The sequence below is a fragment of the Nothoprocta perdicaria genome, unplaced genomic scaffold, assembly GCF_003342845.1.
Source record: "Nothoprocta perdicaria isolate Ctin4 unplaced genomic scaffold, notPer1 scaffold_32, whole genome shotgun sequence".
NCBI lineage: Eukaryota > Metazoa > Chordata > Aves > Tinamiformes > Tinamidae > Nothoprocta > Nothoprocta perdicaria.
This window is the reverse complement of record NW_020455555.1, coordinates 3,211,825-3,277,169: the sequence shown is the minus strand read 5'-3', so window position 1 is coordinate 3,277,169 and position 65,345 is coordinate 3,211,825. Positions and strand designations below refer to the sequence as shown.

The window sequence follows — 65,345 nt, the reverse complement described above, 5'->3', positions numbered from 1 at the left end:
CGGTGCCGGCGGTGGCGGTGCCGGTGTGGCGGTGGCAGTGGTGCCGCGGCAGATGCCGCCGCTGCCCCGTGGGCAGGGCCGGGTGGCCGCGCTGCCGCCGGCCCCGGCGCGGGGAGCTCCCTCGCGGGGCTGCCGGCTCGCGAGGCTCCGCTGGCAAACATGGAGCTCCGGCCGCAGCCTGGGGTCCCCTGGGTGCCACATCCAGTGAGCGCCGTGTGCCACCTGCAGCACTGCGGAGGCCTCTGAGCATCCCCGGCCTGGAAGGTGACACTGTCACCCCGTGATGGTTGCTGCCACGCAGCGTTGCCCCTCAAAGTATGGATTCCAGACAGTGGCTTGTGAGCAAGAGCCTCTGGTACCTCTCCTGACCATGGGAAACAGTAAAGACAAAAACAAAAGAACAGGATATGAATACAGGTCTTGAAGGTCTTCAGCACAATCTCCATTCTTCTTAACAGTTTAGTGTCCTTGTAGCGGGGTGATGCTTTACGTGTGCACGGCGGTCTGAGGGAGGACTGAAAGCAGGCCGGTGCTTTCTCATTAGTCCAGAAGTGTGCAATTATCAAACCAAGCAAACAAAAAATCCCATCCTCTTAGTGCTGATGGAAAGTGGACATTGCTGATATCAAAGCAGCCTGAAATGCATGCAAGTCTGCTGCCTCATCCCGTGTCACCACCGGCTGGACCTGACTGTCTTCCAGCTGCCCGTGTGGGTGAGTTAGGAGGCACAGCAGGAAGCACAGTGTTCACAGGCTGTCAGTGTTGACAGCACCAGTTCCAGTCCACAACAGCTACAGGTGCTCAGCACCTCTGCACTAAACCCTAATTTGGGTATTTTCCACTCATAAACTAGTAAGATTTACAGTCAGAGATTCTCAGTGTAGGAGGTCCCTTGCCTTCTATTTTATCAGCTCCTGCTGAATTGCCACAGAAAACCTACTTTCCCATAAATTAGCCATCCTCAAACTCCGAAAGCTTGTTGCTCAGCAGCTCGGAAAACGGTGTAGTAAATCAAAGATGATTTTCAAAAATAATGTACATAGTTTAGCTTTTATTCATTGTAAATAACCCTTTCATGATGTGGTTTTAGACTGAAAATGGAAGTTCTTTGCTTTGCAATTTGAATCCATGTAAATGTTTGGAAAAATAAGGGTTTAGAGATATGGAGTTTTTACTGGTAGTGTATACTCTGTAGGATATTATATGTGTTTTATAAGTGTATTTTATTTCTCCAGTATAATTGCAGTGGAAGAATAAAATCTCTGTTACACAGAAAATGAACTAAGTAGAAAACCACACTTTTAATGGCCAGAATAATATTAATTGTGGGTTCAATTTGGGAAAATGGGAGGAAGTTGGCAGATAAAAGATCAAATGGCTAGAGAGAACATCAAATGAAGCTGATTTTGGCACACGTAGCTTATGCTGGCCCTTTTCGTGTGGCCGGTAGCTTGATCAAAGAAAAGAATAACAGGATCTTTCTCATTTTGGTATACCATTCTATTTTGTTATATTCTCTCCCTCTATTTTTTTTAACCTGGTCCCTTTTCCTACCTCACAGACACAGAGTCTGCAAATCTAAGAAAAGCATAACGGAATAAAAAATTAGAAAAATAGAAGTGTTTTGTTTTGTTTTTTTCCCCCTCATGCCTATATGTTTTTCCCCCACTCAGCCTATATGTTAAGTCCTGTATAATATCCATTGCAATAGGTCCTGGGAATTTAAGGGAGATTCATGATTTAGCTGATTGGAAAAGGTCCTGTGAATTTAAGGAATATTTGTGATTTAGCTAAATCTTCTCTGAAAATTACCTCTTCTTGCATATCTCCAAGAGAAGAGCAGCACAATGTAATGTGACATCAATACAGCGGGGTCTGATGATGCACCATTAGGAAACAAAGTGCAATTCTCTGTGTTTTTCTGCGGTGGTGCAAAAGGAACATCTCAGGAGTAAATGAAAACAAGAGGAGGCCTACAAGAACCCTTAAAAGTGATCTGTGGTATCTGTAAGAGCTTGCCAAGGAAGAAATTAAAATTGCTTATGGTTATTTAGGAGAGATTTGTTGCTGGTGAAAATTAATGCTGGTGGCATTTTGCTGATGGCTTTACTGATAGCATTTGTTTATTGAGCAGAAGAAAGAGCCCATAATATTTTAGTTTTCATTTTGTTGGGCCATATTCCCCCAATAGATACCATTAATTTCAGTGAGTTAGCATAATATAACGTGGCCAGTGTGTCCTGAAGTACTGTGTACTTAAGACACATCAGCAAGTAAACAAAAGGTCCTCCGCAGATGTTATAAAAATTTTTCCACCATTCAAATTCCCACCCTCAAATTCTTCAACCATAAGATTAGGGAGATTCTGATACATCTTTCTAGATTTACTTAATTGTGGAACAATAAAAGAAAAATTGAAAGCGAACTCGAAAGGTCATCTAGTCCATCTCCTAACTATGCTGAGTTCATTCCTGACAGATATCTGTTTATCCAGTCTTAACAGTTTCTAATGATGAGGTCTCCATGACCTCTCCAGGAAATTCCTCTGCTTCACTTACCATTAAGAAGTATTTTTTCCCCTTAATAAGTAACTTGAATTATTCTTGCTGTAGTTTAACGCTGTTATTTCTCGTCCTCTGTACAACAGACATGGTGAATGGATTATTTCTCCTTTGTTTCAGCTTTCTATGCTTTTGGAATACTTTTATCAAGTCCTGATCATTCCTTAAGTGTTCTCATCTTTTACCTAGCCACTTAACTATTTCAGTCTTTTCTTACAAGTTGTTTCCTGCATTTCTGAAAACCTGCTGTATAGGTAACTGTTCCTCATCCTTTGTTTGTGGTGTGGATCTTGCTCAGCAGGATCTCCGGGGCCCTGGGCTTCTCTCTATTGAATTTCATTCCATTTTTTTTTTCTAGGCTCTTTTACATTATTTTAATCTCTCTCCTCACCAATGCTATCTTTCATCACACTTGCTCCCTCCTCTGTAGTTTTACTCTGTATACCTCTAAAAAGGATATTATCGATTTCCTCATCCAGGTCATCAATGAAGCATCGAAGAGATCTGGGCCCAGAACAGAAATCACAGCCCCACTTAATAAATCTTGCAATTTTGAGAGTAGAACAATAACAATCCCATGTCAAGGTGTCTATTTATCCATTTTTATTTCAGCCGTCGTCGATTCTATCTAGACCGAATCAGAATTTTAGAGGAAACAGGATTTAAACTTTGCTGAGCTCCCAATGTATAACTTCGGATATAACCTCTGCTGCTCTGCACTGGCAGCGGAGGATAATGTGATTCAGTCAATTCAATTCAATTCAATCAAATGCAAATCTGGAGAACACGTGTGTTCCCCTACGCTGGGTTTCGCGCTTTCCTGACAGGGATGCTGTGAGCTTGGGTTTGCCAGAGCAATGCCGGAATCCGTGAGTCTGCCCCCCAATGCTTTGGACTTTGTGCCACAACATGAGTACCTGGTAGAGTATAGATTGTAGACTGTAGAGTCTATACTCTAGACTGTACAGTCTATGGTGTGGAGCAGACCGTCCTGTCTGTTGAGACTGGTTGGGGGGAAATGAACACGACAAAACCCATCATCTTACAAAAAGAATAAGTAATTGTGAAATGAAAAGTGTTTCACAGGGTACATCCAGTTCATATACTGTGATATTTTTATTTAATTTTTCATATCTCATATTTTCCTCTTAGTTTTGACGAAAGGTAAAAAGGCCATGGGAATACTCAGAACATCCCTGAACACGGCCCTGCACAACTTGATCTCTGACAGTCCTGCTTTGAGTGAAGGTTGGGAGAGATGGCCCCCAGCGTCCTTTCCGACCTCAACTGCTGTTTCACTCAATGTTCTTACTGCAAATTAGAAGAGCTATGATTTTGCAAACTGTGAGCTAAGAAGAGCCTGCTGTGCATGTTTAATTAATCCTTAATTTCACTTCATTAAGTTCAAGGGAATCCAACTCAGTTTAAAGTATGTTGGGGGTATGCAAATTTAGGGTTTTCTGTGGCAAATTCTGTGTCTACTCAAATTCAGATAGTGAGCTTATAAACCTACCTGTGTGTTAAATTGCTTTCTAGGGCAAAGTTCTAAATGGACCAACCTTCTTTTGCTAATATTCCTTGCATTTTTGTTTTGCAAACATGCATTTTTAGCACCCTGCATCATTAATATCTGGGGTTTTTATTTGTATCAGCAAATGAGATTTATAAAATTGTTGTAATACTGCATCAGCTATGGAAAAGTCACCTTTACACTAGAGAGGTGCAATTCCTGGTCAGTCAGGGGTTTCATATTGTGTCAAGGGGCAGATATAATTCATACATTTCCACTCCATGAATAAAAGCTGGTAGCTTGTTAGATTATCTACCTGAAATCTATCAGAAGAATGCAGTTTGAGTTTTTATTTTTTGCTTTCTCATATAAATCCAACATAAATGAGCTGATAAGAGCTGACACATTTTAATTACCCAAACCAGCCTCATCTGGGACTCCCACCTCCACCCTCCTCCCATGGCTGCAGCAGCTCCATTTAAGCTCAGTTGGGAGCTCGTGTTGTTGGTTTGGCCAATGTTGTCAGTGGTTTTGTCTTCAGTCCCCTCTCTGGGGTGGACTGTGGTTCTCTCTTGTTGATGGCTGGTGCTTTGTCCTGTTGTTTATTCTCCTGAGGTTTCTTGGATGGACCCTGGGACTGGTTCATCATCTCCTTTCATCCAGAACCATAGATGGGACCTGGTGTCAGCACCCTATTCTCTTCAGGTTGTGTGGGACTGTGTCCAAGATGCTGTAGCTGCTTTCAGGTATTTGAGGGTTTTTATTATTGTTGCTTTTTTGTGTATGTTTGTTTTAATGTACATATCTGTAAATGATTTCTTGTTAATTCCCAAAAAGGAGCTTGAATTGCTTAATAGCCAAATATCAGTAGTAAAGATTTTGTTAGGCTACCTAATATGGGCTGAAATGTTATGCCTGATGCTGGTGAAAAAAGAACTACTAGGTTATGGTTTTCAGTCATGTAGGGTGCTGTGGATGTGGCTTTCCAGGTATTTGCCTGAAAGAAAAAAAAATGCTCCTTAAGATGGGGAAGGGGGGAACGAATTTTGCTGAAATGCAAACTCCAGGGATGTGAAAGGGCCTATTTTTAGCTTCTGTTCAATTTATTTTCCTCCTTCTACTGTTAAATAATTTTTCTGCTTTTAGTTAAAGGTGTGTGTTGCATGGTTTTGTACTATATTTTCAAAGTCATAAGCCAATGAACTTAGGCAAAAGCAGCAGGACAAAATATCTATGAATTTTAAAACACGACTAGCTCTAAGAGCAGCAGATTTCTTGTCCTTATAAGATGATAAGCAAGTAGTCACCAAGAAGCAGAGAAGCTGCCTCATCATTGATAGCGCTAAGGAGCTAATACATTAAAACATATTCTCCCTCAATGTTACTTGCTGTCTGCACTGATCATTTTTTTTTCTCTTTTGTCTCTAACTCTTCTATGAAACAGGCGCTTTGGTTTTTGTGGCCTGCTGTTCAGTGTTTTATACTATTCCAGAGTATTTTAATGTCTGCCCTCAACAGGAGCTACTTGAGCAGCAGGAAGGGTCATGAACCCAAGTGGTTCAAAGATGGTGCAAGACACCTTTATCTGGTCTCCTCAGGAACTACCTCCTTCAAATATAGGATTTTTTTTTCCCATCTGGATGTGTATATTAAAAACTTGCTTAATTAGTTCTGGGTATGATACAGTAAGGAAAGAGATTAATAAAAAAATGATTTTTTTTTCCCTTGGGAAGCTAAAGACTTTGTGTATTGCCATTCCTGTTTTGTTGGGGATTTTTTTCCTTCCCAAGGTTTAGGTGTGTGTAGAAGGCTAATTGAGCCAATAAAACGTATAGAAATTCTTTACCTAGCTATCTGTGAAGATTCTTTCTATTTATCTCCACAGTTTAGTAGCATAATTGTGTCTTTTTAAACACATGGTAAACTGCTAATCATGGGCAAGGGCCTTATCAGAATGTTAACTGAACGTAGGCCGCAGTCCCTCCAGGAGTGTCTGTTGGTGTGGCTTGGAAGAAGCCCTGCCGGCGGCTGGGCCTGGCTGTGATTCACATCCCGCCTTGGCCTTCTTCAAGAGAAGTACCTGTGATAAAGGGGGGTGCGATGGAAAAATGGTTCTAGCCCATAGCAGAATTAAAACTAGAAGTGCAAGAGAAGAGGAGCATTGGCAGTGCTGACTAGCCTGAAGACTGCAGCCAAACCAGCAAACATTGAAGGAAATGACTCATAGTACTCAGAAGAAACAAAAACATAGTGATGGCAAGAAAAGCTAGGTTAACGCAACCATGCTGTTGAAGTGAAGTTTACTAGTCCATAGAGGCAGAGGCAGGAAGCCTTGGAATGCCTCAACTAGATTCCCAGCACAAGTCTGCAATAGCATTTTATCAGGTTAGTGACTGTAAATGGCCAAAAACTTCAGGGGATGTTTTTGCTCTTGCTAAAAACATATGTTGCTCTTGGGATTATTTATATAGACTTGCTGAAGTAAATGAATTCACATGTGTAGCAGACAAGTATTTGGGTCTTAGAGTGTAACAAATATTCCTTGACAGTAGTGTGGAGCGTGAGCTCTAGTTTGCCTAATAAGCATCTAATTATGCTAATTCTTAAAACTGTCAGTTCTAAAAGAGAAATCTGTGTGAAGTGTGTTCTTTGAGGACCTCTGTGGTAATGAATCTTGTACTAAAAATAACCACTGTTATCTATAGATAGTTATTAGCAAGAGGAAAATTCTGTAGGAATGTGTACTGTGTTACTAAACAAATGAGCTACAAGCCAAGGGTGAGGGTGGAAGAGCCCTTCTGTGGCAGACTGAGTGGGGGAGTTTAGAGAACTGTTTGATTGCTTCTGTGAGTCTATTGGATGGTTAATTATGAATCAGAATACTATCCTCTTATAACTTCAGATTTAAGTATGATAAAATATTTCTTTGTTATCTTTGTGTATCCTTGGCCCTTGAGCTTATTATAAATACTATGTAAGGAAGGAAGGGATGTAAATAGCCTTGTGCTTGGGATGTGGTGAGATGTTGAAACTGAATCACAGGCTAGCAGAGATCAAAATGGTTGGATTATGATCCCTTCAAAGATGTAGGAGAAGAACTGTGTAGCAGTCTTGATGTTCAAATACTGTAATTCCTGTTATTAATATACTCTGTTCCTGTTTTCTGTTCTGATGGCTATGGTACTATATTCTTCCTTAATAGAAATATTTGTTTTGGAAAACTTGTTTTACAAGGAACTGATGTTAATAGCTGAGGTACCAAAAAGGGAAAGTGGGTGGTAGCATAGTTATGAAGAATCATAGCTACATTACTATTAAGTTGTTTTTTTTAGGTTATGTGGTTGTCTTTTAGTAAAACTTATTTCAGGTCACAGTTTCTGATTTGGTTTTGGAGAGCTCTGTACAACTTTGTGGCAGGCTTATCTTGCTTCTGCTCCACATTATACTAAATTTTCATGTGTTTGAGAGATGACATGGCGTGTTAAGTTCTTGACAGCTATTTTCTTTTTGCGCTCTAGATGTTTAGAAAAGGTCGTCTTAAAGCTTCTTCCAGTAACTTCTTTGCATCTTTCCTGTTTCTTTTTCTTCTTTGTAAGATATGCTGCTGTGCTTGTGCTTTTTTCTTTCTTTGGAACCTTGTGTTTCCCATGAGGATGTGTGATGGGTTGTGTGGATGTTGATGGGTTGAACATGGCCAATGTCTCACCTACGGGGAGCGACTTGCCAGTTCTCCCATCCTTTGGTAAATAAGCTGCCCCAGTGCGACCACAGAAGCTGTTTCTCTTCTCTTGTGCTGCATAATGCTCCCTGATGCCAATGGATGGGGCTCTGGGGAGAGGTTGGTGTGGAAGCAAAGTGTGGCTTGCTGTCTGGAGAAGGCAGCAACTGGTCTGTCCCCTGGAGCTGCATGTTCCCTCAGCTGCTGTCAGGTAAATCAGGGCCCTCTGTAAGGTTGGCTGTGCTGATGTTCTGCATTTCTGTTGAGCAGTTTTCTGGCAGCAGAAAAGGCAGGAGACTTGCTTTCCAAAAGGCTTTCATGCTTTCCAAAATGCTATACTGAAGATGTTGATGATTGCCTGATTGTCAGTCTCAATTTAGTATGTGTAGGTGAGTATTTTTTTTTTAAAAAAAAGAGGGGGGAGGTAAGTTTCTCCAGCAAATCCAATTGGTCACTCAAATTCTGCTCCTTTACAATAAGAATCAAATAGCCAATTTCCCTTAGAGCCCCCCAAAGTGCTTTTTTTTCCCCTGTTCATTCTTTTACAACTGGTGTTTCTGCAAAGCTGCAAATAATATTGGCCTTCATCTAAATTTGCTTTTGAGCATTTATTTGGCAGGTGCTAGATAGGGCCATCAGTCATAATTCACAGTGGACCGTACAAGACAGAAAGTTAGGAGTAATTTTGCAACTGTATCTTTACATGTACAAGTCTGTTGTTCCCCATTTGAATGAATGGCATAGTGTTTGACAAAATCTTGCAGTTACCAGAATAACTTCAGCTATGCAACTGTGTGTTCCATAGCAATCCAAGGGGCGCAGAGAGGCTTGGATAGCTTCAAAGCATGTGGCTCACAGCATCTTTGTTGTGGTTATAACCAACTAACAAAGTATTTACCAATATTTTATTTTTCTGTATTTGTACCTTGCTTGGGTTTGCGATTTATATATAAGTATATAAAAGCAGTGTATGGTAACACAAAAGAATTAAACCTTGTCTTTAATCCTAGTATGCATGCTCTAAGATGAATCACTAACTTGACTTGGTTAACCTTGGGAAAAGTCTTTTAATAATTAACTTAAATAGTTGTGGGAGTTTTGTGCATTTGCTCCAAGACAATTAGTTATGCATTTTATACTGAAATGGATTCTATGTGTCTTATCTGCCTCTGCCAGGATATTTAAAATTCACAAGTCTTTAGATATCTAGTATGAAACTGTGGCTGAAACCACTGAACCACATAAAGATTAAGGGGTGCCCTGTGATGGCAACAGCAAAACCCAGGGCTCTTCTGTGTCACGCAGAAGATGCAGATGCTCAGAGCTGGCAGAACTGAGGAGCAGTAAGATTTGGGGGAAAGACTTAAGAAAGCAGAAGGTGAGGGAATGCAATACAGTGGTTTCCATACAGATGCTGGGTGCTAAATTAAGCTCACTTCCCTAACCTATATCCTTCCTCAACTCCTTTTGAGTAAGAAGTGGTGAATAGTAATAACAATTTGAGGCCTGAAGTGGAAACAAATGGGATATGTGATTATTCACATGGAGTCCAGAAATACACTGGCATGTTATTTGTCCCTTGTATCTGCAGTAACTGCACTGATTCTAAGTACAGGTGTAGAGGGATTGCTCGAGTCCCCCTGGAGAGGGCGATCAACAGGCAAGAGGTTCCTCTGTAAATGCTGTGTTGCTCTGGAGAGCTGGTAAGCAGGACCCAAAGCCCCTGTGATGGGCACAATGTAGCACCAGGATACCAGTGTTTAACAGCATAAAATTATGGGCAAAACTATCCTAAAACATAAGAGAAGCTAAAACTGGTCACACATGTATTTCTTCATGTGGAGATAGCTAAGTGATTGTAGTTAGTATCTAAGTTAAGACTACCAAAAAAAAGCAATTAGGAAGATGCTAGGGCATAAAGGTAGGATTAAGCATACAAACAGGTTCATCAGAATCTATAAACTTGCTAATGTGCTTGAATTCATGTATCTGCTCAAGTGTGTCTGGAATGGAGTTGTGTAGCTTAATCTGTAACATATGAAACAAAGCCCTCGAGGGAGAAAGCTCAATCCACAATAAAATGAAGAGCAAGAAAAGATATGTGTTTGGCTCTTGCTTGATGGAAGCTTGAGAGAGTCCAAGTTTTACAACTGGAGTGTGTTGTGTAGTGGGGACTAGAGTTTTGGTGGGTGGGTTGTTGCTATTTGACTTAATTTGATAGTTTGATTCCCAAGAGAGTTGTCTGAACTTCTACCATGGTTTGGTGGGCAGTGGGGGGAGAATACATGTTAGGACCCCAAGGTAATACTGTTCATTAGTGTTTATTCTAGTGATGAGGAAGCATTCCTGCATCATGAAACTGGTTTAATAAAAAAGTAGCTAATCATTGAAAGCTGCATGTGCTCATACCAGATTAAGTTTCACAGTCAACATTCCTGTGTCTTACAAACGAGCTGCCATGACTGTGATTCCTGAGCTATGAGAAAATGTTTTCTTTGGTTTACAGGTGAGTTAATATTGGAAATTCCTCTGAACATTGCCAAATTTTATTTGCTCTGATAAGGAATAGAAATACTCTCTGGGAGAAATGCATCATTTATCTACATTCAAGTGTCACAGAGGTAGCAAACATCAGAATGATCTTTACTGGTTGAATTGATTATATTAAAAGATCTAGAATGTGACTCTTTTATGACAAGTTAATCAGATCAGGCAGATATTTTCTGGTGTGTGATTAAAAAGCTGCATTTCTTTGCCTTAGTAGCTCAGATATTCCTTAGAAAGCTAATATAATAAATGATAGATTATTGAAATTGGTTCTAAGTCACAGAAGTGAAAACTGAGCCATTAAGTAAAGATTGTATTTTTAGACTCCTACAAAACTCTTTGGAGGTTTTTGTATATGCAGTTTAGCCTTTTATAGGGTTTTGTGATTGTCTCTCAATTTTCCTTTGATTCCAATGGGAATGGAGCAGTTTTCCTTGTGCTGAACTCGAGTGGCTGAAAACCTGGAGGATGAAGTTCTGACATCTCCCAGGCTTTGTTTTTGTTCCATTGTGCTGCTGCTCAAGTGAGTGATTTCTTGTAGGCCCTTCCTTCAGCAAGTAGGGCCATTAGAGCAGCAGCCTTGGCTTGGGCCAAGGAGCCAGGGCAGCGGAGCGGAGGGCTTGGTGAAGGTGGGCGCAGGTGGACGTTGCACCGTGTGACCCCAGGGGAGCTGCTCTGAGAGGTGGCTGTGGGGCTGTGACCCTCATAGGGCGGGGGGCAACTTGGGACTCGCTTCCCCCCAAATGTGTGGTTCAGTATGTGTTGCTACCACCTGTGGCTTAAACCTTGGGACACCTGTAATAGTTGGAAGCCAAGTATAAAGGTCTTAAGCAGTGACTTTTCTTCAATGCATTGGGTTTGAATATAAATACAATATGGAAAGGCCTGAAGGCCTTTGTTCCTCACAAGATGAGTGACTATAACCAAAATTAACCAGGAAAGCACTTACTGAAGTGATAGGTGAACACATGTCTCATTGGGCTGGGTCAGTGCGCTGGCAGTGCGATGGGGCTGATCAACCAGAGTGTATATAGCTCTCAGGAAGGCATAATGATTTCAGTGTATGACTGTGAAATAGATGGGCTTGCAAATATCTTGTCCATTCTTTTGTTTTCTTAGCAATTCAATGAGATGTGGGTTCTTGTTGTGAACATACCAACGTTTCATTATTATTGTCTCTCGCTGTCAGTGCTTAGAGGCTCTTTGGGTAAGGCATAGTAAGAAAACAGATTTGTTTACAGATTCTGTGTCTGTCTGTTCCCGTGAGTAAGAATGTAGGCTCAGACCCGGTTGCTTAGTCAGATGTATCTGTAATGTGCATCATGTACCACTGTTCTGACAGTTAATTGTAGCCTTGTGTTTATCCAGCACTACAAGGATGTTGCCTTCAAAACCCATCTGCAGTTAATTATTTTAAAAATGTAATTGAAAAAGATTTGGTACATTTTTATCATCTTATGTAAGATACATTTTTCCTACTCTGTTGACAAATGAAATAAATTAGCTGTTGTAGGAGTCTTCTGTAATGCTGGAAAGTAAACGGGCCTCTGATAGTTTATGATGGCTTGAAATCAGCATTGGTAGAATGCCTAAAAATTCCTGCTTCCTGTTGAAAGCATATTCAGCACACTGGGATGCATTTGTCTGGATGTGATATGTAAATGGTCTTTTATTTACACTAAGTTTTCACTGATTCCTGTTATTTCAAACCACATACACCCACACAACTATGGCTATTTGGAATCTGTCCGGGCTGGAATATATCAGGCATAATTGGGCTGGTATGCCATCTTTTGTTGATAATTGGAAACTTTTGGATCTGGCACAAGAAGTTAACAAATTCTCTCTACTTAGCCATATGTTTTAGAAGTTCTTGCAACAGCAATTTTCAGGTCATTTGTTTAGTTGGAATTAGAGAAGAAACATATGGCTACTGCTTATGTCCTGCCTTGCTATTCTTAAGAGTATTATTTCATAAACAGAAGAGAGGTCATTAGCTGGTAAATTATTCAGAAATGTGGCTGGAATTGTACCAGATATGCACAGGGACTCTTCTCTTGAAAGGGTCTCTCTTTTGCTCTCTCTTGCTTTGTGTTTGTTTTCTTTTCTTGTTTGGCTTTAGTAGCCTACATTTGGAATTGTCTGGGCAGAGATAGGCTTCTCTCTCCAGTAAGATGAAATACTAAAAAGAAATTCATCTAATTAAAATGTAATGTAAAACTGGCAGTTTTGCATTAAGTCCTTTTCATGTTTAAGAATAGGAAAATCTTGCTAATGAAGAAATCGTGTATTTAGCCATAACTTGCATTTTGATGAGCTGTCATTTAAATTCAAGTAATTAGAGTACTCATATGAATAGTCAAGAACATTATATGACTTTTTGTAAGTTAGTGGCTGCATCTGCTTCGAGACTATTCCAGTTTTCAGTTCTAATGATCCTTTGTATTAAATGATAAGATATTCTCTGGTGCCACCTAATGGCAAAATGCTTCTCTTACTTGAAAATGAGGATAAATAATAGATGTCCCCTATGTATATTGTAACATGATTGCCTAGAAGCCCATCAGCATCAGTGGTGAGGCCTGAAGGGACATACAATAAAAAGGTGGCTCAAACCAAATTACTACCAGTTAATACAGTTTGCTGTTATTAACATGTATATAGTAAACCTTTCACTATTTTACTGCTTCCTTTGATGGTTTTAACTGATTTTAAAAAGATTTGGTTACTGACCTGAACCAAAACAACCAGGACTTTTCAAAATGCAGCTTGCATTTAACCCCTAATTTTGTAAAAGGTTAAATGAAAAACTCAGCTTATGGGCAAGTTGCATATTATGGAAGACAGAAAATGCTGACCCAGATCTCGAGCTTATATGCAGGTTTTGTCTATATTCTTGCCAGAGCTCTGTGCTTTTCTGATCCCTGATGGAATCAAGGATTCCAGCCCATGCCAGGTGGCAGGAAGCTGCTGTGGGATTTGTTCCGTGGATGCTGGGAGATGCTGCGGCTCGCATGGCCCCGTGCCGTGACGGCTCTGTGTTTGCCGGGCGCTCTGCACAGTCGGCAGCTGCCCGGAGAAGCGCTCCAGTGGTCAGACTGGGCTGGAGGATGCGAGAGGGACCCTGCTCCTGCAGCATGGGAAAGACGTGAGGAAGAGGAGGAGGCTGCAAAGGCCTGCGAGTCCCTTGCAAAAGGGATCCTTTTCCCGGCGAGGGAGCTGCCCAGTTCCCTGCCCAGCGTAGCCCTCAGGGAGCAGATTTGCTCGTTGCTACATGAAGGTGATAGGTGGATCTCTGCAGCTTCATCTTTCTCCACCATTTAAGATCTGGTCTTTCCGTTTCTGATTTTGATTTACTTGCCTCTCAGCTTTAGCAGTGGGATGTGAGCATGCTTGGATCCTTACAGTTGAGCTGCTTGTGCCTTGCCATCACTTTGAACACACTTTTCTTTAGGATGGAGAGTTGTTATAGCATGGACAGAGAGAGCATAACCTGGTCTAGATGAAATACAGCTATGTGAATATCTTGCTGAAGGCAGGATGGAGAGGTGGGGAGGAGGTGGCTAATGGGGCAATAATAGATATAACTCTTTCTCCTTGGAAGAAGCTAGTGGGAGGGACAGTGCGGCCAAAGGATGTTGCAAAAGAGCCCTTTAAATAAATGAATTGCTTCTCAAGCCTCTGGAAAAGAATGTTTGGTATGTTTTGCTTGGTCTGTTCTACTCACACACATTTTCTGAATACCTAGTGAGGTTTAATTAACAGAGTTGAGGCAAACAAACAACAGTGCCCTAGGGGCAAAGAACAGTTTTATTCAGATGGTTGAAATGGTAGGTTTGTTGCCAATTTCTGAGAATCGGACTACTAAGATAATGCAATTATCAGTTACATTAGTCCAAATTAACTCTGCCCAATATGAGTTGTTGTTTTCTACTCTATTGTGCTGTTTGGGAACTATAGATTTACAGCTTGTTTGCATATGCAGAACCACCTTTCAATTCCATCTTTGAGTCTTTTCCTCAAGAACTGCAGATACATCCTACACTGCAAATAAGGTGTTTGAAAGGGAGTTCTGGTGCCACACCATAATTTTCTAGAGAAGCTTCATCATGGACAAAGTAAATAGTCTGCTTTTTAAGCTATCAAATAGTTGTAGTTTTGTAGTAACAAATGACTCTTGTTTCCCAAGTAGCTGAAGAGCTGTTCTCTTCTGGAACAAAAGGAAACCTTGCTTCTTTTTTCTGGGTATTCCAAATGGTTGAATATCAATACTGAAGAATGATGTGGGTAAGATAGTTGCTATGAAAGTTGCCTGTTTGTTCTTTTAGCCCCTTCTCACCCTGCTTTGCATGAGCAGGATTAGAGAGCAAAATATTATGGTTCAAATTGTTTGCAGCTGTGACTGGTGTGGTTTCATTGACTTAAGCACAGCTTGTAAAAGCTCCAGCCTGAGCAGGGATACTGTGTGTAAAGCACTAAGCACTTCAGAAGGCCTTGCCAATTTGTGGGCGCTCGGTCCGAGCCAAGAAGCTGGCACTATGTCCTTCTGGAAGCCTGGCTCCCAAAGGACTGTGTCACAGGACAAAACCACCAAGATTGGCCCACTTATGAAACCAGCTTTCTGAATACAAATCTGTTATTATCGGGTTGACCTAAATAAAACTGTGTGTCGTCCTCAAAGGCACTGAGCACAGATAGTCAGTGCTTAGTATTTGTTTCCTCTGCTTGCTCACCTCTATATTTAAAAAAAAGAACAGAAAGAATCCTCCAGACTAAATCTTACCCTGATATATGCAGTCAGGATGCAGATCATCACAGAGTAAACCCAGTTCTTTCTTTGACAAATCTTCATTGTCAGGGAAGCGTTTGACAAACAAGGTGTTTAAGCTGCCTCCAAGGTGTGATACTGATCTCCCAGAGAGGCTGCCAAGCCCTTGATTTTCTAGTGGGCTCAAAGAGCTCATGGGCACAACTGCTTGCTGCATGAGGAGGATGGGAAAGAGGAAATGAAGGAATTAACCTGTGTTAATGATAGTGCCTCAATGGCTAGTGCATTAGGGTATGAAGCCTTGGTGCCACTGTGGTGAAGGGCAATAGTCCTGCTCATCCCACACCAGTAACTTCATCCCTGTGCTGCGAGTCCCCTCAACCCCGTGAGAACCTGGAGAGTTGCTGCATTGTTGGTACCTTCGTTACTTCCCAAAGTATCGCAGACCCAGCTCTGGCAAGGTTGCTCTTCCCGGGTGTCTTTGTACTTTTTTTTTATGTATGAAATTTCCTGGGTGGTCTCTAGGGTATTGTTTTCTGCTTCCTGCTCAGGGTTAGATGGCAATTGAAACTTTCTTGATTCATGCTTTCAAGAAGCCTGGTGCATGCGTATGCATTTGCAGGAGATTATTAAGCTAGTAAGCAGTTGAGGTTCTTCTCCTTGCTCTGCTGTAATGGCTTTCTGAGCAAGCTGCTTGGCTTGACAAACATGCTGAAATACCTGCTTGGGATACGTGGTGTGAAAGGGGCTGAGTGGGCACCTGTGGTGGGACCTGGCCCTGCTGCTCCCAGGCCTCTGCCTGGGCCAGGTCCTCATCCCTTCCCTCCCAATCTGAGACCTTCAGGTGCTGAAACAGCACCCAGAAGCCTTGGGTGTTTTGGAGTGGACTTGTGGTTTGGTGTCAGAATTTATGGTATGGGGCTCTTGAAAGTGCATTTTAGGCTTTGCTCAAGGATGCATCTGGGCAGGATGGTTCACAGCAGTTTCATGATCTCTGACGTGCCAACAATAGGAATTGGAACAAAAAAAGAGAATGGGAACAGTATGCATAGATGTACACAAACATATCTGCTCTGTGCCTTGGAAAGCAAGTAGTGAGTTGAATTTCAGCTCAGCCTCACCTGAGGCCAGAATAAGGAGACAATTGTTAACATGCAGCTTAAGCTGGAAGCAAGTCTTCAGAGTAGGAAGTCATTAGCTAAAATAGATATCTATATTGCTCAAAGCTGTAACTGCAACTGTAATGGTTTTGTAAGGAGATAAGAAACTTTTTTTTTTAGATTGCCAGGCCCATCTGGAAGGGTAGTTACATTTCTCAGGAATTTTTTTGTAATGGAGATAAATAGAATCAGTAGGTCAGTTAACTATAGTAAATGCAATTTTAGGGAGGGGCAGTTAAATACAAGAGGTGAAAAAGGTTGAAAGACTCAACAAGTCAATATTAGCTCATAAATGTCATCAGTCTTTGAGTCCAGTGACAGGTTCTCCTACCTGTGTAGCAGTGTCTTTCCAAGTGTGTGACTTGCACAAACACTTATTGCTGTCCAAGTAACACTTCAGTTTCAAGCAGCAGCAGTTGAAAGCTGTCCTGAAGAGCCCCTTGCTGTACTGATTTGGGGCTTACAGATCTATGCTTTGTTAGTTTGCTGGTTTAGACTCCTGTTTCTCATTTTCACATTCCAAATAGTGGTTTGTGAGACTGGGCCTTCCTCTGTGGTATGAAGCCAGTTTCTAGTGTTCCCTGCCCTTGCTTTGCCTCATCTTCCCATTTGGAGAGGTAACTTAGCAGTGGGGCAGTGCTGTAAAAATGCTGGGGAGCAGTGCATGACCTCCAAGTTAAATCATGGCCATCATAAGACTTGAGATGCTTTGACTGGAAACACACAAAACCTGGCACCAACCTTTGAACACCAGGATGAATCTCGTGGCCTGATAAATCCATTGAAGACCTAGGTCACCCACAAAAGCAAAACAATTTTTCTTGAAATCTTCTCCTTGGAAGTATTGGTGTCTGTGCATTCCCAATGTGGCTCAGGCTCAAAGAGGACTGAGAGTGGAGGGTAAGCTTTGAGGACAGCTTGGGACAGGTTTGACTGAAGGAAGTGAGCTTATCTAGGAATTGAGCTGGAAAGGCTGATCAGAAGGCATCAAGGAAAGAAAGGAGACAAAGGTGACTTGGGAAAGGTTTAGGATTGGCATCAAATACCCAAGTGCTCATCAAATGGAAGGGAGAGAAGTTGTAAAGATGCCAAACAGATTTGAAAGACTAAGAAGGGCTGAGTGGTAAGGAGCTCTGCAAACAGCAGCAGACAAGGGCAAAAAAAAACCAGCAATGATTTAGCACCAACCTATTTTGGTTATGATAAACTTTGGATACCTCAGTGTTAAGAGATCAATGAGTAAAGTGACACCTGACTTGAAGGAACAGCATACCCAAGAGCTGCCTCCAAAACAAGGTTTGGGCACGAGTGACCTAACTGCAGTTTTGCTGTCTAGTGCGCAAAGGGGAATTGCAGCGTAAAGACCAGTGGAGAGGAAGGTTCCTGCTGCTCCTGGCTTCTCTACTGGAGACCATGGCCAGCTCCACGTGTGAGCAAAGTGGGCTGCTGCCTTGAGGGCAGGTTGCTTGCCCTGTGATTAGATGAGATCGGTTTTGACAGAACATCATGTTCTGCTTAACAGCCAAGCTCCTGTGCACAGGGCCCTTTTCTAAAGGAAGAGAAGGAGGAGAATCCTGCTGTTCTTCAGCAGGAGTACTGGTATCAGGCAGGGTAGAAATGGGCCTTCCTCCTTCAAGTGACATTTTGTGACGTTTGTTTATAGAGAGCAAAGCCAATGGTTGATGTTCTGACAGGCTAAGGGCAGAGGATTAACAGTGCATTGTAGCTGCAGTTAAATAGATCCCTCTGCTCCTCCTCTGTTGTTGTTATTCTGGTTGTTATTACAGTCATTTGTAGGTCATCCAAGCGAGTTCATCCAGAATATAAATGCCTCAAATTAAAGACGAAGACAGAAGAAAACATTAAGTTTTTCCAAGTGGACATGACCTCTGTTGCTGTCAGCAGGGTCATCCTTTTGGAGCTCGGGCTATTTTTGGCAGGAGCAGAGTGAGGAGAAGGCCTGCTTGGGAGAGAGGGAGTGCGATGCCGCTGCCAGCGCTGCAATCAGCCGGGAGGCTGCGGAGCTTGCGGGACAACTCACAGAGCTCGTGACTGCAGCCGGGGCGCCTGCGGGAATGTGGAGCCTGCCAAAGCCGGGAGAGAGCAGCTGATCCGTGCAAGGGGCCAGAGCTGCTCTCCCGCGATGGACACGGCTCCTGGCGTGCGGAATGTGCAGCGGAGGGACTGGGTGCTCCTTTAGCTCAGGGCTGTGGCATTGGAGCATGACTGTCATCCTCTGCGTATAGGAAGTGCCTGGCAGAAAGGGATGCGAGTCCTCACAAGGTGCCTCCAAATTTACGTGGAGGTGATAATTGCTAGAAGTAAGCCAAAACCTTCATGATTCTGCACTGCAAGTAAACTGTGATGTGTAACAGTGCAATTAATTATTTACATCCTTGCTGGATGTAATTGCAGAGAAGAATTACAGCAGGTCAGATTTCCCTGGCAGCTTCTGGCTCAGTGAGTCTATCACATCTCTGTATACATTAATTCTAGACGTGCTGAGAGCCTGTGTGCCAAGTCCTTTCTGCTGACAACTAATTGAACGTAAGTTTTGATGAAGACTTTTAATCTTTTCAAATTTTCCTCCCTTTTCTCTTGTGTCATCTAAAAGGGTAATCAAGGAAATCAAGACCACCAAAACCATGTATTTGTCAAACTTTTTACTACAAATATTTCTCTCCATGATATTTAATAAGAAAATCACATTTACTTTTTCCTAAAGGAACACATTCATTGATATAGGCTGGGCTGAGGATATGAGTTTCTTGCACTTGGGAATCACACAGGGATAGATGTGGGATTGATCTCAGATACTGGAGAGGAACAAGCGTCTTTCCCACGCCAGGATTCTTCAATCAAACCTTTCCTCAAAGGGCAGAACCAGAGCTCTGGGTTCACATACACCCACAGCTGAATCAGAGTGGGATCCAGAACCACGTGCTGACTTGAACTTTGTCCATCTCTCACCGAGAAGGGTTTGCAGGACAGAGAAGCAAACTTACAGGTAAACTTACAGGAATATTTGAGTCTGTTTTACTCAAACTGTAACAGGCTGACATCAGTTCTACAGCTTTTTGTTTTCTTCCCAGCATGCTGTGAAAGTAGCAGGGAAATCCAATCCAAATCCCCTTGACTTAATGGGTCTAAATTCCTTATTAGCTGATGGAGTTAGGCAAAATAGAAGAGTTGGGCTCTAAAATAATGATGTGTGCTCTTTGGGTTGCATTTGCCATCGCTTCTGTATTGGATTTCTCATGCATTTTTAGAAAACCAGTTGATTTCTCATGAGCCCCATTGTGGGTACTCTGTGTGTATGGGTTCGTTTCACAGCTGTGTTTGATATCTGAATGAAACAGCTGAGACCTTCTTATACAGGAGAGATGCAAATGTAAGCATAATGATCTAGACAACTAAGATGATGCCTTTCCAGAATCTCACAGTTTTAGAAATTATTCTTTTTATGCCTCAGCATATTTTAAGCTGTACAGCTGAGATATAGCTTTGGATTTTATTTTTCATCTGCTGAATTGTAAATCACTTCTTGATGAACCTTCAACACTTTTTCCTGGTCTTTACAACTTTGCTGTAGTATCTGACAGGGATACCAGATGGCCCCATGAGATAAACATCAAACAAGTAAAGTGTCCCCGCATCCAGCCCCCTGATGGTCTCTGTGGTGACGGCTCGCTGGAGGTTTGTGTCGTGGAAATACCTGCACAGCACCTTCTCAGACCTGGGCCGAGATTCGGGTCCAGCGCACCGGTCTGCGCTCTGCAGTTCCATCCACACTTGGTCATCCTGGATTCTTTTCTTGTACACGCAGTATTTGCTCTCTTGTTGTGTTCCTAGCCAGGCAATGGTGACAGAGTTGCAGGTCCTTAGTTTGCTGAAGGACTTGATTTTTAAGCTGTCTGGGAGAAGTGGAAATAAGGGCTTGTGGAAATGGGAGGACACCTGAACTTTCACAGAGGAGTTAGACTGCTCTGTGGACCTCAGCTGAACCAAATATGTGTCCAGCAGATTTCCTTTCAAAGAGAAATACCTCAGGCCTGAGATGTTTTCTGATGCCACTGTTTTGCCGTTCTTTGTGATGTGAACCTGTACTTGGCCACGACACGGCTGAAAGGTGAACTGGATCCTCTTGTGTCTTGCCTGGTACTGTAGGCTGTTCAGTTTCTGCTTTTTCCCATCCAGGACCACCTGAATCACCTTCCCATCTTTCAACTCGGTCATCTTTGGCTCAGGTTCTTCCAAGGTTCTAGCAAATGTCCCAGTGTAAGCAGCGCTGGCGTTCGTGAGGAGATTGACAACAAAAACATCAAAGTAGTACTGAGTGCTGGCACTGAGGCTGGGCACTGTGTACGTGTTCTTGGTGCCCACGCATATCTGCCTGACTTCCCCACTGCTTGCTCTGTTGATGATGCTCAATTCGCTGTTGGACAATATCATCACCTGCTGGGGTTCCAGAAGGTATGGAGAGAGAGAGAACGCTAACATGGGCGGCACCTTCATGCCAGAGGATCTGATTGCGGTCTCGGCAGCACACAGGCTCTTGTAGTTGTGTTTTTCATTAACTAGAAGACAGTATTGGATGTTTTCTCTGTGTTGCAGGACAGAGGGACTGTGTTTCCAAGCTAAAGTTACTGTTGTGGGGCCAATGCCAATAATATCTATGCGTGGATCCAGTGGAAGTTCTGGGTAGAGGTGGCCAGATGTTGTGTCAGTTGTTAGGTACACGGTTATATGTGTATCTCGCTCGGTAGATAAGAACTCTAGCATGTAAAGAGCAGAATAGTAAGACATACCCACATAGGTCTCCACAGAATTTCCTTTATAGTTGAAAATTGTGGACACTGTGCTTGGAGTCTTTTGAGATTTTGAGATCTCTTGGGTGTCATGATCACCTGCAAGTAAGGCGTAGACTTATAACTTTTGTTTTAACAGGCCTTGAATACAGCACATCACTTAGGTTTTATTGTTCATATGTCAGGGAATATATACTTTTACTTCATGAAAATAAGTTATTGCTAAAAATTCTTTTTGGTACTGGTAATTTATTTCAAGAAAAGTGGAGCAGTTTACCTCAGGAAGAAGGTGGGTTTACACATGGAGATCCAGGGAGTACTAGCAGTGTATTTTCCAATGTGATAACATTGCTACTATCATTTTAGCTTTGTCGTAAGAGAAGGCAAGATTGCAAAGGGGAGACTGGGCCAGCACTGATGTTTACTAAAGCTCATCTGTATTTGTGGAACCCCCAAAACCCTACGTTGTTTCTAAATATTACCCCAAGGTTCACTGGAGAGGGAAATATGAAATGTTTAAACTTGTGGAGAACTTCCTTTAACACAGTGCCCTTGTGAATAACCTGAGTTCTCTCCATCCCTGCTCAAGCAGATTGAAGGTCTTACCATGTGCTGCTTTTCCAAGGAAGCTGGCGGACACCTTGTGCCTGAGTATGCTCCATTCGATGGGAACATCGCAGGGGGTCACTGTGATTGTGAAGGGAGCGGGGGCTCTGCCTTCCTCCAGAATGAAATAGTATCTATAAGTGTGCAGGGAAGAGAGAGCAAAAGGATATTCAGGTCTGCTGGGGACTCCGAGCTGCTGGCCATGCTGGTGTGGTTCTCACCACGGTAGGTAGAGGTGACAGTTCCCTGTCCAGGTGCATAAACACAGCAGGACAGTGAAAGCTGGAAATTGTCAGCTCTAGGAAGAATAGCTGCTGGGCTTATTTCTAGTCCACAAATGTCCAGTGGAAGTTTTATCTATTTACCATTGTTTTAACACACTTTAGGTGAACATCAGGGATTTAATATCTCACCACTTACCCAGTTACTTTGAATGATGAGTGTGGTAAACTGGCTGCCTTCTGGATAGCCACTCACTGTCTAACACTGGGGAATTTGGTACATTTTTACCAGAATTTCCTGACTGGGGTTCAGTGAATGCTGTTAAAGCATTCATGCTGTTATCAGCATGCCGTTATCTGCTGTCATATACCTGCATATGTAGCTGTTCATGTGTGTGAACAGCTAAAGTGGATAGAAGGCATAGCTTTCCCCAGCCCTGACAAGCCTTGGGTGTCAGTTCGGGCCAGGCAGGTTCCACCACGTTGGCTTTTGTGATGGGGGCTGCTGGGCAGCAGCAGAGGGACATCAGTCTGTTCAGTTGCTGTCTGATTCCTGTCGGTTTACAGGAGAGCCCAGCCTCCTGCCTCACTCCTTTGCTCTTTCTCCTTCTGCCTTTTTCTGCTGTTTCAGTATATAAGCACGATGAAACCACAGAAATGTTTGGCCTAGGTCAGTTGGCTCTGCTGTTAAACGGAGGGAATTTTAAGGTTTTGTTCCTTGGTGAGACAAGCGTGTTCATGATGGCTAGACTATGTCATCCCTGGGGTTGGGATGGGGCTGCTGGGTCAGGAGCCTTCACCTTCCCCGAGCAGTTCCACATGTACAAGTGCTCAGCCTTGCAGCTGAAGCCAGAATTGTCATCTCCTGTTTTCCTGGTTGGGTAACTCTGAGGTTCTTTGGATTCTTATTTGTCTGAACTGAAGGGTTTTTTTTGCTCCTCAATTGAACTCCTACTATTATGCTACAAGAACACAACCAAACTAAAATTATATGCATCTTAGATTTCCCAAACCCATTCCCCTTTAAATAGGAAAGCTCCCAGTTTTGATCTTTTGAGCATTGCTCTATTATATAACATGTGCTGTGTTCCAGTTTGTTTCTGGGCAACACACACTAGGTCTGGACCATCTGGCTCTCCCTCTGCTCCGTGGCCGTTCTGTTGTGCTGGGGTGCACATCTAAAGCTGTGCGTGTTGGTTACTGTCCAAAGAGGATTCTGACTAAACCCCTCAAAGTGCATCTCTTCCCAAACAGGCAGCTTGGTCAGGCTTTGGTGCCTAATATGGAGCTCAGCTATAAAGTCTAGGCCACCTCTATCTCTGCCTTTGACAGAAAACTTTGCAGAAACTTTGGGGAAGTAGTGGGACAGATTCTGTAGAATTTCCCTGCAGAAAACATGGAAGATAAAGCTTAGGAAGCTTTAGCACTATTGAATGAAAACAAGTTCAGGATGCTGTACACTGTAAGCTTTTTGGATAAGAAAAGATAGGACATCTGTGCATGTATTCAACTGATCTGGGCAGCTAGTTTGCTAGGGAAAATCCTTATTTTGCAGTTAATGCAGCTAGGCCTGCCTGGCTCTGTGTTCAGTGCAAACATTGGTGGTTGGAGCCACCAGCTCCCCTGTTGCTCTGGAATGGGCACTCAGGAAGCTGCCTGAAATGCAGCGGTGAATCCAAGAATTCAGATGTGTCCCAGGACAAAATAATGACAGGGCTCCAAACACAGGGGAAAGTGGAGCTGGGAATAGGACACTGTTTGTCTTGGCAAATCCAGTGGTTGTGGCTACAGCTGCGTGGGCACAGAGCCGTTCTTGGCTTTTACTGGTAGCTTGGGTTACCAGTGTCAGAGGGATAGAGCTGAGAGTGGAAGGGGCTGTTTGCTCTTACCTTTTAGGTATATCCTTCAGCAGGTGAACTGTCGTTTCCTTTCCATCAGCAAGGATCAGGGAATGGTAGAAGTTGAAGAGATCACTCTTGAAAGTGCTGGTGGGTGCTCTTATGGAATGACACAGGCAGACAGCCATGAGAAGACGGAGGGGCAGGTAAAAGCAGGCCCAGGACATCTTCAGCACTGCAAAGTGAGGTGGTAAGAGTGAGCAAAAACTGCCAGCTCTAAGGAGAAAATAAGAAATAACACTTTGTGTCTTTTGCGGTATTTATCATAATTGCAGTGCTCAAACAGTGCCAGTCTCCGTCTTGCCAAATTGCTTTAAATTTATGGAGCAATGTTTTTGTCTGAGCAAATGTGTCTGCAAAGATGTAATGTCAGAAGCTCTTGTGTAGTCTGTTTTTATAAAATATATATAATGAACGTAGCAGAGTACAATAGGACGAGACAATTCCCCCCAAAACTTAACTACTGCTGCCGAAATGAGTGGGGAGTTATACAAAAAACATTTTTCCTTGTTCCTAGTGTTGATTTCCTGATTTTCAAGCCTGGCTTATTCCAGGTTTCAAACTCACATGGAGTCACTATATTCCTAACACTATATTTGCCATTCTATAAGGCATCATTAATTTTTATTTGTATGCAGATTGTAAATTCATTGTGACTACAGGTACGTGTAAAAAGGAGCACCCAAATAGATTCCTGGGACAGGTAAATACCATCAGATGAAAAGTGCAAGCTCCTGGGTAAGAATCCCTAAACCTGTACTTCCTGTAGCAGATTTTAAGCTCTTTGTGTAGTTGTTTGGAAGAAGGTTATTCCACTGTATAAATCTGGATAAATCATTATGGAATCTTGTATTACCTACTGCTTTTATACCTGTAGCACTTCCAACCCCTCTCAGCCCTTGCCCCTCATTGGAAGTTAGAGCTCTACAGTAGATGTTCTTGCCAGAGATTACCAAGATCAGGTATCTCCCCACAGCCTGTTGCCCATGGGCTTTATTATCAGTTTGAATCTATGAAAGAAATGTATGCAGCTCAGGCATTTCAAAAAATCATCTGTGAAAATGCTGTTACTAAACTGTGCTGGGTTTATTATACAGGGCTGCAAAGAAGGATCTAGTTGGGATAAGAAATGTTGACAGTACCTACTATGTGAAATTATTCACCCTTGATCCTTGCAGCGTTTTCTGTCTGCCATGTCCTGCTTTAAAAGGTGAGGAAAGTGCAGAAATGGAAGGGGCATGAAAGGGGGGAAAAGGGAGCAAACCTTTCCAACAGTTACCATCTGTATCTCAAGAATTTAGAAACCAGAGGGAGCTCTGTAAGCAGTAACCCCTTGTGGGGAGAAAAACAGTTCATGGCATCCTACAAACAATCAGGTGCTGGTTAATCTGCTCTGGGCCGGTGTTGGGAGAGCAGCAAGAGCCACCCGTGCCCTGTCCGCTGCTCCTGTGCTGGCGACGGCAGCGCGGGCAGGCAGGGCCGGAGAGCGCAGCAGCTGCCCTCGCCTGGCATCGGTCTAAGTGACTGTGCAACGGACCAGTTCTCTGAATCTGCTTGAAATCTATGCATTTAAACACAATATTGCATATCTTTGTAGATTCCAGTGTACAAAACTTGTTTTCATCAGTAATTCCCCAAATAAGGCATATTGCTTAGTAGCAAAGAGTTTTATGAAACTTAGCACCACCAGATTGTCTGAACATTGAATTTAACATCCTAATAAAGTCATGATACTCCCTCTTTTTCAATGGTTTTGTAATATTTTTAGCACCTGTCTGAATACTAGGATAAACAACCATGCTAGCAAGTCAAAAGAACAGTTCAGAAGATGATTATCATATCAATTCAATTATTAATATTCTTATAACACAGTTTTCCTTATGACTGAGAGTCTTCTCTGGCACTTTGTCATTCGTTAGTCTAACCAGAGCTTACAGATTTGACATATAATTCCAAAGTATTTTGCTTTACCTGTGCCAGTGGAATCGGAGTCGCTCTGCACTTCGGAGAGATATTTTCTTCTTAAATAAGCTCTTTCTGCAGCTTAAATGGCAGGATCCTGCAAACCCCCCTGATTCCGCAGCAGCTCAGCTCCTTGTCTAGGAACACAAACAAACCAAGCGGCCAACCAACCTATAATCAGCTTATCCCAAAGAGAACATCATCCTCAAGGCTGATTTCTGTTACGCAGTGTGCTCTCAGATGCTCGGAAACAGGCTGTGTAAAAATGCTCTGCTTACCTATTCTCTTCCTGGCCAGATGAGCCCCAGACCACTCTTTGCTGAAAAAGCGCAAAATAAAACAAGATAGTCTTTTCAGATCTCTGTAGACAGATGAAAACCAAACCTGCGCAAGCAGTTTAGCAGGACAGAACTGTTTTTTCCATATGGGTCCTGAGCAGGCATAGTGACTAACAGGGTTGCAGTCTTTCAGGAAAAGAAAAAAAGGAGTTTTGGTGTTTTGTTGGATTGCTTCTGGTAGGGCTTATTTTAAACTTGCATCATTCTGAAATCTTCAAAGTTCTAATTCTTGCTGAGTTCCAGAATTTCTTCTGCAGGGCCGCGTTCCTGTGTTCTCCCTCCAGACAGCAAGACCTGATTCCCTGCACAGAGTGTCAGCCAGACTGCTAGAGCAGCCTGATCCCAGCGGTGGCTGCCCAGAGAGCAGGTCTTTGACAGAAATGCACGGGAAGGAGGAGGGGGTGAGACAGAGCAAACACGGTTAACCCTTGTTAGTCCCTACACTAGGCAGCCAAAGGCACAGCAATTTCCTCCAGAAAATTAGTTTTGCATTAGCAGCTTGTTGACCCTTCGCTGGAATGTGCAATCTCTTTGCCTTGGAGAGATTTCATCTTGTTTCAGGTGTGCAGTGTTTCACCATGTTTCCCTATGACCCAACAGGTGCTGACTGGCTTCTTAAAGGGAAGGAAAAGAAGTTATAAGGGAAGGAATATCCTCAATTTTTAAAGCAGATATTAGCAAGCCTTTGGAGATTGACAAGAATTTACTGAATTTCTCGCCTCGTTGAGGCTGTGTAAAAAAAGAAGCTAGGAAAACATATGGGCTGTATTGCAGCTGGAGAAGCAGGCAGGACAAGGATGTCCACTTGGTGAGTGGGGAACCGCTCACCAAGAACAAACACCTACAACAAACCACGGGAGCTGCAAAGCAGCTGCTGCCAAGCCGTGGCCCCACAGAAACCTGTGCAGCAAGAGCTGCAGCCTAGCCAGGGTGCTGCTCTTGCTCGTGTTCCTTGGGCCCTGGGCCTGAACCATCAGCAAAGGAGCCGCAGGGTCTCCTCTGTGCTGATATCTGCTCTGCTGCTTCAATTCTGTTCAGAAAGGCACCCCCAGAAAGCTGCATGAGCTCCTAGGCAGGCTGTCTGCTCTGAGCAAAGAGGAGATGGGAAGGAGACTAGACCTTTTATTTTTAAATAAGGCCTCTTGATTAGTGTTTGGAGAGAGTGACTCTTTCTGCAACCCCTTACTGTCATTCTGGATTTAAAGATGCTATCATTTAAGCTTCCTCAAGATTGGGAATTTGCTAAGGAGGGAGAGAGACAAGGTGGGAATAGAAAGAGGTTTAAACAGATTCTGCTTATCAGAGTGTTACAAAAATGTGAATTGGCTCATCAGGTGAGGTATATCAGAAATGCACTGACAGGATATGAGAAAGGACACGAGTTAAGGAATTTGTGCTGTTAAATAGCAAGGTTGTAGGGCAGGGCTCGGGAGCAAACATGTCACTAATTTCTGGTAAAATTGCTAGCGAATATAAAAGTGGTAGTCATGTTTGTCATAGAAGTAATGAAGTTGCAATCTCATCCCATTCCTTGGCATTGCCAGCGAGACAAGCCACTCCCATGGCAGAATTCAGTTTCCTGGGAAGCCAGTGGGAGCCTTCCCAAGGAGAGGAACCTTCTGTCTCCTGCTGAGTAATATGAACGGGATGTCAGATTAATGAGATGGACTGTATGGCTTAGGTATGGAAGCAGTCCAGTTGACCTAACTGGGGTTTCTCGCATACCTCCTGTATGTATTTGCTTACCTGCTCTGCTGGAGCAGGATCTATGTGGGCAGATTTAGAGCTTCACTGAGCAGCATGAAAGGAAAAAGATATTCTCAACTGAGAAAGCTAAGAGCTAAATTCGTGACTCAAGCTTGGCTGAACTCTGTGGAGTTACAGCAGGGATAAATCAGACCAACAGTTTGCATTAAAATTGATACAACAGCTTTCCCAACTAGAAGAGTGTAGTCTACAACCAGCAAGCTCTGGTACCTCTCCAAGCCCATCGAGTGACTTAAAGAAGCTGTCCAAGAGATTCTGCTTTTGTCCCAAGCCCTGGGATACCAACACCTTTCGGAAATAGCGGAGCTGGCCGCCTTTCACAGGGGCTTAGCTTATACTCTCCTATGTGCTAGCTCTTCTAAAAGATAAGTCATGCTAAAGACAAGCTCTGTTGAAATTTCAGCAGGAAGTCAGCCAGTCACGGTTCCAGCTCGATGCTCTCCAGGGAGCTTTGGAGCTGCGTTTCCTGGACCTGCGTCCCTGTTTCCATATTCCAATGAAATTCTCGGTGCCCTGGCGCTTCCAGCCGCGGTGCCTGCTCGTGCCCTGTGGGCAGCCTCGCGGCAGGGCCGCTGGCCACGTGGCCTCCTGCCCACCAGCACACACGCAGAGATGGCACCTCGGCCGGGGCCCACAAGGCCACCTACCTCTGCGATGGTCGGGCACCGTGATGAGGGAAGGGCACCGGTGGGAAAGGTAAGCGAGCTCTACCCCCTGTTTCAGCCATGCGTTGAGAGCCTCAGGAGAGCAGGACTGTGCTGCCTTCCCAGCTGGGTGAGGGCCTGGCTGTAACCCAGGCAATAGCCCAAACACAGACGGCTTTGCTGTGCCCCCAGCCCTGCCCAAGCAGATCTGTTCCATGAAACTCTGTAAGCACATTAAAAATGCATGAGGAAATAGAAATCTAGCCCTTCGGTTATGGCAGTGATGCACTCTCCCTCGCGCACACACACACACAGGTCCTGCAAGCAACTGAGCTAAAATTGTTGCTCTGCGGCTCCCAGCTACTGCCAGCTTACAAGTTATCTTCTTAGCTAATTAGCAGTTACAAAGCGTGTTCCTCGAAGCCTGAGCAGGAGTAACTGTGGATGCCTGGCATTGCTGGATGTGTTCTGTATCACATCTGCAGGGGGAATCACAGAATCAATCCCATCGCACATCTTTCATGCAAGTTAGAATCTAGTCCTCTTGGCAACAGAATCCAACTTCTAACTTGTTTTAGTGGTATGAAAAGGGTGTGTCAGATCGGGAAAAAATCCCTTCCTGAGCATAGTAAGCCTCAGAATTAATATTTGATAGCTACCAAAACCTAATATGTCTTTGAGAAGCCAACATACTTCTGGTTAGTGTTACTGCTTGCAAATAGATTCTTAGACACACAGCTAGATCCAGAAAGAATCACCCTTTGTTTCAAAGGTGTGACAGAGAAGCCCAAGCAGAAGTCCATAGCCTAAAACCTGCCAAGGCTGCAGCAGAGGGACAGCTGTGCCTTGCGCTTTGGGTCAGGTTCTAGCCAGGTACAAGCACTCCAAGGACTGTCTGGTGAGAAGAGCTCTAGGCTATTCCCACCCAGGGGTGTTAAGAAGCGGTAGAGGCAGAGTCACAAATAAGTCAAAAACAGACTTTGAATGTTCCTGCAGTGAGAGTCCAGGTAAAGTGCATAGGAATTGGTTATTTTGGAAGCCACTGCCTTATTCTGGCATTGCATGTTCACTTTGTAGAAGAAAAGCAAGTGGCTTTTTGCATTTTGCCTCCTTAGTCCCCATTTTGGCATATCTACATTGAGAATTTCTCTACAGTTTTACATTATGCAGACTGCTATGTCTGCTAACTACAGATGAACAGGCAGTATTTTTATGTGGTGGCCCCTTTCCTGAGGAAGAAGTGGTGATGCTTGAGGTTTTGGTTTTTTTTTCTTGGATCCTATTGAAACTAAAGACAGTCCTGAAGGGTCTTTTAGTAAGTAAGTAACTGTCTAAATGTTCTGGACAGGATTACCCCTCTCCTTTTTATTAACTCCGTATTTTTGCAGTTAGTCAGAGAAGTCCAATGAGAAATAACAGATAGGATGTAGAGGAGGATTTTCTGCAAAGCTCTGATCTTGCAGGTTATGGGAGATTGCTTCTGAGAATTACTGCATCCAATTTAGTGGGAAAATTCCTTATTTTTATGACAGACTCTGTTCCTCCACAAGAGTAGATTCAGTGCAGCAGAAAAACATCCAAGTCCCTAGCCAGGATTTGATACTGTACTAACAGCTTCTTCATGAATTAAAGAGGAAAACACATTGAAGGTCTGAAGCTGTTATTTTCATTTTCTTTTCATTTTGCTCTACCCCTAGGCTGTCAGGATTTTAGGTTAAGTCCTGTTAAAAGAAAAATGACTTATAAAACGCCTACAAAGCTACCTCTAAACCATCAAAGCAACATACCTGTGATTTTGAGCAGGTATGACTCCACAATGAGAGGTTTTTGGCCTAGCTAAAAGTTGAGTACTCAGTTGAAAAAGTCAGAAAAGAAAATGGCATTGCCTACAATCAGAGCACCATTTTAATAGGGTAATCCTATATTTTGTTTTTAGCTACAGTGCTGCTTGTTTTACATAGCAAAGGATTAAACATAAATAGCACTAATCCACCATAGTGAGCAGGGAATATCCGAGTGTTTTCTGTGGCAAAGGCTCTCAAGTGCCGGGTTAACTCCTTTGAATGATAGGTTGGAGAGGGGCAGGGAATGCCAAGCAGCCAGGTTCTTGCTCCTGAGTCAAGCACAGGCCTGCTAAGTTTCACTCCTCAGTAGAGGTTCTCAGTAGAGAACCTCTCATGAGAACTTCTCCGATCCTGCCCTACACTGTGAGATTTCTTAAAAACACCTTCAACCTGACCAAGAAGCCTTTCATGTTGTAGGTCCTGGTTTCATGTGGAACATCTTGGTACTTGGCGAGAGCACCTTCCTTCACCTGCCCGTGGGGATCTGCCAGTATGCGAGGGTTCTTTCCCCTGTGAGCACGGAACGGGCATTGGGAAGAGGGCGATTGTTGCTCGCCGTTTATCCCCGCCGACCGCCGGAGCTTTGAGGTGCAGCCCAAGAGCATCGGCGCCCGTGTCCTCGGCAGCGGCGGGGAAGGAGTTAACCCCTGTCCTCCTTTCTGCCTTTGCTGGCGTGGAGTCTTTGGCATCCCATCTGTTCCAGGCGTTGTCCGTAATTCTTCCCAGCGTTCTCTGGGGAAGACACTACAATACCCAGGAATTTTAACAATCCTAAACAGATTGGGGACCACATATGGAGCAAAATGATTAGATTATAAGAAATCCAATCACATTTGCTGCCCAAGCCTTATATTTTTAAGCATTTGGGATCAGGCTTTCTGCTCAATTATGAATATTTTACGTGCAGCAGAGATAGAGTTGTTATGTTCATCTCTCAGTCTTGTCCCCCCCAGGAATAGTATCCGTTTTAATGTTTCATTGGAGGAATTTCATGAATAAGTTAACATTCCATCTAATAAAATCTGATGGTTCTGTTACAAATTAGCATAGTGAACTTACAGTTTTTGTCAGTTGTAGATAGACTATGGAAGAGAGAAAACAAAACATACTCATGAATGTGTATATGGAAGGGGGGAAGTAGTCTCCATGCTTTGTTTAGTCTGATTTTATTATTCTGTTCAATTAAGAAAAAAAGCTGGATGTTTCATGAAACAGCTTAACAATAAGGGTTTATTTTCTGTGAAACAGCTTTAGTAACATTTCTTTATTGAGCAAATCCCTCCAAATGTTAAGCATAAAACGAACAAGAAATAAAGGAGCTTACCCTACAGCCATCTCCGCCTACCATGCCTGATACCACCTCCCCTGTGACACACGATGTCCCCTCGCGCCTTAGCTTGCCCAGCAGTAATGAGGTCCTCTCTCCTGTCCCAGCAATGCTGGCTGAGCACAGTTTGCTTTGCCAGGACCTTTGCTGTCCTAGGACAGCCTAATAACCATAGACTCCTTTATCTTGTCTCATGCTTTGGTCTGCAGCAGAAGTCGTAGCAGCACTTGGAAGATCTTCACTGCAGCAGAGCAGAACACCTAGCAGAACAGTGATCAACAGTAGCTAACTAGTAAACATTAGGAAGCTAATGCCTCAGGGGCTTCGAGAAAGTCGCACTGTTGATTTTTCTTTAAACGCGACTGTCTAAATTTATAAGCTATTTTATAGAGCCAGGAGTTTTTTACCCAGGCAGGATAAATGAGTGGCTGGAGAGGAGCTCAGAATAGGGACCCCTTTACAAATAATTTATAAATTAAGTGTAAATTATAAATTATCAACCTGAAAGATGACACTTTATGGTGCTTGGTAGCACTCCATTTTCACATGACAATGGAGTGAATCCTGGCTTCTCTGCTGTTTCTGGCGTAGCAGTAACGTCTTTGCTTCTGGGCAGTTTCCAACAGCAGTGACAGTGGACACTGCTCAGCCCTTCTGTGGAAGAGAAGGCTCCCTTGCAAGATTCTTCTCAGCTCATTTGTGTTTCACTCTTTCCTGTGCAGATGTTTGGCTCCCATGTCCTGTAGATTATGGGCTCTCTGTGGTTTGTGCACAGTGGTGACTGTGTCCCAACTCTGGAACCACCTCATCTTCATACTCCAGAAAGTAAGAGTCAGGCTCACTCAGCCCACTGCTGCTCTGCCAAAGAACCCTGGGAGATTTCTATGGTACGAGGGGGGAACTGTGGAAAAAGAAGGCAGCTCTGGTGGGACAAGGGTTCTGGAGAATTACTTGAGATATCCAGAGAGGGAGAAGAGATATTGCCCTTTCTGTCCCTCTGTTGTACTTGAATGAGGCCTGGTCTCCATGAGCAAATCCGTGACTCATGGGAGGGCCTCTGGAGAGCCTGCAGTTACAGGACAGGGTCTGCACCAGAGACAAATGCAGGCAAAGAAAGCCAAACCACAAACGCACGTGTGACTAATTGGGTATTCTCCCTTTGCTGGCACAACTGCTTACAGGTCATGCTTAGTTTGCCTTAAAATACCGTTTCAGACATTAGATTAGCTCTGGTGTTGTCCAACATTTCAGATTTATTCCTGACACTGGCCTCGTTTATCGTGTACTTGGCCAGGGGCCACTTCTTAGTGAGTCTTGTCCTTAGATTTCTGTGTGAAAGGGACTTTTGACACCTCTTTAGCACTTTGTATCAGTGTGCGGCTTTCCAGGGAGCTGCTACCCCTGAGCCAGACCTGTAACTGATGGCCTGGCCTGCTCATCCCTCAAAATTTACAGTAACCGGTTGCTCCCACAGATCACTCCAATACTGAAACACAAGGGAAGCGGGGTAGCCAAGCCTGCTGTCGGGAAGGCCACTCACTGCAGGGACTTCAGGCCACCATTTGTGCTCTTTTGTGCTGCCCCCTGCTCCAATGTTGAAGACTCTCTGGCCCTGCCAGCGCACTTCAGGCTGAAGTCCCCTCAAAGGTCTGAAGAGAAGGTTGTCACAAAGAGCGATCATTAGATCTTTCTGAGCTCTCCTCCTTGGTCTGTGAACTTTAGTTGACTTCATTTCATGCCTTACCATTCCTTCCCTGCATGGAATTGTTCATGGCTTGGTTCAGGCTTGATTTGATTCGCTGTCTGTCTAATACGAGGATGGATATTTAGAATAAGTTGCCTGCTATTGTGGCATTGCCAGAGCCTCAGAGCCTGTACATGTGTCTGAATTGGGTGTCAGTTCACATTTTTGAGACTTTCCTTGAGTGACAGTGAGAAACTGCGTGTTCTGGAGTTCAGTAAATACCAAGAAGGCTACACAGCCTGTCCTGTGCAACTGCAAGTAAAGGCACTAGTTTTGCTAGTTCCTGTCCTGAGCTCTTCCTGCGCTGAGCCATTCATGTCTGGGTGGCGTTTTCCTTTCAGGCTGCTGCAAACTCTTTTTTCTGGCCGTTGTATTTACACAACATTCAGTAAGTGGAGGGGAGCTGAAGGCTGTGCCTGACCTTTAGCACTAGGAAAAAAACAAATTTCACAGGTGTGAGGACGTAAGGTTGGGTTTGGCCCGAGGCTGGGCCACTCCTGTTGTAGAAGGGCCCTCCTGGGAAGCAGGGCCGTGTGCACCACGTCCTGTCCTCCGTTGCAGTGTGGCGGCTGCGGCTGCCCTGAGGGCCCGAGGCCGCGGCCGCCTTGCTCTCCGGCGCCTCGCAGCAGGGCCGCCTCACACTCACCCTCACGGCCACAAGGCAAGCTCACCGTGGGAGAAGGGCCCCGTTTCAGGGCATGGCAGCCACAGAGTGAACGGCAGCAGCCGCCAAACTCGTGGAAATGGAAATGAGCAGAACAAAGAGGTGCTTCATGCTCCCATCAGCCGCGTTGGAGGAGTCATAAGGCAGGGTCAAAAGATGCCTCTTCCTGAGACCGACTGGCTATTCCTGTTCAAATTCAATTAGGCCCAGAGCACAGGGATGCTCTTCCAGATGGCTGGGCAGCACTGGAGCATTATCTGCTCCTCTGCGGTCAGAGGAGGGAATGTCCTCTGAGGAGTACAGGGAAGGAGGTGCTGAATAGAGAGGCCGGCGGGAGGAGGGAGCCAGAGCGGCTGCTCCATTTGAGCGCCAGCCGGCGCTTCCAGGGCCTGGGCTCGAACGCACGGGGAAGCTCCTGTTCTTTTTCCATTTGTACAATGCAGGTTTGTCAGATTTCTTTATGGCTGGAGCCACCTACGCAAACTTACTATGTGCCTTTATTAGCTGCCTCAGCCTGGCTCTACACAGGGCAAATAATGAAAATCTCTTTCCCTTCACCTGGCTCCTGGGATGAGTTGCCTAACAGACGGTGACTCCGTTTTATATTTCTGATTTACACCAATAAATCTCCTTTTCACAGAGGAAAGGGGAAAGAATCATGGAAGGATAACTTTAAATGAGGGACAAGCAATTGCTGCGAAAGCAAATGCTGGTAAATGTCTGCTCTGAGGGAATACTTTTCAGAACAAACCTGCTCCCAGCATGATCGTCAGGAGAATGACAATCAATCCCTAAAGGAATTAGTCTCTTCGTAATCGCTCCTGATGAGCGTCTTGATCGCAGTAGCTGAATGATTGCACTGCTGTCAGCAGGCGATCGCAGTTAATTGATTGAAAATGCTTCTTGCATTGCAGCGTGCACCTGACGTATCTGCGGGAGTGCAGTAAAATCTGACAGAGCATCCTGGCTGAGACAAAGATGCTAAAAGCAAATTTGGGGAGAAGGGTGGGGAAGAAAAGTAAATTTTCCTCTGCTCAGAAAATACAAAACAGATTTCGAGAAAAATGTATTCAAATGAATAATCTCTCCCTGCCATCACATTTTGACTCCAGGACCCCAAGGAAATGAAATGCACCTTCACATTCCAATATGCCAATCTGCTCTAGCCAAAGAAGAAAGCCAAACTGGAGAGTGCACATTGCACTCCTATAACAGTGTAAAATCTAACTGCTGGCTAAGGAAAGTCAGCAGCCTAAATGGGTGAGACAAACGAGACGTTGTTTAGGCCAAGTTGGCTCTATTCTTGGGTTTCATAAGCCCACACATGAGCTCTCTAAACTTCAGAGCAGATGATCCATTTAGCTCCAGTGTGTCGTTGTGAACAAGCCAGCTAAATCTTTTCAAAGACTTTTTTTTTAAATACAAATTTCACACCTTTATACATTAAAATCTTTTTTCCTTCCTTCATAACAAGAGCAAAAATGTTTGAGGGCCCCAATCCACAAGCACATACTCATGAATACTCATGAACCCTTGCACTTAAAAAGCTTCTTATGCTAGAGAAGTTACACATAGGGGTAGGCTGTTATGAAGTTGAACCCTTGGCTCAAAGAACTTATTCTGACTTAGAAAGGTGCTAAGAATGTGTTTGTAATTGCACAGATTGAAAAATCTAATAAAAATGAGTAATACCACGAACAACACAGTTTAACAAGAGGCAAGCCCCTTGTGTTAGAGGAAGGAACCCAGAACAATTTCATGCAGCAATGGAGTTGACAAATTTGGCAGTCTAGCCTTGTATTTTCCACTTATTAAAATGAAATATGTGTGACTACCTCTCCAAGCTGCTTTGAGAGCAACTACCTATTCACTTTGGACGTAAGAGACTTCTCCAAAATCTTTCACTTCTCAAAAAGCTCTTTTCAGTGTTGGCAGCTCCCACAGCAGGATCTGAGACGGCGGCTACCTTAGGTATTTATAAAGCCTGAGGGACAGACATCCACTGCAGCGCAGTGGCAAGGCGCCAGGGCCGGACACTGGGGATCGCACGCAGGCCGCTCACACCATCATGTTGCTCCTTGCAGGCCCGTACCCGAGAGGAGGGCTGAGCATTTTCACAAGGGCTGACCCGGGCCCTGGGGGAGCCGCTTCGTTCTTCTTGGCCAGAAGTGCCTACAAGTTGTGCAAACAGAGCACAGGTGCAGATTATATTAGTGCTCAGGGAGGGATATGATACTTGTTCCCTGCTGTAAACCTTTCCACAAAGAGGTTCTTGATGGCAGAGAGCAGCCCCAGAGTGTTACCTCCTTCACCACCTGGCCGCCTAATGCCTGTGCCCTGCTGTAGTTTGGTGGGGCTTGAACTCTGCCCATGTGCACTCTCCTTCCAGCTTAACAGTGGAAGTGGAGAAATCCTGGAAGGTGGTAGGAGCGAGTGGCAGAAACTACTCTTTCTTTCGAGGGTCGGCTGAATGATGAATGAGGCTGACAGGATGTGCTCAGAGCTGTCCTTGAAGGCAGCAGATAAAACCTCCTCCTCATCCTCCTTGAGGGACTGACTGTAAAGTCATCAACGTGGAGCAAGCTGTAGATCCAGGGGTCTTTTCATACCAGGTTCTTCTGGTTGATGTAGACCAAATACTAGTGCAGGAACTGCCCTTGCTGTAGTTCATGCTATTTAATTATGCAGATGCAAAGGGTTCAAACTCATTGTGCTTATAAAGTCTTCCTGTAAGGCCTAAATCTAATTTCAAAGTTCCAATTGAATCTGTTCTGCGTTTTGCTGGCAATGGTATTTTATTTGCTTAAAAAAAAAAAAAAAAGGAGAGCAAGTCTGTTTTCCCCAGGCTTTTCTTTCTTCTGGATATGAAACCTGGGGTGGTTTAATGTTAGCCGGTCAAAACAGAAGAGAAGTCATATCTGACACTGTGTTTTTTATGTTTTCCTTGAGCCCTGTTTCTTACTCTTCCAGTTTCCTATTCTCTCTCTCTGTTCCCTCCCTAGTTACTTTCATGTTGCTGATAATCTGATCCAGACCCCTCACTGGGAGACTTGCCATTGAGTTGAGCATGAGTTGGGTGGTCCCAGTACCTCACATAAGGCCTCGGTCAGTCCTGGCCGTGATTCCCTACAACATAGGTTGTGAAGATGACATTTTCCTGTGAAGAAAATTTAGTCCACTAGTGGAATTTCCAGCTTTCTCTGCATTTCTGATTTTCTCTCTGCTGTTAACTCAGCCTATGACTCTGGGCAGGTGGGTGTCTCTGGTCTGCCCTATCTATGTAATGGGAAATATGATACTTTTGCCTTTTTGTTACACCCAATGTCAGGAAGATTAAAGAAAGTTTGAGAAGTGTTTGTAAATCCTGGCAAAAATACAAACTGTTATAGGTGATCGAAATGAAAAACAACTAAATAGCCATCTGGAAATGATAGTAATGGCAACAGAACTCTATTTCAAAGCAACATAAAAGCATAGCTTATAATATTTGTAGCATGTCTGACCCAGCTTTTATATTTTCCATATATGAAAATACCAGTTTCTAAAACACATGTAAAGAAGGTGTGATTTAGACTGCAGTTTCCCAAGCTGTGCTGTCCCAGGAAGCTTTGCCATGGAAGAAAGCTGGACAACAACTCCTGTGTGGTGAGATCACCTCTATTTCTATCTGCAGGCAATGGACTACCTGCACCTGGGAGAGAAGGTATATCAGCTTCTTAATTGTGTTGCAATGTATATAGTTACCTGCAGCACACATCACGGGACTTTAAGGCACATAGACAATTAATGAAGAATTCACTTCACTGTGTGAAGACTCACGTAAAGTCCCAAATGTAACACACCCAGACATGAAGCCAGAGCAAGTCTTTTTGGAGAGAGGAGCTCAAATCCTGGTGGATTTGGATACGGCAAGTTTAAGTCTGCATATGCAAAATTCAGTATTTAGCTGTGGAATTCAGATTTAACATGTACTTGAAGAACTGTACCAGTAAATAGACACTGTGATCAGGTACATTCCACGCTGACAACATGCCACTTTTACACCAATTTCCATCACCGTTTGGAAGGTATAAAAAACATTAACTGCAAGATGCCAGCAGTTCAGCATCATTCTGATGAGTCAATAGCACTTCTCAAAATATCCAAATATCCAAAATATCAAAAGTCAAGACAGAGGCAAAATGCCACTGTGTGAGTGGTTAAATTACAAGGCAATCTCACTTGCATGATTTCTGGTAATGGAATATGGAACTTTTCAACTTCAGGTCCCTTTGGGATTCTACTAATATGACTAAGAGTTATGGCTGTCCTCTGTGAAGTGGTCCCGTTTTCCAGGTAGAAAATCTCTCTCTCCTCTCTTGGTGTGTCCCCTTTCCTATATACTTCTCTCTATAATTCACTTTTTGGTACTTTTGATTGAATAAATAAACACTTCACTAGCCCAGTGAAAGCTGTGTAGAACCTGCCACCACAGCAGGAATGGAAAATACAGAAGGTGGTTTTGAACTGGATGGATATCTTACCCCTTAGAGATCTGGAAGGATCAGCTTGTATAAATAGTTTTCAAATAGTTTTGAAAGCACTTCTAAACTACTGAGACCATGCAGCCTTGTTGCATTGAGTGACTAAACCTGAGCAACCTACCGCTTTTACTCTGTGTGGCAATGAAACTGCCCTACCCAGCAGTTTCTTCATGCCAACCACCATTTGGTTGCATCTGTTGGCACTGCTTTTGCCTTGTCTTTGCTTGCTGTGGCTCTGTGGGTAAACACACGATGTCTATCTGCAGGGCTGCCAGTCACTAACTTTCACAACATTCACTCAGTTTTTAGAGTAGAGAGTAATTGCACTGCTCATGATGTAAGGACAGGTCAGTATTGTCTCTCTCAATACTAGGGAGCTCAAACCAGGACAGTCTCTAATATACAAAGACACATAAAGGCTCTAGGTAGTGTCCTTGGCTTTCTACTGGAAACCAAGACTGACACCTTTTGTAAAGAAAGGCTGGATCTCTGCAGTAGAGAAGCTTTGTGATGAGCTCAGGTCTCCCATCCAAACTCATGGCTGAGCCAGACTCTACCAATGACGATCAGGATGAAATACAAAAGTTATCTATTTTTTGTAAATTAAAAGTACCAAAGAGGAAATGGACAAAGGAAAAGTCTAGGTAATATTGGTTTCTGTAAAATAGCACCAGATTTCCTCTTGTGCCTGCTATGCTACAGATTATAGTGCTGGCAGGTCTCTGGTTAGTTGTCCTTATTACACTTTGGGTCATGAGAAGTAGAGAGCTGGTTTCCTTGGTTTCAGGGTAAACATGGGCTGTTTCTAGTTACCCACCGCACATCCATGACCTGGGATAATCCAGAGCTGCTGGCCATAAAAAGCCCCAAGCATGTTCTGTGGCTGAGCCCACCCTGCTCCCCAAAGTGATTATTTGATTTGCCTTTTGTTGGTGATGTTTTCTTTAATTAAGAGTTATTCAGTCTTTGATTAATCCTTTGTCAAGGAGCTCCTAGCTAGTTCACACCAGAACACCCTCACCGAGGGCTGGTACAAATGGGATAGCCTGGCCTGACACAGCAGGGTGTGACCTGCCCATCTTCATGAAAGCAGCTGCTAGGCTCTGAGAGCCTTAACAAGGCTTGAGTGCCCTGAGCAGCCTCAGCTGGGCACGCACACAGTGCCCTGCCCACGGCCCTGGGGATTTTATTTAAGATCAGCCCTGGGCTACCAGGCCTAGCCTGGGAGGTGCTGTGGTGGGCCTCCAGTTCACCATAGCTGTGCTCCTGTCTGGCCTGGCTTCCTAGTGTGATCCGTGAGCTGCTCCATCCCTGAGCTCCTGCCTGGCGGATGTTGGGCTGTGTCTAACCCTGGTTGTTCTCATAGCACCTGGCTTGACTGTGGACCTGTCTTGTCACCGTGATCTTGCCTGCTGCTCTGGGCTCTTGATGCCACCTGGCTACTACCTGTGGGCTGCCTGCTGCCTTGCTCAGGTACCCTGGGATGGGGCCCTTGCTCTGCTGGCTGTGCTGCTGTGCTCAGTCCTCTGTCCTTCAGGGAGCAGCTGGCCCTGACACTGACCAAAGTGCTGCTTGGGAAGGTCTGCTTAGTGTTGAATGTTGAGGTTTTCCAAATAGGTGCCCTAGAATGAAATGCTGTCCTGTTAATTAAGTATAAATGCAGAACTAGTGTTAAATCCATGGACCCAGCTCTTCAAAATTGTGGCAACCCACAAATGTGGGTGATCACTGGAGCTGTGCGTTTTCTGTCTCTTGAACACTCATGCTCTGGGGTTGATCAACTTATGTAAGTGCCTTCAATGCTGCAGCTGAGGTGCTGCTTCTTGAAAAGAGAGCTTATAGTGCTGCTTTCCCCAGAAGGGTGGAAATGCTCTGTGCAGCAAGGAGGAAATGGATGGTACTTCTGTGGAAGTGACAGCTTCTCATTCCTGGTTGCCCTCTCTGGCAGGCTGCTCAGTCTGACAGCTGAGGGAAAACAGAGGAGCTAGCAGTTCTTTAGAGAAGGCAAGAAAACCAAAATCAAGCATTTAGTTCAATCATTGCTGCTGCAGCTGTGCTGGGGATGTTTACAAGCTCCGAGATGTGGCAAAAGTGCCTACCTGCAAGCATGTGGAGCAAGCTAGGGACCCACGAGGCAGCAAAGGACATCAGTAACAGGCAAAGAGAGGCTGCCTGGGGCGATGACCTTGGTGAGCACTTTCCTGCAAAACATGGAACCGGCGTCTGCTCTCAGACACTTATGTGCTGCTCTCAGTGGGATCGGTAGTCAAGACCAGCAGTAAGCACGAGTACCCTCACGGGTGTCCTGCCCTGGTCAGAGGCCAACTGGAGGAATTAAATTTTGATACTTATGACTCTCTAGGGAAGGAAATCAATTTTGCAACAACTGTGCACAAACTTAGTAAGCAGATCCTGCAAGCGAGTCTGAATTACTCAATAAGTGTTGAACAGATCTGCCTTAGCTTAGCTGCTATTTTGGGGAATTTAGTTCCTGAATTGCTGTGGTGTAAGTGTGTATTTCTTGTTTTGGGTCTGCCCGCTGTAATGGGGAGGGAAGGGTGAGAGTCCTGGCTCTGAAGTAAAGCTAGATGCCATCTCTAGTTGTTCCCTTTGAAATTTGTGTGAAATGTGAAATTTTTGGGGTTACTTGGAAGGGAGGAAAATGCTGCCAGATACTGGTTTTGAGTGTAGTAGCAGCTTTGAATATGGAACAGACTCTTCAGCTAAGCTTTGTCCTCTCTTTTTCCTTGAGGTTTGTTCAGACCCCTCCAGAAATTCTCCTGTATGTTTGGCTTTTTCATGGAAAAGACTCTTAAAAAGAAGTCATAGTTGTGAACATGAATATTGGCTGCAATTCAAATACCATGGGATGGATATTAATTTTCAAGGGGTTGATATGTTGCTTCTTCATGGGAATTAATGTGGCTTGTTTGAATTGTCCCACATCTAATTAAGTTGAGTAAAAACTACGTAGTTATCTAGTGTGACTTATAATGCAAGGAAAACCCTCTGGAAGAAGCCTCCTGAGGCCTGTGGTTGTGGTGAGCGTGACATGGGAAGGGCGGCACAGGAGTGGGCAGTTGTACTGCCAGTGTGGTAGAGGAACAAGAACGAGCAAGGGGAGGGAGATGGGTCTCTTCCGCACTGTACACTGCAAACATTTACTGAGCTTCAGTTCTCTCCTTTGCACCAGCTGAGGAACCTGAGACCAGTGCTCCGGGTCATACTGGGCCCCATGTGCCACCTGGCAGTCGCACCTCCCTGCAAGCAGCAGTGCCAACCCCGGGCTCCTCATCCCTGTAGGTTAGAGAGGACTAGTGTGCTCATGGACAACTGGGGCACTCGAAAGGATGCATTGTGTCAAATGATCCCTTATGAATTATTTTTCTGGCACTAATGAGTCTATAGCAGCAATAGATTGATAAATAGGCCCTTCTCAGGGAAAATAAGTGGTTTCTTGGACACACGAGAGAAATCATTCTCCTTTTCAGTATTTAAAATATAAATCACAGATAAGTGAGCAATTTTTTATTTTAGTTTGGGTCCTACAAATGGAATGAATTCAGAAGGTTAAGCCCAGATGAGCTCATGCTGTTCAGCTGGATGATATTAGGAGTTAATCCCTTTGCATGGTTCCACATTCTGTAATACCTCTCAAGCCTGACAATTGCAGCTATATTTTAAAGCCTTTTAAAGATAATCTGTTGGAAATGCAAAGCTGGGTGAAATAAAGAATATTCTTTTACCTAGAAAAGACAGCACTTCTGTTCCCATTTAAACTCTTTTCTCAACTGGCTGGCAAAATAGATTCAGACTTTCTTACAGCCTTGCAGTGGTAACTTGTAGAGTCCAATCTGTCAGCACTGTAGCCTGTTACCTTTTTTCACAAGGGCTTTAAGTATTTAAAGATGTCTTTCACAGTATTTAAGATGCTTGTTCTATGGTCACTAACTTTTTTCATTTGTTTGGTTGGTTGTTGTTGCTGGCACTTAAAATGGCTACTTTCTGGGATTTTTTTAGATGGCCATTTGTGTTAATTGTTTCTTGTGGTCATTAACAGAGTAACTTGATCATCTCCTAACAAGGAGGCTATAAAATGTCTAGTAGATCTGCAGTGTGGACTGACCTGGAGTGTGTGCTTAGCTGACCCAGGAGTCGCAGCAGGGTTATTTGATTCCCGTGCTAGCAGAATGCTTTAGGGATTTGCTGCTTACATCTAAAATCCTCGTACCAGGTTTCTGAGCCATCTACCAAACAGCTGATCCCCTCATCCAGGTTAACCTCCCTGGTTCCATCTGTGTCACAGGGCTCAGGATAGAGAGGAGATTGCCAGGAGCAGAATGGCCCTTTGAAGAACTGGGGAACACCCAAATGCCTTAGCACTCTGGGCTAAGTATCAATCGAAGTAAGCTCATGTCTGAATGAAAGCCAGAAGCGTTGTGGATGCTGGCCTTTTACTTAAGTCTCATGAGTTTTATTTACGGCTTCTGTGTGTGTGTGTTTGTTTTTTAAAAAGCTGTATGCCTGGAATGTGACCTGAACAAATCATAGTAACTTGAAAAATCAGAAAGCAAAGGACCAAATTTGGTCCTCACCTTTTAATGTTCAAGCTGAAACACAAGACTCGCTAGAAGACTGTGGTTTAGATAGCTGCCTTAGTCTGAGTGCTAGAGTCAGGGAGAGCCAGGAAGGGGTTTTCTTTCCTCTAATAGCATTTAATGTATAAGCTGTTACACAAAGATCCTTGTGGGCATATGCTCTATAGGGAGAAGTAAACCTGCAGGAACACCACAGGGGTGTTTATTTTCAAGAGGTCTCTAAATGAGTCAAGTAATTCTGAGGGCTGACTCTTTTGTTTAAGAATGGTTAGGTTTGCCAAAGCTCAGAACGGAGCAGAAAACAAGTGATGCTTGGAAGGGAACTAAGTGATGAAGGAAAAACAGACGGAAGTTAAAGACGGGTGTTCTTAGCCCATGCTTCTCTTAAACTTGTGTTTCTTTTCTTTTTCCCCATATATTTCCCTATTTCTTTTCCCATTCCCTTCTGTGTTTGGCTTCCTTTCCAGCAGTGAAGGGGTGAGAAGCAGAAAAGCGGCAGGGCAAGATTGTTGATGCTGGTTCCTTTATTTGCAGCAATATGTGTAGAAGAGATTCAAGTACTATAAGGAATATCTTGCTGTAGGCATTAAGGGTTGGATTTTGAGACTTGTAGATTGCAGGTGTACAGAAGTGGTCAAGAATATTATACTGGTACTTATAGAGTTGAAAAATCTAGTCTTAAAGGTCATAGAACTAGCTCAATAGGGCTGAAGGGGATTGATCCTGTTAAGATATCACTGCCTTGTTAAACTGGAGTAGCTCAAAGGTGAAACTTAAGTTTTTCTTCTTTGGTATAGGTTAAACTTTCCAACTTATGGCTGAATTTGTAACTTTAGGAACACTGCTTAGTTCTGTGTCCCTGAGTGCCCTTTGGCAGATGTGGTCTCAGTGGGTCTGTTCAGTAGGAGCAGTGCCCGTGGTGGTGGAGGTTGGTGCTTACGGCATCTGAGCGCCCTGGAGTGGTGTGAGCACGTGGCTCGCTACAGGCACACTTACCTTCCAGTACCGTAAACTGGAAATTCATTGCTTATTTACTGTTATGATAGCTAATACATTTCAAATTGCTTTTAAGTGAGCATACCTAATAGGACTCTTGAGCTTTCATATAAAGTGACTGTAGCCTGAGCTGCAAGTGTAAATTAAGCTGTGTTCAAAGCTTTCCTGGCGGTGATTATTCATTTTAGTACCAGGCAGGCTTTTTAGCAGGCTCTTGTTGAGTGCCTGCATGTCACCACCCTAACAAGTTGCTTGCCAGCCTGTTCATTGCATCAGAGTAGCTTGTACTGCCACAAAGCTGCTGTAAAATCAGCTCATGGAGATGAGAATCCACTCGATAGTGTCAGCACTGCCAGCAGGAGAGGGGCTTACCAGCGCACTGCAGCGGACCGGGTGGCTGGTGTAAAATCCAGCCTTGGAGGTAGGAAACATACAGCTGTTAAACTTGGAACTCCAGGAGGTGTTGCTGCTTGCTGTGCAGTGGGCTGTCAGCTCTTAATTTGAGGCTCTGGTCTTATTTACACAGAGGGATGGTGGAGATCTCCAGAGAGGTGACCTTCAGAAGGTACCTTTCTGTTCCCTTGGGTCTCAGGTAATGCACATGGAAATGAAATGCATTGCCTCCAACAGGTGTGAAAACAGAAGCACATCTGGAATAGGAATACTTTCTGCTTGCTTAAAGGAATCTGTTTTTATTTAACTAGAGGGACTTTTTCCCTCTGGCTTGGTGGAAGAATGCTTGAGTGTAGTGTAAGGTATCAAGGCTCTTGCTGTTTGCCACCTTTGTCACAATTCAAGATGTGGAATCTCTATTGGAATATCCCATAAGAATGGAAAAATCAAATGATTTGCTAATTATCAAAACTATTTTCTTGCCCTGGGAGACTAGATATGTCTTTCTAATTTTAAAAAATAGAACACAATGTAAAGGTTCAAGTAGCTGCAAGACTTCATTTCAGCCAAAATATACAGTGAATAAATTATAGTTAAAGTCTGAATGATGAAATGTGGAAGGAAAACAACAATAAAGGACGTTGTTTGCTGATGATAATCTGTTGCCATTACCACTTAAAAGCTAATAAGTGATATTAAGAATTAAAGCAGCTTCTTGAGTAATATCTAGGTTAAAACAGCAATGAAAAGGTTTTAGGTGGACTTTAGCACAAAACTGTTAATTACAAGGTAGTTTGAAGACTGCGAAACTGCACTGTATGCAAGGACTGTTTTTGGGGCTAAGTGATGAGAAACTCCAAGGAGTGCAATGTTCTCTAGGCGACCCTGAGATATCTCCAAAGATCCATTCCAGTCTCAGTCGTTTGAGATTTCAGACTTCAGTTCTTTCTAATGACGGATGAAATTCAGAATCAATGAGTGCTATATAATGCTGACTTGAGGAATTAATTTAAGTAAGAGTACTGAAGAGTACTGAATTGCTAACCAATTACCACGACTCAAGGGGAAAACATTTAATGTCATTGGGCTGCTCAGCAAAGCTTGTGTGACCAGTCAAAAAAATGACAGACATCTGGAGAATAAGAGGTAGAAAATGGGACTGAAAGTTCTAGAGTAAGTGATATGTAATTCTGTGTGTGCCCCCCTCCCTCCCTGCTTAATTTTGGCCTCAAGAACCAGGGAGATGCATGTGAAGCTGAGACTAAATATATTGGAAATGTACTTGGGAAACTCTCACTGTGAACCTCATTGAAATAAGTATTTGTTTCAAGCAGATAAGCGCTAGTAAGGAGGAATTTCTTTCTGCCCCTTTGCTCTTGTTACTCCACTTTAGCCTCACGTCTTGTCTGGATACCCACTGGGTATAGCACGGATGTGACTTGGAGCTGGCAGTTGTCCTGGAAATCTGTGTTTGCTGGTAAATAGAGGTTGAGTGGCCGGGAGAGGAGGCTGAGTGGAGCTTCCCTGCTGCACTCCTGCAGGCTGGGCTTGCTCTGCTGGGCTCTCAGACTATATTCCTACTTACGGCCATGGGCAGAGCTGCCCTGGAAGGCACAGGGAGAGCTAGTGCATCCGCTCCCTGAGCGGGGGGGGTTTGCTCAGGGGTATGGGTATTGATGGGGTATGGGTATCCCATACTGATCGCAACTCAGGGTAACAGTATGAACCAGGATACTGCAGTATGTTTGTCTTGGACGGTGTTTTCCAGCCAGTTTTAATCTGATGGAACTTTTCCTAGTTCCTTTCTCTCCTCTGCACCTGTGCATAACTCCCAGTGTAGCGTTTTGGGTTTCCTTGTGTGGAGGCTGTGGGCAGATACCCCATGGGCGGGCTGATCTCTTTGATCCTCCTGAGGGGTTTGACCGTGCTGGAGTGCGCGCTGCCTCCCAGGGCTGCGGACACGCGTGGCTCCGGCGTGGCCTCGCTCCTTTCGGCCTCAGGCCGCGAACGGCGCCGAGCGGGGCTCGCGCTGGGGCGGCCGCGCCGCCGTTACCTCAGACGCGGGGCGCGGCCTGAGGCGGCGCCCTGCGCCGGCAGGGGGCGCCCCAGGAGCGGCCGCCGGGACGGCGGGAACGCGCCGGGAGCGGCGCTGGGATCGGCGCGGGAGCGAACGCGGCTTACCCAGCTTACTCAGCTCGAGTGCCAACAGCGAGCGACTGCGTGGGCAAGAGCAACGGCTCGCAAGTGCCTCCGGAGTAAATGTCAGGAGAAAGTTTGCTGAAAGTCACATCTTTCTGATTTTTCACAAAGCAATCCCTTTTTGTTTCATGCATATTAATACACATTAGTTTGAGCGTGCTAGTTGATAAGTTAATGAAACATTTCTGCCAGGAAATGCAATGTTAAGATCACGAAATCAAATTTTCACAAAACAGCAATGCAGAAATGAAGTTCAAAGCCCAGAAAAGCTTCTGTATCTCATCTCATGTCACTTGGTATTTCACCTTTATTACAGGTAGTTTAACAATATTTTTTGAAAAATAATGTCTATTCATACACAGAATGGGAGATGAGACGTTTGAGGCTGTCTTCTGCAGCTCCAAGTTTTGCTCTCCAAGCTGCAGCCCAAGTGGAAGACGGCAATTCCGATAGAGTCTTTCCAGGAAGCAGTGAGGGAGCAGCAGCTGCCACACAGGCAAGTGGAGCACAGCCTTGCAGCAATGGGAAGTGGCTGTTGCTTTGTTGTGTAGTGTGAATGGGAACTAATACTCCAAACAGCCGCCCTTGTCCCTTCCACCTCTTCCTCCAGCTGCTGCCCACTTCCCTCTGCTGTGTGAACCTGTTGTCTGTCCTTGCTGTCTGAAGCGCCTTCTTACAGCCTGCCCTGGGGTGCTCTGACTTTTCATTGCTGATGCTGTCTCTGCGATGCCAAAGACCCCAGACCCCACAGAGCTCGTAACTGCCTTGCCCTCGTGCCAGGCCCTCGGCTGCCCTCCACACTCCTTTGGAAACCCGGCCTTTGCTTGCTGTGCCACTGCTCTTGTCCTGCTGTCCTATCTGCCCTGTGGCTGGCTCTGCTGGAAGGTCTCTGTCATGGTCTGGGATGCTGCCAGAAAGAAGTTAGGGCTTTTAATCCCACTTCTGCTTGGCCAAAGAAATCTTACCTGCAAAGCACCAGATAATTACAGTCTTTAGGCATTTTTGTCTACCCCATCATGTTATCCCCTCTCTTCAAATGAAAGCCTTGGCCTGTCTCAATGTCAGTGTCCACTTTGGCACAGCTTTTGAACCTTCTCTTGAGTACTTCAGCCATCACCAGTGTCCTGCTGTCACTGCAAAACATCTTGAATTTTACTCTAGTACAACAGATTTCTCAACTTCCTCTGTACTTTCCACAGATGACTAAAGGACACCACAGAAATGCCTGTATGACTCTCCATCCAAATCTCTTCCAAGTTGTCCTTTGTTACAACAGTAAACTAAGCAGTTAAGACCTGCTGATGTGCTGAGCTCGCTGCCTGTCACTGCAAGTAGTGCTTGAGCAATACCTAACTGCTTCTTTGTACTAGAGCATGAGGCCTCTGGCTGAGGGGTAGTTAATCATTAATTGCAGTGTTATTTGGCTGCACCACTTCTACTTGATAACTAGGAATCATAAGAGTAGAACAGATTTAACCTACTACTTGTGAAAAGGACATTTAAAGAACAGGAGGGTTGACCATTTAAACATCTGTAGCTGTAACTATATTCTTGCTTTTCTTTTGCAGAACTCATGATCTCCCTGGGGATACCACACCAGGGTATCAATTGAGGAGCAAAATAACCTATCTGCCTTGCATTTGCACTACTGCCTGAGGCAGAAGAGTACCGTGTTTAATTAGTGGGGTTAACAAAATGTGAAATAAAATAGAGAGCACTTTAGAAAATGGTGCTCTTTTGCCGTGTTCTGCCTATGAAAACAGTTGTTTAGCTGGAATTATGTGAATAACCTTTTTGGAGAATTAGGGCCTTGGGTCAGTAGCTGATGTTCGGGTATTAATAGTATTGCTGTATTATGTAGAAGATAGTATGGAACATATGTCCTCCAGGGTTTGCGTTCTTTTCTGCTATTTTTAGATTTCTTTGTTTCATGTGTCTTTCAGAAGTTTCTCCAGGCATTCATACAGAATTTATGTCTTTGTATGTTCATGGCATATTCAGAACTTCAGTAACTTTTATAAATCTTGTCTATTCCCTGTTAGTTCTGGGTCCTTGTGCTAGGTGTTTGCTGCTGCTCTGAAGGCAGAGGGTGCTGAGCAGGGTGGGTGTCTCTTAGTTCCTGGGCTGTTAAAGCCTTACACAGAACTGTGTCGATAAGAGGCGTATGACTACAGTTTTGGGTAATGATCTAGAGGGCAACAGTAACTATCTTCTAATACCTCGACAGTGATATTTTTGCTGGCTTTGGCTCTTGGGAGCAGGTGCAGATTAATTAAACAATAATCAGAGCTTGCAGAAATGATTAACCTTGTTGTTTGCACAGGACTAACAAGGTCAGTGAAAACGACCCCTTTCCAAACTGCTGTAGAGGTTTTGTGTGTGTTTGTTGTGCATTCAGGAGACAGCAACACAAGTCTGTGTGTACAGATCTGCCATTAATTTTTAACAGCTGTGCCATTTATTCTCTTGTATAGCCTAGTACAACAACATACAAAATCAAGACTCATTTAAAAGCACTCTGAGTCATGCTGTATGTGTGGTATGTAGGCCAAGCCCAGCTAGCAATACTAGAAGCTTTCATGTGAGCAGCATGGAGCAAAAGGAGCAGTGGCATGTAGTCCTCTGCCCCACAGTTCCAGACAGCCATGTAATGGATACTGGCTACTCCGATCTTGTTGTTCAGCTCAGACTAGAGTTTGCAGTCATTCTTTTCCTGAAGAGCTGAAGCATGAAGCAAATCTGCTTCTCCTGTGGGTCAATGAGAGCTGGCATGAAGCAAGACTCCCTACTCACCACCTTTGCCACCAAGTGTCATCTCAAATCCTTAGCTATGTGGAGTGGAAAAAGCAAATGGAGCTCTTTAGTGCAGAGAGGTTCATGAAGCCTCGACTCTAGGCACTGAAACACCCTTCCTGATAGCCTAGAGAGCTGTGAGCTAGTAAAGGTGCTAACTACAATACATCAGGGAAGAAAGCAGGAGAGATGCAGGACATGGGCCCTGCGTTAGAGCAGACTGTTCAGTAGCTGCAGCTCCCTTGCTGCTGGGTGCCCTGTGAACCTGCTGCAGAGGAAGAGCCGCCCAGGGCTGCCAGCCTTCCTACAGCCAGTCCTGATCCCAAAGCTGTGCGTTGGGGAGGGAAAGGGTGTTTTTGGCTGCAGTAAGAGCTAGCTGAAGCATAGCACTTAATGCAGCATGTGCATGTCACGAGGCAATCGCCAAGTGATGGTCACATCTCCTTGTGTTTTCTGCGGAGCAGGAGCAAACCGGGTAACTGAAGGAGCAATTCAGTCAGTTAAAACCTCACTGGGCAGCTGGGGCCACAAGCCCTTCTTACTGGCTGTGGGCCAGCTGCTGGGGACGCTGTTGCTGTCATCTCCCATGGCCTGGACGTGGATGGGTGGCACAGGGCTGCAAAGCTCGCTATCCCGTTATGGAATCCCAGCTGCCCTGCCCAGGGAGGCTGTGTCCCCACGGCCGCCTCCTGAGCCCTGGCTGCTCTGCTTCGGGCAGGCCTGCCAGTCGGTTGCCTTTCCAGATGCCAGGGAGGTTCCTAATAATGCCCCTGGTGTGGGTGTGCGCAGGGGCTGGTGCGGAGGCAGCTCTGGGTCCCACTGCGTCCTTGTTCAGGTCTCCGAAGGCAGCTGAAAGTGGAGCCCTCATCTTGCATGCTGTTAGCTGGTGCATGGGTAACATAATCAGCATAATGCCCTAAGTAGCTGTTGATGCTTATTGTGAGGCTGCGTTGTGTCTGGAAATATTTGCAGCATCTATTTTTGCTATAATTTTTTTCAAATTGGGGGAAAAAACGCAATAGATAAACCACATCTTGTCTGCGATGAGGAAAAGAAAGTATGAACATCTTGTGTTCAGTGTTAAAAGAAACTCATTACTCATGCCTCAACTTTTCATTTCAAGGCATGAATACTCTGAAACATTAATTAAGCAGGTAGCAAATTCCCTTAAAATACACATTTGCATTCTCTTCCCTAAAATTCTTCATGTTGAGGCATTCTGTGTAAAGAAAGCTACTTTGTTCCTATAGGGAGGATGTGTTTGGTTCTTTCAGTACTACTTAATAACCCTGCTCATCTGCGCAGCAGCAGTGTCTGCTGCAGCACATGGAGTTAAATAGCTCCTTTCTTCAGGGAGATGTGGCAGCCCCTTTGTGATAACCAGTGTCACATTATACAGTTTTGTTAAATACATATATGTTATGTACATCTGTTCTTACTCTTCTGTATGCCTTGCCAAGAAATACTTAGACTTTGATAAACTAGGAGTTTTCTCTCAAACTGAGAGAGTTTATGGGAAATGTAGGGGATGAATGTCCAAGTCTAAATTACATTTAGAAAACTAAGACTGAAAGATTACTTATGTTAAATCAAAGGAAAGCAATTCTAGAGCATGTTTTGAGACTGAAATGTTGTGCATATTTCTTTTAACAAGCAAATGCAAAAATATTTTGTTACTTATAGCTTAATGCTAAAGACTGCAGAGAACAACCTATATGCTAGAGCCTGAGCTGCTTCTGACAATCAAGTGAAGACCCTTTCCATCACTTCTGGTATTAACTGCTCATATAAGCAGCAGCAGCAGGGAGAAACTGGCTTCCCTTTGGAAAGCACCACTCCCTTGCAGGGACTTGTCCACCTGGGCCTGGCTCCCAATGTGGGAACTGGGGGCTCCAGGAGTACATTAAGTTGAAGCTGGTCGGTGGGTGGCCGCCCAGCACCCCTGGTCTTTCCCCTGTGCCCCCCTGCGAGGAGCCCCGCGGTGCTGGGGTGCCGCAGGGCTCGGTGCTGGGCAGGGCTCGCGCTGTCCCCGGTGCAGGGGGGTCACAAGGCTCGTTGTGCCGGAGCGGCTGTAAGGGCTGCTGCCGTCCCCAGGCAACTCAGGGGCCTGGAGGTGCCTGAGGGAGACTGGGATGTTCCCCTGCAGCAGCCCTGAGTGCAAATGCAGGGAAGGCTCAGCTATAGCCATAGCTCGTTGAAGTGATTTTGTGGAACAGTAGGAGATGTGCTAAGTGTTCTCTTATTTATTTTTACTGTTTTAGACACATGTCCGTTGGGGTAACTAAGCAGGCCAGATGGCCTCCGCTGAGCCCAGCGAGCACCTTGGGCTCTGTGCACAGGAGCAAGCCGTACAGGTCTCCTGTGGACATAACACACGGAAGCTCCTGGAGGCATTTCCACCAGGAAGCTGGTGCTCTCGCCTGCGGGAGCAGTGCAGGATTTTTGGAGGGGTCAAAGCCCACAGGCCTGTACTTAGCTGAGAGATAACAGGGTGCAGTTTCTATTTATGCCATGCAGCTGTTGAAATGAGCACATTGCTGGCTTGGGGCATCAGCACAGCTGCTTTAAGAAGCTTATTGAATCTGAAGCTTTTCTGTTTACTGCTGCCCTTTATTCCTTTCAAAGCACGCACAGAAAACCCGTGTTTGTTCCTGCAGATAAATACCTGCTTCATTCTCTTCCTGGGAGAAGATTTGCTTTTCCTCCTGAGATGCAATGCAGGAACATAAAGAATCAGTGTGTAGACGGTCCCAGTTTTCCTGAGCAGGGTCAGAACAGGCGTGTGTGCAGGAAGGATCCGAGCCCTGTGCTCAGCCCGGAGGTGAGGGGTCGGTTGCTGCCAGCCGGGACCCCTGGTGCAGGAGCCCGCGGGCCCCGCGAGCGCCAGCGCTGGGGTGGCCGGGGGACGGGGACGAGGCAGCCCCGCACCCCCAGCTGCTGCCCGAGAGGCAGAGCAGAGGTTGGGCTCTCGGAGCTGCTTCCTGCCCTGCCCGCTGGGCACAGCCTCAGCCACCACCAGGTTCATAAAGCACCGCTGCAAAGCACAGAGCTTTGTGTCGCGGCCCCTGCTCCCTGCTCTTGTCCATATGGAAACTGAGGTTTGTGTGCTGTTCTGCTACGGGCTTTGATAAGCGTATAGAGGTGCTGCTGCGCTTGTCTTAGGCATGTAAAAAAGGTGGAAAAAAAGACTCCAAATATATATAATACTCAGCAGAATGATTAAATCTCATGCTGCTGATGCAATGTATAAATAAACGTAGGCTGACTTGTACTTCATTTAATTGTATTGCATTGTAAGTGTGAAATAGAGGTTTGTCAACCTATCCATATATATACATATAAGTACATGAATGCAAATCAATGCAGCTGTCTACGAAGGAGCTAGAAACAATGAAGTTTCTGTTTCAGCTTCTTAAAGGTTAATATTCACATTAATTTTGGATCTGAGACTGGAAATGTAACACAGAAATTGAATAGCGTATAACGAGTAATTGCAATCACACTAACCTTATCTAAAATTGAAGGAACAGTTTAAATATCTTTCTAGAGAAGATCAAGCTGCCCTTGTGAAAACAGGGCTTCAATAATAGCAATATTTTAATGAAAGCCCTTATTGATAACTGAAATTAATTACTGAACTGCATAAAATGACTTAGTGAAATTGATACAATAGAAAGTTTGTAATGTTAATTCAAGTATAAATGAACTATGAAAATAACTTAAATTAACTGTTCCAGTGGGAGCCTTCCCCTGGTTTCCATAACCATGGGTAGGGCTTAGGATTATTGAAGAGCTCTTAGAGGATGGAAAAGAAGACAAGGAATTGCGGAGCAGGGCAGGTAGCAGCTCTGCAGCTACATTTGCAAGCTGTTCTGCACAGGGGTGGTTTAAAGCGATAATTTTTTGCCCCCTTGGGCCACATTGTAGTCCTGTAACTTCCAGGACAAGGAAATGTGGTTCCTCAAACCAGCTGTGAAGGGAGCAACTGGAAGTCCCGATGCCAGGGATCGGATTAACAAGCCAGCAGAGAAGCTGTGAGCTACAGCTCTTAATAACGTCAGGATAGTGCGGGATTAGCCGGGTGCCTGCAGAGTGCCGAGCCGACGGGGGCACCTTGGCCGGCTGCGGGGTTGGAGCGGGGCGGCCTCCTCCCTCGGGACACGGGCGCCCGCGGCTCTGCCCTGGCCGTGTGTGGTGCTGATGGCGATGGGTCAGTGTGGGCAACGAGGTTTGGCGGCCCTGTGGCTGCTGCGGGCACAGGCCTGCGTGCTGGGCCCCGGGCTGCCAGAGCCTCTGGGCACCTCCCTGTGCTGAATTACGAATCTGCACAGGAGCAGAACTGAGCTCGTTCCCACCGGCAGCCGGGGAGGCTGCCACAGACCCAAAGCCAAGATACAACTTGACACGTTTGCCAGTGAGGTCCCATGACTGTCTCGTATTAAGCATAAGGAAGAAATTCCACAGAGGCAGCATTTTAAGCTTCCAGTTCACTGGTGTGGGAAACATCTTGTTTATGGTTACAAATCTTGTTGGATGTGCTTGCTTACCCAGCTAGGAAGTTTTCCATATCTAGCTCTAATTCAGTCCCATGGGCCCATTGAAATGTGTTCTAGACTCCTATTGATGGAGCTGGGGTAGCAGGGAGGTTCCTTGCAGCCGCTGTATCGCAGTGTCACCCTGTGTCACCACCTTCTGCGATGTGGCCGCTGCCAGGCGCGTCCTTGACCCCGTGCTCAGCCCCATCCCTCTGGCAGAGCTGCTTTTTTAGTGCACGGTGAATGTTTTGAAGTGCTTCCTGCAAGCAGGTGAGTAAGTGCTGTGCTTGCAGCATATCAGAGGAAAAAATCTGGAAAAAAAAAAAGGGAAAAAAAATCAGCCCTTCAGAAAGGGCCCCAGTGTGAGGTTGGCCACTGCAACATCCCCTCAGTTTTGACTGATGTTTCCCGAGTGTACTCGAAGTAGTGCTGTAGCCGAATCATCAGCCTGATGCTGTTTGTGGTCTCTGCAGTGTCGTTCCTGCCCTGCACGGGCTGGTTGGGCCCTGCCTCAGCCCCACTGCGCGGGCTGCGGAGGCTCCTGCTCGAGGAGGGGGAGCTGGAGCTGGACCCGGAGCAGTGGCCTGGGTGCTCTGCAGGGAGGACCCCAGCAGAGCTGCACAGGACCGTGTGTGGTGCTGATGGCGATGGGTCAGTCTGGGCAACGAGGGTGAGATGGAGGGAGGAGATAACAGTGGTGTCGGAGGTGCCACAGCCTCCAGAGGAGAGAGGGAAGTCAGCTTGTGTGCAGTCCTCCAGAGAGAGATACCTTTTCACAAGCTATAGTAGTATCATGATATTTGGTGAATATGACAAGCTTTTGGTATTGATACTGTGGAAACATCAGGATATTTCCCCTGTTAACACTGACTTGCCAAACAAGCCTCGCTAGGGTGCCGAGTGCTGGGATCTCTTCACCTCGAGGAGACAGATTTGGCAGTTGTCACATATCCAGCAGTCCTCTCGGCTTCTCTGGAGTTGGGAGGAGCTCAGCAGCTCCACCAACAACTGAAGATCCTTCCTCACACCGTTGCTAGGGTTACAGCACATACAGTCACTATCAAAAAGAATACTCACTTGTTTTTTTTTCCAAGAAATATAAAATTATATAGAAATATGAGGTGAAGGCTCTGTGTTTTGAAAAAGAAGAATCACAGTTGCATAAGAAAAAATGTACTGAAATAAGACCACAATTTGATATCAGCATATGACTATTTCCAGTTGTCACTTCTGTCGTGATCAAAAATATATTTTCCTTTTTGTTCACTTCTGCCCAGGGAGAAACAGGTCTTTACTGTGTTCTGTCTTCCGTATATGTTATTAAGGTTTTACTTGTACCATTTATATATGATTTCTAGGAGCTAAAAAAGCCCTTGAATTTCTTTGTGTGCTATAAATTCAACTTTGTGGATTGAAGTTATGAGCTTGGTTTAGCTAAACAATTGTTTGTGTTTTGCTGTTCTGCTCTACAGTGAGAGCCTGGAAAGCTGGTTTTGCCCTCTGGGATCCCTGGGCACTAGTGCCAGCCTGGGACATGGCTTCCCGTTCCCTCTGCATCCCCCAGCTGGAACTGCTCCCCACACAGATGCCTAGAAGGGGCAGTGCTCGTTCCCTTGGGTTTTGTATGGAGGCTGCAAACCATGGATTTTACTCCGAACATGCACTAGGGTACGTGAGATCAGGTTTAGGCCTTATCCAACAGGATACATACCTAGTTAATGACTTTCCACTCTATCATTTTACCTGTGATTTCCCTGCCTTTCAGAGAATATGGAAATGGCTTTGAGCTCAGACCATCAGTAAAGAGTCTCCTGATCAGAGATGTGTTTATGAAGAGGAGAGCTGGGTTTCAGACCAGTTGGGAAGCTTGGCCTTGAAGGCTTCCCCTGCATGAATTCTATTGTAAATAGTCATTTGGATGCTACTCAAACATTCATTGCTGTGACCTAGAAAGAAAAGTTTGTTTCCTGTTTCCACTTTAAGGGGCAGCTATGTTGCTTGACAGATGTTAAAACAAAACAAAAAGGAATATTGGGATTTGGCATTGTGGGATCATCTAAACAGGAATGCTTCTGAAGTAAATAGAGGCAAAAGCCTTTCTAGTTGTGTTCTGTGTTTCTTTGCAAAATGATTTCTGCGCTTCCGCTAGAAATAACTGCGAACATTTGTGACTCCAGCATGTGCTAGTGCTATTAGGGATAGGATTTCTTACCTTCACAGGAAGCTTTTTCTTTTCTTGTTTGCTGCATAAAGCTTTGGTATTGGAAGAGATTTCAGCCAGTGGTCATTCCCTATTCTCCATCTGTTAGGTCTGTAGGTTCCATTGAATATTGCAGTCCCACGGCTGTGGTTTAGATAAAACAGGAGAGCCTTTTCTGTATTGCTCTCCTAACATCACGAAGACGTGCCCTGAAAGCTGGATCCGTTCTGCTGCTACAAATCAAACCCAGGGTAGGGTGCAGGTCCCTGCCTCAAGCCTGGAATCGTAACCAGCCTGTCCAGTTACCCCAGCAGGATATTTCTGTCAAAGGCAACCTGAAGCTCTTTCCCCTGAGTGACTAACTGAATTGGATTGCCTGCCTGGTATACGGCACTGCTGTCAGGCCTCCCACTGACCGGAGAGGTTTTAGTGGTTCTGAGATCAAAGTCAGTAAGGGAATGCATAGCATTTAATATATAAAGTATGTTCATCTGTCAAGATCAAACATGTGACATAAACATGCTAATGGTAAGTACATTACCACCGATAGAAGGGGAGTAAGTGTAATATTGACTGTAAGAATTAAGGTGAACTAACTTGTTTAATATTTTTCTACATAAGAGCTAACAAAGAAATTTCACATGGATTCAAAGCGCTTACTATAATCCTTGTTAATTAAAATTTATTCAATATTTTACATATTTTGCTTCAGGAGGAAAAAAAGGACTAAAATATAGTCCTATAAATTCGGGGGGGAAAAGTCTGCTATTTTCCTTAGAGATACAAAGCATATAATCTTGCTTTTCTGTCCAACGTGGCAACTGTCTCCATGCACTAATAAATTCCCCAATAGACATTTTCTCTGCCAAATCTAAGTATTTATGCTCCTGAAGCAAAATATTATACAAAGCTGTTAGCAGATAACAGCCTGTAATTTAGACAATACTAAATTTACAGGCCCCTTTGTTAGATTACTACTCTAGTCAGAGAGGTGCTGAAAGCCATGGGATGCTCTTAGGCAATCTCATCCAGGTAAAGGAACCCAAGATGTCTTTGTAAGATGTTTTAATTAGATCTGTCTCGCACTAAGAACCAACCACCCCTCCCAAGTGCATTGGCCAGTGTCGCAAATTGACTTTCTGGAAACTAAACTCAAACAGTTGCCTTCCAGGGGCTGGGCCCCCACCTCTGCTACCAGTGCAGGAAATTCAGCCCATAAAATCCTATTCCCATAGAATTTTCCATAAAATTCCCTATTCCCATAAAATCCCCTATTCCCAGAGCCGAGGCAAAGCACCGCCTGGGCATTGATTCCTTCTGTAATCAGAGCTTGACGCAAAGGTGCTTTTTTGTTGTGTATTAGATGAAAAGATGGAGAGAAGAAAAAGGCAGCTGATAGCAGCAATAGCTAGTTAATTGGTGGGAATGCTGACAATCACTTAGAATCTGCTGTTCATTATGGGATTATCAAAGTATGATAATGAGAACTTTGGAATATGCACTGAGCTGGAAAAGCTGCTCCCATATTGACTAAATTACCAAAATCTGGTTTAATGGGACTTTGCTTATCTGTCTTCAGCAATGATTATATTACAGAGGTTTGTATTGTTTTTAACTCTGTGGTCTTAAAAATCTACTGACGCACTCGAGGCAACTGCAGCCCCGCTTGTTGTGCCCCCTTGCATCGCGGCCTGGTTCTGCCCCTCTGAGCTGAGCTCTGCTTCAAGCTGCCCAGAGACCCAGCCCAGGCAGGGCTCCGCGAGGGGCGCCAGGGAGCTGTGCCCCTGCCCTGAGGGATGCAACGCTTCTTTCTCTGAGAAATGCGGAAACAAGCCTTTGCTCTGCGTGTTGCAGAAGCAGGTGTCTGAACTTGGAAGATAAGTTTAAAAACTTAATTAAAAAATGTTGATGTATTTTAGACCAAATTTTCCTGCCATGGAATTCAGGTTGCCAGCTCTTTGGAAATAACTTTGCATAAGGGATGCCTGGAAGGTAAAGACAAGGTCATCTTATGAAAGCAGGATTTGCCATGGCAATCATAGGCACAGTCTATATTGCACCACCCAGAAGCTGCACGTTTTTATTGACAGTATTCAGGGATAGGGTACTGTTGGCACCCTGGTGCTGCTGATATTTTAGCAAAGAATAAAGCAGCCTGGGGATTTCTCTCAAACTGAGAGGAGGTAAAATTGGGTATGTGGTGAGTTGTCATTAGGTATTCACAACTTCAGACCCATAGTGCCTTGAAAGATGAAATGAAGTATTAAAGTGTATTACAATCTTGTAGTTGTTTTTGCAGGTCAACTCAGAGTGTCTCACTTGCTTCTAATCGAATGTGTGATTAGCTGTCAGGATCTTAGAGATAATCATAGCCTTTAAAATAACACACTCTAGGGATGAAGTCCTTAATTTCTCCTGGAAGTTGGTTTGGGAAGCATATGTGTTCAAAAGCCTAATTTAAAGTTATTGTAAATTATGTGATAAAATAAAACTTTCATATAAGCTAAAATGTTTTCAAGAAAGTTTATGAGGAAGTGTAAAAGAAAAAAAAATCAAGAAAAAAAATCAAGCCTGGACTTGCATTGCTCAGAATGATATTCATTCAGCCAGTAAAAGCAGAGACGTACTAGAAGTAATAACACAGCCTAGTTGCCATCCTTCCTGGAGAAAAAACAGACAAACAAAAAGCCACTAACTGGTTTAATCCTCATCCTTCTGGCAGAGTCTTGGCCCTGGGATGGAGCAGGGGCTGCATCATGGACACATCCCTGCCCCTTGGCTCGCTCCAGCCATCCCTCATGCTCTGCCTTGTGTGGGGCTTGGCCAGAGTCACTCTTCATTTATAAAATCAAAAGCTTCCTTTGATCTAGGTTTGGGTTTTCGGGGTTTTGAAGCCATGCAGAGAGGGCTTACACAAAATGCAAGCTCTGTATTCCAAATAGAATCAAAATGTCTGGTTATATCTCCTGAAAGCCAACGTACTTAGTATACAGAAAGTGAGCAGAATTCAACATACTTGTTATTAACCACATGCATTTGAATTGCTTGCATTTGAAGCTAAAGCTGAGTTTAGATTTCTTGCCACTGATTTTAGCTCTCTGTAGTTTGCTGCTGCCTTGGCTCATATGCCTCTTCCTCTGGCAGTTGTTCTTAGTGCCTTGCCTGCTTCCCTGTTTAGGCAGCTGTGCAGAAACCCTTTGGAGTCTAAAGTCTAATTAAACTAAAATCTAAATTAGACTAGAGTTGGATCTAAAGCCTTTCCAGTGGGGAAAAGTATAAAAATGGAGTGGTGGTGTGTGCTATGGTCAGAAGGCTCAGGATGAGGGGTCAGCCACTTCAGTTAAATAATAGTATTATACTCGGTGGCTATTTCAGCTCTACCGGTGTTACAATAATGTGGAGACTGAAGGTTTTTGGAGGGATAACAGCAGTTTTCCCTTTTGTTTCTATATTTCATTCCTTCACCTTCCTTCTCCAAAAGGGCAATTGCGTGAGCACAGAGGCATTACTTTACAAAGCTTCGGGATCGTTCTCCATAGAGCCTTTTGGCATATTTGCTCTTTGCCCATAAACTGCACCTTGGAATTCTGTGGATGGACGTGAACGTATTGGGAATAGCATTTTTGGCAGGTGAACATGTTGTGCTCATGCACAGGGTTGAATTTCACCAAACCAACACGAGGAGGAGGAGCAGGAGCAGGCAGGGAGGCAGGAGAAGGGAGCAGCGGGAGGGCTCGGGCTCGCGGGAAAGGGGATCCGCGGAGGCAGGGAACTCTGCAGCGGGAGCCAAACATTGCCAATGCCCAGAGCAGTGCTCGCTTCCAGGGGATGGCTGTCACATTACAATTAACTAATTAAGCAGGTCTTCAACAGCAGATGTCACTGAAGCTTTAAAATTTAAGAGGAGGGATTTCAGAAGGCAGGAAATGGAATGAGAGAGATTTAAGTGTTACTTTAGCCTTGAACATGTATTATGTATATTAAACATTTTTAATTGTTCCAAGAGCCTCTTATCTTAGAAGATGCAGCAAACTAATATTCTTATTTCCCTTGTTATTGTTGCTGTTACTGTTATATTTGACTGTAGCTTCAGTAATTGGTGTTTAAATTTCTTTCTTAATTTCTTACCATGATTACTAGCAGCTCCATTTTATCAGCAGCAGTACCTGGAGGAGGCATTAGGATAATGATTCCCATTAGCCTTCAGCCCTGATGAGACTGGCCACGCTAAGCTCAGGAAAGGATCTGCTCTTGTGGCCTTTCTAAGGCCCTGAGGTGAGGCCTGGCGTGTTTCTGGTTAGAGGTGATGGACAATATTTAACATGTCCCTTGTTCTCAGAGGGAAATTGTGTTCCCGGGCAGCCCTGGGGCGTCCCCATTGATTCGTGAGCCCGCCTGGGACTGTCGCTGCCGCAATGTGGGTCAGCCAGCGCCGGCTGCAGCCCCGCGCCGCCTGCCCCACTGCCCTCGATTGCGCGGGAGCCACGTCGTGCCCGCACCGGCGGGAGGGAAGAGGTGTTGGCAGGGAACGTGGGAGAGGAGCCTCCGAGAGGAGCCGTTGGAGATTAGTCTGCACTTTGTGTTAGAGTGATACTAAGCTGATAAGTTGTCCCACTTTTCAGGTCTTATTAATAACGCTGCTTAAAATGGAAGCAAGCTTAATACCTGTATTTGTATCAGGCCTGATTAGGACAGCCCAAGGCGGTGAAATGGAGCATAAGCAGATCTGATTGATTTGTCTGGGCCAGATTTTAACCTTTCCTTATACTCAGCCTGTTTTTCACCCTGTGTTTACTCAATGCAAATGCAATTTAGTTTTCTGGTGAGAAAGGGACCCTTGTGTCTGTAAAGAAAGCGTGGGGAGGAGACAGTCACAATCAATTAGGGTCAGTATAGATGAGCCCAAACAATCCATATGGATGCGGTTATAAACATCTATATCCAGTTCTGTATCCCCAAGGCTTGCATTTTTAAATATCTTTTATCTTTTTGTTTTTTTGGTTAGGCTGGTGGAAACAGGGCTATCTACACTTAAACCTTCTTTGAGAAAGCTTAGGAGAATAAATCTGCAATTTTTTTTTTCATTTCACAACCCATTGAGATCATTTGCATCAGAGAAACTAAATGACAGTACAAATGTCACATGCTTTTCATTCATAATATGAAATGTGAAAAAAAGCTAGATTCTTTTTCCACCGCTTTCATCTTTCCACTTCATGAAACTCTTGGGGGTAAAAAAAATTGTTTCCCAAGCTTTTTTGTGTAGCTTGCTAATCCCAAATGTCTGAAAGCAGTATTAATCACAGCAGAAACTCACTGATGAAGTCTAAAAATGAGGAGGAGCAATGTCAGACAAATACCTCACATGAGAATTCTAACCTCAAAATGTGAGGATTTTGGTATTTGGCAATGAGTTAGCAGTTGAAACCTTCCCCAGAGGGGAAATATCTTGGGTTTAGCTGATATGCAGAGGAAAGCAAAGAAGCTAAGGAAGGTTTCCGCTTCCCCTTCCCTCGGGAGCGCGGCTGGACGCGGCACGAGCTGGCACGTGCTCTCACATGCTGGCCGGCATGGGGCTGCAGGGCTGTCCCCGTCCCGCGAGCCTCCCGTGCCCCTCGGGCGCTCTGGCCGCCGTGGTGGCTGGCGGGCAGACACCCCATGCTGCTCGCCGTGCCGGGCAGGGCGAGGAAGCTCGGCGCTGAGCCTGGCGCCGCGCTCAACATCCGCAGGCTCCAGCTCTGCAAACCCTGGAAAACTTCAGAAATTCTGTGCTGTGCCATTCAGGGACCTTGGGAATCCGCCTGGGCAGGGCCCACACAAACACACTAACACGAGATGCCTAGGGTTGTACTGTAATATGAAGTTACAGGTTTTATAAGACCTTGTCAAGGAGTCTCGCTGTCTCAGCAGCTGCCTGCTTAATTGCTTATAATAATAATTCTAAATTGCTAAAGGAGGGGAGTACTCAGAAATAAGTGGAATGATGTACAGATGCTGACAAATTATTTAAATAGTTTCATGGAATAAAATGCAACTTAGATGAAGGAAAGTCAATAAAGGGATAGTAGATCATACAATAAAATCTGAGGGGGAATGAAGTCATCACAGGTTATACTATAGCCATTGCATAAGAAAACAGTTTAAAAAAAAAAAGAGTCACAATGCTGCTTGGGTATTACACTATACCAGTGATATAACTAAAGTTTGGAGTAAAATGTATGTAGCTGTAGGGAAGGATGTGCAGTCACCCCTTTGGCTTTGCTTGAATAATTAGTGCTCTGCCATGTAACTACAGAATTTCTCAAAATCTTTTTCATGTGCAGTGGATGTTCAATGGTGATGAATGTGGCAGAGACCAGGGAGTGATCATCTGAATCTACTGTCTAGCCTGGCTGCTCTTTTTGGCATCTGCCAGACAAAAGGCAATTTCAAGACATTTTTAATGTTTTCTGAATATCACAAGCAAAATAACACAACAAATAAAACTCACAAGTTAAAATATATATTGATTACTGAAATTTCGGAACTGATCTGAGTGCTGTTGTGTCCAGCTGCAACAGATGTGCTGTGAAAATGCTTGTACCAAATTGCTCTTTGGCCAAGAAGAGAAGCTGCAGCAACCAGGACAGCCAAGAGTGTCTTTTCTGTTTGCTTTGAGCCCACTGCAGTTCCCAGCAGTGCTCAACACTTCTTCAAGGCAAGGCTGCTTTGCCTGTCCTGAATTTAATCTATTGGAAAAAATCTTTTAGATTATTGCCTTGTCCTTTCCTGACCCTCGGTTCTTACCAGTAGCTCTTGGTGCCAATATCTTAATTTTTCATTTTATGCTGCTTGCTTTAACAATGTGTTCTTTGGCAGGCAGCCACGTCCACAGCGCTCTGCTATGGAAATGTCTGCTCCCTCCTGCAGCTGTCCGCTTGCTTTATGAACTGATCCGCCGGTAGGTAGAGTGTAGTTTAAGAGAACACAAATAAGTCATAGGTTGTTGCAAAAAAAGTATGAGCTGGTTTACTCTATGCACATCTGTCCTGCAGAGACTTTTTGAATCTAGCTCGTCATACTCTGTTTATTTTTTTATTTGGTACATAATGGGGAGAGGAAGAAGGACGTGACGTGCTGCCCCCGGCGGGTGAGCAAAACCAGCAGTGCCCTTGTGGAAACGCTCAGGGGTGACACGGCTGTCAAGTGAACACAGCACATAATACTGGGCTGCTTAAACGTTATTATGGCTCTAGAGGACAGGATCATTTGAATCGTAATCACATTAGCTTTAACACTTAGGGCTTTAGCAATAGAGCAAGATGATGATGATGAGTCCTTAGGGGAGAACCTCATGTACTAGATTTTCTTTTGTGATCACTGGAGTCTAATAAGGCCAACCCAACTGTAAGCTGGATTTTTAAGAAGTGAGACTTTTTGTAGAATCTCCTATTTGTCTGCAACAATGGAGGTTAAGAGAGACAGTGGAGACGGTGGCTTGCTGAATTAATGAACACAAAAACATCCTCTCATCCAGCCCAAGGACCCGGTTGACATCATCTCTAGTAAACAAGAGAAGAATGGACCCAGAAATTAATGGATAATAATTGATGTTGGGAAGTAGAGCTAGCTAACAGACAGAGTAATGAGAGGATGATTCTGCCCTGTCTGAGTTTTGGGGGGGGGGGGGGGGGGGGGGAGAGAAAAGTGTGGGAAGTGGCTGTGGAGAAAGGCTGGGAGAGTGGAAGGAATTTTACTGTTGTGTTTATGACCTTTCCTTGGCTTCTTAGAAGTCCACCTGCTTCCCTCTCTTCCCCACCTGCAAATCTTCATCATTCCTGAGATGGATCTGGGGATATGTATTGATTAGATAAGCCAAAGAGGATGAATGTTGACATTGCTGTCTCATGCTGGATATGAATCCAGCAGCAAAAAAATATCTGGGAAGGCCTTTCCTTTCCCTGACTTATTTCTCTCCTAAATCCCAACTTGTACTTAAATATGGCAAAAAATGGTCATGTCAGCAGGACATGATGTGCTTTGTTTCACCGTTCTCATAAGCTGATGGCCTCTCGGGCAGGTAAAAGCACTGACTGGAGTGGTTTAGCCAGAGTGGGTGTTTGCCAAGCCCCGGCGTTGCCAGCGGGTCCCAGTGCCTGAATTCCATCCTCCCACCGCAAGCTTGGGAGCCAAAGCAGCAGAGCCTTCTAAACAAGCACAGGACTATCCCATAGGCATAGTCATGCTGCTTAAAACTTAAATGAAAATTCCAAAGTTCCAAATGATTTAAAGTGCCGTAATATGTTACTAGTGAAAAGGCAACATTTGGATGGGTATGGCATTATGTCTTAAAAGCTGCTCTGATGGACTGTGTTCCAGGGCCAAGAAGTTATGGCTAGATAATTGCAATCAAGGATGTTTTGAACTAAATCAGTGGAAGATTGGATGAAAAGCAATAAAAGCTACCCTGGACCATCTGAAATGATTCTTAATGTGTTCTTATCATCAATAAATGTCCATGCAAAGATGATCTGGTGGCTATTAACTGTGCAATAGGATGAATTTGATAGTCCTAGTCAAGTCCCCAGGGGTCAAATTCCTACCTCAGAAGTGCTATCCTTGGAGGGGATCAATATTTCTGCTGGGCACAATGTGCTTTTTATTCCATAAGGTAGAATGTGCCTAGTCCTGGCAAAAAAAGCCACAGGCTAATTAGACATGGATTTTGAATGGCCTTTGCATCTGAAGAGAATTCTTTTAGCTTAGCTGTGTTGTCAGCACAACGTGTTCCTTAGAACTATTTCTAAATCATGTAGACGCAGAGCTTTTGGGTTTTCAGGTTTTGTTTTCTTAATCAGGTACCTCTGTCACAACATTCTAAATTTTTAAGGGGCCCAAATGATTCTCTCACTGGATTATTTATCATGGAAAGATCTGAAAGGATCCATCAATATATTTATATTTTATTTTTCTCAAACAGATACTGACTCTGCAGTGTGCACATGGAGGAGCAGGACAGAACTCCAGGGACACATGACTGCA

General features: G+C 44.5%; 1 protein-coding gene and 1 long non-coding RNA gene across 2 annotated transcripts; one reads left to right on the top strand and one right to left on the bottom strand.

Annotated features, from left to right (window-relative positions):
- Positions 1-19,819: 19,819 nt before the first annotated feature.
- LOC112950515 (protein NDNF-like) lies at positions 19,820-23,964 on the bottom strand. The gene is made up of 3 exons (XM_026043069.1): positions 23,789-23,964; positions 21,679-21,812; positions 19,820-21,171 (listed from the first exon to the last, which is right to left on the bottom strand). Exons 1-3 carry the CDS (start codon positions 23,962-23,964, stop codon positions 19,820-19,822), a joined length of 1,662 nt encoding a protein of 553 aa, XP_025898854.1.
- Positions 23,965-39,870: 15,906 nt separating this feature from the next.
- On the top strand, positions 39,871-56,219 carry LOC112950523. Its single transcript, XR_003250037.1, has 3 exons — positions 39,871-40,083; positions 55,597-55,792; positions 55,890-56,219. It is a non-coding gene; the product is annotated as an uncharacterized LOC112950523 (long non-coding RNA).
- The last annotated feature ends 9,126 nt before the right edge of the window (positions 56,220-65,345 follow it).

What these genes read in the sequence shown, in the direction of transcription:
- LOC112950515 (XM_026043069.1), bottom strand. Translation starts at nt 23,964, where the DNA reads ATGTCCTGGGCCTGCTTTTACCTGCCCCTCCGTCTTCTCATGGCTGTC. An exon ending in CTGAAGGATATACCTAAAAG is followed by an intron (nt 21,813 to 23,788) that starts GTAAGAGCAAAC and finishes GCACACTTATAG; the next exon opens with ATACTATTTCATTCTGGAGG. An exon ending in CCTTGGAAAAGCAGCACATG is followed by an intron (nt 21,172 to 21,678) that starts GTAAGACCTTCA and finishes CCTTACTTGCAG; the next exon opens with GTGATCATGACACCCAAGAG.